This window comes from Lactuca saligna, chromosome 6 (genome assembly GCF_052625555.1).
Source record: "Lactuca saligna cultivar CGN05327 chromosome 6, ASM5262555v1, whole genome shotgun sequence".
NCBI lineage: Eukaryota > Viridiplantae > Streptophyta > Magnoliopsida > Asterales > Asteraceae > Lactuca > Lactuca saligna.
Window position 1 is genome coordinate 103,700,962 of NC_136422.1, and position 72,089 is coordinate 103,773,050.

The following is a 72,089-nucleotide window of genomic DNA, read 5'->3' on the forward strand; positions in this document are numbered from 1 at the left end:
GCGGAAACACCCCATTTCGAGTGTCTGGAAGGACCCGGGTGGCATTTAAGGACTTGTATGACTAGGGAATGGAGTTTACTCTTCAAGAGTAAAATCCTTAAGGATTTTACTACCCTAAACACCTCATCCATATGAGTTCATGGCCGTGAACTCGTGGAGGTTGATTTTGGGTGCAAAATGGCTTCATAACACTCGGGCATAATTGCTACACTTGGGTTTTTGGCTTTCGAATGGATTATAAGACACATAGGGACCATTTATTGGAGTTTATGGCTGTAAACATGGAGTTTACAGCCTTAAACTTCCCCCTCACATCCAATTCTTAAAGTTTTGGTCCTAAATCAATCACACATGATTCTAATGATTTTTCCTAAGCCTTGTATCAATTTTTGGGGGACTTTTGGCATGCTTTTAAGAGTTTAAGGCCCATGAACACCCTCATGGCCGTGAACTCTTATGAAAGGGTGATTTTATATGTTTTAAGGTCCAATACTTGTTTGTAAACAATTCTAGAATTTATCCCAAGGCTTTAGGTGTGTTAAAGTGGCATTTTAACACATTTAGAGGAGTTTACTCCCCACGAGTATGAGTTTACGGCCCAAGCATGTTCTTGGGCAGTAAACTCAAGTTTACTCCTATAAATTGATGTTCAAGGTGTTCCAAAGGCCAATTCCAAAATTCTACAAGTCATATCTAAGCCTTATTGGTGTTTTGGAAGGGTTTAAGGGCTTAAAAACCCCCCCTTAATATGTGTTTACTCTCCATGATATGGAGTTTACGGCCCAAGCATGATCTTTGGCAGTAAACTCATGTTTACTCTCCAAAAATTAAGTTCAAGGTGTTCTAAGTCCGGTCCATTAAGCCATTAAGCCATATCTAAGCTCCAAAGTTCGATTGGAAGGGTTTTTGGGCTCCAAAACCCATTTTATGTGAGTTCACGGCCTAGGACTGTTCTAGGGCCGTAAACTCATGAATATGGTCCTATTCCATGATTTGAACTCGAATTTGAAGGTCTAAGATGCTATACTAGGAGTTAGGGTGGTTACCTTGAAGATTTGGGGCTTGAATTTGGTGTTTTTGGACCTAAATCTTTAGTTAGAGGAGAGAGTTTAGAGAGAGAGTAGTGAGAGAGAGGAAAGGCTTCAAATGAAGCCTTTTGGGATTTAAATAGGTCGTAAGTTCGGGACACGATGGAATTCTACCCGATACCGACGTTAAACGGGGCTTTTGGTCGCACCTGATTAAGTTACCGTAACCCGGCGGGGACGTTTCTAAAATTTCTGAAATAAATATTTTGGGCAAATTTCATGAGTTCCTAAGGGGTTTGGACACTCATTAGTATCAAATAAACATATAAGTTTAAATAATTTAACCCAAAACGAAATCGGAACGAATCGATAAACGGCGGATTTTTACGGGTAGAACGGGTTTTTCGGCGATGGAAAATTTTGGGTTGTTACACTATTCGAGAGAAGTTTTGAATGAATCGGCGGTAATAGCCAGCAAGACCTAAGAATTGACGAATTTCGGTAGGTGTTTTAGGTGCTGACCAGTTTTCTATTGCCTTTATTTTGGAAGGATCAACGTGTATTCCTTCTGAACTGACCACGTGACCTAGGAAATCAACCTTCCTGATCCAAAATTCGCACTTTGAGAATTTCGCATATAACTTCTCTGCTCTTAACGTTTGCAAGATTTGTCTGAGATGTTGACTATGCTCCTCTTTGCTTTTTGAATAAATAAGGATATCATCAATGAAGACTATTACGAATTTGTCCAAATAAGGACGGCACACTCTGTTCATTAAGTCCATGAACACTGCAGGTGCATTCGTTAATCCAAAAGGCATCACTACAAATTCGTAATGACCATAACGAGTTCGAAATGTTGTTTTGGGAACATCTTCCTCTAGAACTCGTAATTGGTGATACCCAGATCTTAAGTCAATATTTGAGAAAAATATTGCACCTTGAAGTTGGTCAAACAAATCGTCAATGCGTGGTAAAGGGTATCGGTTTTTGATGGTAAGTTTATTTAGTTTGCGATAGTCTATGCACATGCGAAAAGACCCATCTTTCTTCTTGACAAACAAAACTGGTGCTCCCCAGGGTGAGAAACTCGGTCTTATGAATCCTTTGTTAAGAAGTTCATTCAGTTGACTGGATAATTCCTGCATTTCTGATGGTGCAAGACGGTATGGAGATTTGGCTACAAGGGTAGCTCCAGGTACTAAGTCGACTTTGAATTCGACTTGTCGTTTTGGGGGAACTCCTGGAAGATCTTCGGGAAAGATATCGGGAAAGTCGCATACTTATGGAATGTTCTTTATTTCTTTTACTTCTTTCTTTATGTCTATTATGTGAGCAAGGAATGCATGATATTCTTTTCATAAATATTTATGGGCTTGAATGCTTGAAATTAGTCGGAGGTTTGTGCCTGGTTTGTCGCCATAGATAATTATGGTTTCATCATTTGGTAGTTTAAGGCGAATGGATTTCTCGAAACATAGGATGTCTGTGTGATGGAGACTCAACCAATCCATGCCAATAATAACTCAAAACTTTTAATGGAGACAGGCATGAGGTTGATTTGAAATGAATAATTATCTAAGTGGAGGGTACATCCTATGTATCTATTATTCCTACTTTCAGTCTTTCCATTAGCCATTTCTATTACGAAAGTTTCTTTTAGTGCCTAAGGTGGTTGGTTGAGTAAATGTTCAAATTTTTGATTTACGAAACTCTTCTCCGCTCCACTATCAATTAATATTCATGCGTATGAATTATTGAGAAGAAACGTACCCGTGACCACCTTAGGATCTGTCACGGCTTCCTCCTGACCGATTGCAAGTAATCTTCCTGTTCCACTAGTATTCCTTGCTTTTGGGCAGTTCCTTTTATAATGTCCGATTTCACCACAGTTATAGCAAGCTTGGCTTACTTCTTCAGTAGGTATTTGGGTAATAGGTTAAGCTGGTGCTTTACAGAAGCGGCCAGTATGCCCCTTCTTCTTGCAATTTCGACAGTACATCTCTTTACAATCTCCTGTATGATGGAAATTTCACTTATTACATCTTGGTAGGGTTCCAGCATAGCGACTTGGAAACACTAGGGTAGTAGAGACAGTGGTAGGAATGGTTGCAGGAATAACAGTTGGAATGGTGGCTGCATTAATGGTCATCGTTTGTTGTTTCTTCGAAGGTGCTTGAGATGATTTTCCTTTTTTTTATTCCAAAAACTCTTCTTGTTGTCTCCGTCTTTAGATGGTTCGGGGTTTGTTACTTGACATTTTCCATGATCAATAAGAGTTTGTGCCAGATGTTTGGCACTGTCGAAAATGAGAGGTTTTGCAGCTAAAACATTTCCTTGAGTTGGAGGAGTTAATCCCCAAATGTATCTCTCAACTTTCTTGCTTTATGGAGTAACCATCCCCAGACACAAAAGGGCTAAATCACTAAATCTAGCAGTGTAACCGATGATGTCAGAGTCCTTCATCTTTAGATTCCATAATTCTTTCTCCAATTTCTGTAATTCGCCTCTCGGACAATACTCGGCTAACATTTTCACTTTTAATTCTTCCCAACTCATAGCATTTTCCACTGGAAGAGATAAAGATTTGACGTAGCCATTCCACCATGAAAGGGCTCTATCTGCAAAGGTACATGCAGCATACTTCACTTTATTGGCTTCAGGACAGGCACATATTTCAAATACTGATTCTGTCTTCTCGAACCAACGCGACAAAACAATGACACCTCCCGTGCCATCAAAGGACTTGGTTTTGCATTAGTAAAATCTTTATAAGTAGATTCTCTTGGTTGCCCATTGTTATTTCCCGGATTAGGAGGATTGTTACCACCATTTGTATTTAATTGTGCTATAACTGCTGCTTGAAATGTTGCAGCATCGAATTGAGTTGGTGGTGGTGGTGGATTATGTCGAGGCATCTTTTAACTATAATAAAATAAAGGATAATAAGTTATTCAATTTCAATTTAATTCATAAAAATACTGATGTAAATAAATTGTGAGAACAAGATGGTAATATAAAACATTTGTCACTTTATTTATTTATATCATACATAAATTTTGACTTGTTACAAAATATTTTACATAAAAGAAATTTTTACGTACATATGTAAAAACTTAATTAAAGTAAAACTTAGTAGTGAAAACACTATTTGCGGCGTGGGTTACGTCGGTTACTACGCCCTGCTTCGTCTTGTGACTTCCAGCGCTTTTCTTGTGCCGCTTGATACTCTCTCAATTGTCTTATTTCTTCTTGAGCAGCATCAACTTGTCTTTGAAGGGCTATAGTGTGTTGATCAGTGTCTTCTTGCATCTCATCAAGTCGTAAGATATCCGCAGTATTGACTTGTGCGGTGGCATTTACTTCAAGAATCCGATTTATCGAGATTCTAGCTTGATCAGTTTGGCGATTTATACGCCTTATGATAATTGGAAGGGCTTTATCAGTTGTACCTCCATCAGTGAGGTTGTAATATTCTCTGGCCATTCCGTAAGGAGGGCGTATACCTTCCTGTCTGCACCAATGGTTTATATGCTAACCCCAGTCTGGTATGGGTCGAGCATTATCCTGTCTTAAATGGCGTTGTCCTGGATTAATAACTTGGTGATTTGTATCAGTACCACTTGATTCACTATCAGTGGCTTCCATAGGTTCTTCCTCTGAATCACTTCCGTGGTCAGGGGTATAGGGGTCCCCTGGGTAGTTTCCAGCCATGTTATCTGAACGAGATATAGGGGTAAGAAAATATATTAACTATTTAGATGTATTGTTTTATAGTATTCCAATATACTCCTATAGTATTTCAATCTTTATGTTTAGATCTAAAATCTTCTGAATATCATGTCACAATACTATAATAACTCCCAAACATATATTGGTCATATATTGAATTAATATAGTTGATCAGGCTATATTAATCCTAGATATGATTACATAATTTGCTTAGGTTGACTATAATATTTAACATTCAAATATTTTAAGTTCTATGATACTATATTTATAGATATTAGTATTCGTATACTTCTTATAAAAAAAATATTCAAATTTTTGAAAAGCATACTTGTAGTCAGAGCTTTCAGCCCCTAATGTATTTATAGTTGTATATTTTTTATGGTTTGATATACTTAGTTCACTATAAACAATGCTCTGATACGAATCTGTCACACCCCCAAAACTGAACGGTGGAAATATTCAAGGGTGGAGGACTTCATTTGTAGTATCACAACAATGCATAATAGAAACCAAAGTACAACATTTATTACATAAGATTTTAAGTTTACAACTGTGTATCAAAAAGTATAATTTACAAACATAAATATAAAGAAACTTGGTCTTCCTTTAAACGAGTTGGTACCTGTTTACTGCTTTCCTGAAAATACAAGTAGTTTTGAAAGGAGTGTCAACAATTAAGTTGGTGAGTTCATAAGTATGTTATATAAATAACTTTTTGTTTGTTCTATGATATATGTATTTGTTCTTTCAGAAAATCCAATATTTTCTATTGTATATACCTTTGTTTTCAGAAGTAGTATAGTCTTAACCTTCCATAAGACTTTGAAAAATAAGATAACTCAGAAATTGTATAGTATTCTATACCTATACTTGTAATAAAACTTGTGAAATAGTATTATAGTTTTAATATATTAAAACTATATAAAGTTGTTACTTATTCTTACACCAAAATTAATTATCAATTTCAAAGTTGTGAGTTGTCATAACCATACTTGATGACCTAAGCCTCGCCTGAAACACAACGTTCTTCAGGCGTTGTAATATGGTACAACAATTGTCATCCCAAGCTTGCCGGCTTGATTGTATCTAACAGTCAAGAAATGGGATTGTCAATCCCATATAGATCTATATACAAGTGTCACGCTCTCCCTCAAGGAGACTCTGGTTATAACTTTCAGGGCTTTTGTTTTATACTTGAATAAGTACTTGAAGTGTGTCTCACAATTACCTTATTGATAATTTTGTGTAAAATATTGAAAAGTATTCTTGAAATAGTCATATCATAACTATATTATAAATTATACTTAATATAATTTATATATATCTGATTTCATCAGAAACTTTGATTATGTAGTAAACACATGTACTTCCATAAAGTATATTAACAAGTTTGTATGAATAATAAATTATATCTATTATAATTTATATGTTTATTGTAGCAAATAATTCCAAATGAGTGCAATAGTTTATTTACAATAATAAAATAACAAAAGAATAAGTTTTATCATTTACGTGAAAATTTCCTTGTATTTTACTTGTATTTCCCCCCTAAAACATTATAAAAATAGTGAAAACATAGGGGTATAAACTCACTTCATAGATAGTGAATTGGACAGAGTTTTGACAGGAGAGAGGTTACTTCTCGGGAATCTCGGGGCTTCGGGGCTTGCTCGGGGTCTAAGGTATGCTTCGGGGGCTTTAGGGGTTGTTGGTGAAGTGTTGGAAGTGAAAGGAGTGAAAGATATGAAGTTTTGGTGAAAAAGTGGCTAACATCTGAGATGTCTCGCAGCCTTTATATAGGCGCGAGGGTTCGGTCTGAAAGGGAGTCACCAGACATGCGGCGTCAGTAGCAAAGGCCACGTGTGAAGTCGGAAGCAGCAGCGTGCGAGGCTCGGATTGGACCAGAGTTCGATCCAATGGGAAGGTGGCACGTGCGAAGCGGAGCGAGGCAGGAGAAGCCGCGTGGCTCGGCTCGCAGGATGTCACCGATGTGAGGCGCGTCGGCTTTCGATTGGGCCTCGGTTTCGGACGAATCAGCATGCGACACGGGGCGGACACAGAAGGCTGCTGATGCGAGATGACGTGGCATGGGTACTGTTCATGCGAAATTATCCGGATTTTTACTATTTCTCTTTATTTTTTAGCCAAAAACTTGTAAAATTCATAACTTTGGCATACGAACTCCGTTTTTGATGTTCTTTATCTACACGCGTAGGTAAAATTGTACTCTACAACTTTCGTTTAGACTTTGTCGGCTAATTTTGACTTTATTTTTAATATTATTATTTTTAACAGATCGGGACAGGAAAATCCGTTAAAAATTCATAACTTCTTTATCTGACGTCCGTTTTCGTCAGACTTTTTACCGTTGTACTAGTATTAACGAGACCTTCGATTCTCGTTTAAGTTGTTTCGGTTAAAACTCGCTCGATCTTTATTTCGAGTTTTTAGCTTTCTACCGTTAATTCGAACTTTAGAAAAATCATAACTTCTTCGTACGAAGTCAGATTCAAATGTTCAATATATGAAAGTTCATTATTTTTACGAGTTCTACAACTTTCATTAAGGTCACTAAGGCTAAAAAGTAGTTTATCAAAAACTCACTTTTTACGTGAAATAGCGTTTGCCGGATTTCTCGCGGATCTTCGATTGGTCAAAACTTCTTTGTTATAACTCGGTTTTGGGAGTTCTTTATATTTTTGGAATCCTTGTTAAAATTTCTATGACTTGGTTCATTCCAATTGAGATTATTTAACAGTTAAATTTTGAGGGTCAATTATGTAAATATACCCAATATGATAAAATTTCTCTTTATTATTTCAAAAAGAACTACAAACTACACTATTACATAGGTTTAAAACAATGGTTTGTTACAGGTTGATTGTGTAAATCATTCATTCTTATATATGTGGGCTTGTGATCCAAGATTCCTTATGTTGGACTAAGTCCATGGGGTGACCCATGGATACTCCATGGAGGTTAAAATCCATGGAGCATAAGGAATGGGTAAATTTATGAGTTACATGGTGTAACCCTAATAGCCACCATATAAAAGAATCCCATGGCTCAAGAAATCAGCCACTATGGGTAATAGGAAGGGCTAGCCGATTTCATGAAGTGTGTATGTTCTCTCAATTTATTCCAAGTGTATTTGGTGTTGTGTGAACCATTTGAGGTGTCACACTTGGGGCACTAGGCACTCAAGCTTCATGAAGATAATCTACATCAAAGAGGTATGTAATTCTAACTTGATATATTCATTTGAATCAATGTTATTATGCTAGTTAGGATGAATACCTGGGAAAGTTCATATTTGCATGTATAATAGAGAAAACATAGATCCAAGGTATTTAGGGTTACATGTACACTTAGGAGTGTTAGAATGCTCAAAACCCAACATGATCGTCGACAGACTAACCAAGTCTGTTTATTTCTTACCGATCAAGGAAACTGATAAGATGGAAAAGCTAATGAGAACCTACATCCGAGAGATCGTGCGACTACATGGAGTGCCGATGTCTATCGTCTTGGACAGAGACAGTAGACTCACTTCCAGATTCTGGAAACCGTTGCAAAAATCCATGCGAACAAGGTTGGATATGAGTACAACCTATCACCCGCAAGCTGACGGACAGAGTGAGAGAACGATCCAAACCCTAGAGGACATGTTGCGAGCATGTGTAATCGACTTTGGTAAAGCATGGGATGTTCACTTACCATTATTAGAGTTCTCTTATAACAACAGTTATCATACTAGTATCAAGACTACTCCATTTGAAGCCCTTTACACCCGTAAGTGCATATCACCTCTGTGCTGGGCGGAAGTAGGCGACACGCAGTTGGCAAAAGGTCTAGTCCCTGATAGCACTCTCACTAGTCCGGAGATCATTAGAGAAACAACTGAAAGATCGTTTCAAATTCGAGAACGTCTGAAAGCCTCGAGGGATAGGCAAAAGAGTTATGCGGACAAAAGACGAAAATTCTTGGAATTTCAGGTTGGTAACCGCGTTCTACTAAAGGTCTCACCCTGGAAGCGCATGATACGCCTTGGGAAGCATGGAAAACTAAATCCAATGTACATCGGACCCTTCGAAATTACTTCAAGGATTGGTCCAATGGCTTATAGACTTCAACTTCCGATCGAGCTTAACAAAGTACATCCAGTGTTTCACGTATCTAACCTGAAAAATTGTTTGTCCGAAAAAACTCTTGTGATTCCCCTAGACGAAATCGAACTAAACGAAAATCTTAACTTTGTGGAAGAACCCGTCGAGATCATGGATAGGGAAATCAAACGACCTAAACAAAGTCGCATGACCATCGTGAAGGTCCGCTGGAATGCAAAGCGAGGACCTGAATACACCTGGGAACGTGAAGATCAGATGAAACAGAAGTACCCACACCTTTTTCCCTAATCCACAAGTGTTTTTCTTACATTAAATTTCGGGACAAAATTCCCTCTAACGGGGGGATGATGTAACATCCCGATATTTCGACTCTATGTAATGACCTAAAAAGTCAAGTATTGTAACCACTTTTAAAATAATGAAATTAACTTCGAAAATAAAATGTACAAAAGTCTCTATTGGGTTACCTACTATGCTATATATTGTGTCAAGGTTTACAGAAATGCTAAGAACACTAAAATCCGAGTTATAACGAAGAAGTTATGATCATTCTAAGATTTCCGACAAAACCGGCAACACCGATTAAACAAAAAATGCAAAGTTTCAATACAATAGTTTTATCCTTAAGTATCTAAATTAAATTTGTAGATGTCATTAAACCGTAAACGTACGTAAAAAGAACGTCCAAATCTGACTTCGTATGAGGAAATTATGATTTTTCCGATATCCGGATATAGTAGTAGACAGCTAAAAACTCGAAATAGAGATCGAGAGAATTTTGGCCAAAACAACCTAAATGAGAATCAAAGGTCTCAACCAAAGTAGCGCAACGGTAAAAAGTCTGGCAAAAACGGACGCCGGATGAAGAAGTTATGGATTTTTAACGGACTTTTCTAGTCCTGGCCTGTTAAAAATAAATAATAAAAAATAAATTCAAAATTAGCCGACGAAGTCTAAATGAGAGTTGTAGAGTATATTCTCACCTACGTGTGCATATAAAGAACGTTGAAAACGGAGCTCGTACGCGAAAGTTACGGATTTTAAAAGTTCGAGACCCGAAATCCGAGGCTGTCAGGTTGGCCGCGACGTGGCACAGTTGGCTGCGACCCGGCTACTAACTGAGGGCGTCCAATCAATGGAAGAGGATAAGATTGCTCACCACGACGTGACACAGTTGTCCACGACGTGGCGAACAAAATATGCCTCTATAAATAGAAGCTTAAGGGTGTTGGGTTTTGTGCTCATCTCTTTCCATCTAAGTGTTGTTACTCTTCATAATTACCTCGATAAGCCATCCCGAAGCCCCAGTTTTCACACTCAAGTCCCGAAGGAAGTTCTACACTCCCGATAAGCCCAAGATTTTCCCGCGTTTTCAGCTTTTTTTGTCGAAGTTCTGTTCGATTCTTCTCTCGACTACTTCAAAGCAACCACTTCAATCAAGTGAGTTCATACCCCCTTTATACACCTTCAAATACTTTATAATGTACTTTTAATACATTTCGGGGGAGAATATAAGTAAACACCCAGTTAATCTCGAGTGAAAACGTGAAAACTCTTGTTATATCTTGCATGCACTAGGTTTATACAAAATGCATAGTATTCAGGGTAGCCATCCTTGCTAAACCATTTTATGCATTCAAAGGACTTAAGATTTATGCTTAGTCAAACATTGTAAGAGAGAATAAACATTGTATACAAAACTATCACCTTAATACAGACTTAGTTGAGAAGCCGTGAGACATTTACATCTTCAACGCTACCTTTTTTGCGAAAAGGTACAACTTAAAGTCCTATCTATTATAACCAGAGTCTCCCATTTGGAGAGCGTGTCAAATGTGTATAGATCTATACGGGAATTCATGATCTCGCGCCCTGACTGTTAGCTACAGTCCTTTGGGTGACAATTTGTCATAAACATTTCGACGCCTGAAGACCGTCACCACAGGCATATTATGTTTAGTATGGTTATAAAACTCACCGGATAGACAATTATTATGGTATTCTGATTTTACGAATGAGTAACTATTCTTCATCTAACAAGTGCAAACTTCTTATAGCTTTATTATATAAATTGTGCCTCAACCTTTAAGCATGTCAGTTGGTTGCGATTTTCGGTCTTAGAGATTGTCTGTTACTTTAAGAAAATAAGGGATTTTCCTGTATCTAAAACAATCAACTAATATGCAAATAAGAGATTTTCCTAGTGCAACTATTTACAAATCACAACACGAACATTCATACGCATTTCATACTTTTATAAGAAAATAAGGGAATTTCTTGGAAAACACACAAACTTTGGAATGACATACATTTCACAAAACCGCTTACGAACTCACCAACTTAATTGTTGACACTTTTTTTTCTTTGAAATAACTTGTATTCTCAGGGAACCGCTAAGCAGGTTTGGAAACCAACTTTTGGGGATTAACGCTCTAACGTTAATTACTTCTTTTGAAAGATGTTTATGTATTTATCTTTTGAACATGTAACAAATACAATTATGTAAACATTTTAAAACTTTTATATATATGGTGGTGTGTACTTTCCTTACTATCAACTGTTATGATACTGAATATGATGTCCTCCGCCCTCGAACGTTTCTGCCGTTCTGGTTTGGGGGTGTGACAGATGGGGGATTGTTTTGTGGTTCCAAAGTTGGATTCGGAATGTTTGGTCGATAGGAAGGTGGTTTATTAACATGTTTGGGATAAGGTTGATGGTTGTTTTCTTGAGGAGCTTAGTACAATATTTGAAATCTATTTGGAGGTAGTTTTTGGTTGTTTTTCCATGGTCTTCTGTATTTCGTGGAAAGCATCGCAAACTCCTGTTGGAACCGAAATTCAGCCTCGACAGCATTCAGATCAAGATTTTCTTCGGAAAATGGAATCGGGGGAACAGTTGTGTAAGATTCGGAAACAACAGGGTTTTGAGGTGGTAAGTTTATAGTACTGACTATAGCTAGAGGACCGCCAGAGATTTCTCTTAAGGTTTGAGCGACATTGGACTCATGACCTTGTAGTTCTTCAAAGAGTTGATAGAGCTTCAACTTCTTTGGATATTCGTTACTCCGAAGACGAGATTTGACGTTACCTCATCCCTTTCCGAGGTTGTTGATGAACTTTAGCTTGTACTCAAGTGGAGTTCGGACAATGCCATGTGTTGTTAGATTGTTCACCATGATTTTGTAGCGATTTAATGTAAATGCTATTGATTCTCCAGGAGTGGTAGTGAATGTATCAAATTCTTTCACCACTGAGGTCAGACGCTTATCATTCATGTTTTCAGAACTGTCACACAGATCTTGGAGAGTGTCCTATATCTCTTTGGCTGATTTGCAAAGTTTGATGTGCTCAAAGAGAGATGGTGGAACACCAAACACCATTTCGGAGAATGCGATTTGATCAGCATGAAGTTTCTCAATGTCATTGGTTGTTAGAGGTGCATGTCCGAGTTCTTCTTGAACCATAAGTGTAGTTGTAGCATCTCTAACCATCTGCCTAACAGGTACATGAGGACCTTCAATCACAAATCTTCATATTTTTTCTCCCTTTTCTTTTTCAACCAAGAATCTCTCCATTCTCATTTTCCAATGATCATATTCTTCTACAACCAGCAATGGGGCTTTAGAAGGGCAACCCATGGTATTTCCAATTTGCATTGAATACATTTGTTGACTTTTATTAGAAGCAGCCATTGTCGTGTATATTTTGTGCAAAAGTGATATATAAAAGAACTTTTATCCTGATACAAAAATGATCGAGAAACCAAGGTATTCTCAATCAACTATAATGTGATCTTGTGGATTCAAAGGACAATCACTTAGGCTCTGATACCCGAAGATATCTAGGACAAGGTTTAATAACTTAAAACTTAAGATAGTTAGTGGTGTACGTTTGGAATGATCGGTTTAATCTGATCCGATCAGGTGAATCCAAATTACTTTCGATTTTCAAAACGTGAATCCGAATAGTTCAAATTAAATTCAAATCTGATCTGAACCAATCAAATTACCATTCGGTTGGATCGGTTTTTACAATTCGGTTTTCAAGAAGCAAGAAATTTAAAAATATATAAGATAATATTAATCAACTTTAAAATAAATTGTTTGGTGAGAATTAAAATTATGAACAACTATTAAAAATTTTATTATGATTCAATATTTTATAGATAAAAAGTTATTGAAAAGTATACATTGAAGTATTTTATTGGATAATACTTTCTAATCTATTTAAAAATAAAATTTAGCATGTTAAGAAATAACTAAAACATGTATATTTGAAACAAATATATATATATATATATATATATATATATATATATATATATATATATATACACACACACACACACAAACAAATAATAAACTCTTATTCGGTTTTTTTTGACTATTTGGTTTTAATTTTGTAAACCGTAACCAATCCGAAATCCAAAATAATAATTCGATTTTACTGGAAATCATCCAAAAATCAAAAAATCGAACCAAATAGTTCAATTGGACAATTCGGTTTTATCCGAATAGTGTACATCTCTAGAGATAATCACAACAATAGAGATAAATAATATATTTCAATCAAGTTTGGATAATGTAACGCCTGTGTTTCTGGGCTTGCCATTTTTAGCAATGTGATAGTCTAGGTTAACCTTTGTAACCCGTTTTGAAATAATAGAAGGGTATTATTTGAGTATTATGTGTTTTGTGCTTAATTGCTTAATTATGTGATTTGATTAATTAAAAATAAAAATAAGCGTCAAAATTTAAGTGTAAAATAAATTTGATATCTTTAGATAATGTTGTAGTAGTTGAAACAAGGTTTCCGAAGATATCAAGAATGCCGAAATCCAAGTTATAACGAAGAAGTTATGACCTGTCGAAGTTTCGCGACAGAACCGGCAACGCTGAATGACGTAAAAAGTGCAATTTACGTTAGAGCGATATTTAGCCTTAATGATCTAAATGAGAATCGAAGATCTCGTTGTTAGTATCAAAGCGATAAAAAGTTAGGCAAGAACGGACGTCAAACGAAGAAGTTATGAATTTATAACGAAATTTTTTGTCCCGGCCTATTAAAAATAAATAATAAAAATAAATTCAAAATTAGCCGACGGAGTCTAAACGAAAGTTGTAGAGCGTAGTCTCACCTTCGCGTGGATATAAAGAACGTCGAAAACGGAGTTCGTATGAAGAAGATATGAATTTCTGAAGTTTATTAAATAATTAATAATTAAATTTAATTATTAATTCCGGCCTTATCCGAAGGCGAGTCACCGGGCTCATCCGGAGTACGCCCCGCGTACGCCGAGAGTGTCGACACTTTGGATGACGCATGCAGTAACGATTTCGGACGCCCGTATGCCCCACGTACAGGCGTACGCCCCGCGTAATTGAGGCTCCCAACCTCCTATAAATAAGATGCGAGGGCAGCCGGTTTCTTTGCTATTTTTCTCCATTCTCTCTCCCGTTTTGCATCGTTTTGCGTGCCAGAAATACCCCGAAGCCCCGGTAATATTCCCGAGATCCCGAAGATCCCGAGAAGTGCAGTTTCCGAGCCGAAGCTCTGCCCGCGAGAAGTTCGATTTTTGTAGAGATCTTCCAGATCTGCTGAGGATTACTACTTTTGCAAGTCGTAGTAGTGTCCGATCATCTTCTGATCAAGTGAGTGTATACTACCTTTCATAAACGCAATAATAATACAAGTATGGTTTGAGTGTATTAAGTATATTGTTGTTTATATGTGTGAGTGTGTTGTTACTTTCTCCTAACGTATAATTATGAAGTATTTTATACGAGATACGTGTTATGTGTATATTTTGTTGTTATGTGTGTGAATGTATCTTCACTTTCTTCTATCTTAAAAATCTAATTATTTCTATATGAAATACGTGTTATGTGTGTGTGCCTCATCTGTTATATGGAAAATGTATTGATCAAGCATGCTATACAGGTTTTGAAAATATGTATAAAAATGTATGTTTTTATCTACTAATATGTTGGGTAGAACATGGGTAGATAGTTGGTGTGTAATAAACAGATGAGATGCCTCGTTGTTGTTTTGATCTAGTCATCTAGCTGAATTTAGATGACGACCACGGGCTCTTCTAGACAGTCCAGTGGAACGCTAGCAGGCTCATAACCTGTAGGTGTTAATGAACTTGGGTGTTCATTCTCTGTATTCCATCCCCCTCATGGTTGCCTTATTTGACTTATATTGCGGAGCAACCCCCGCAGCATGTGTTGTCACCCCGATGAAAATATTCTTAGATTAGGTACCTTGTGTTATTTATTTTAGGGACATAAAGTGAGAATAACGGGAATGGGTAACTGGGTTATTGTTGGTTGATAATAATTAATTTAACTATTTATTGTGGGTTGAAAACCCTATATGCTCACCAGGCTCCCAAGCCTGACCCACTCAGTTTTATTTGTATTACAGGAAGTGGCGCAAGGGCGTAAGATGGATGAACCATCAAGTTGTTTTGTTTACGAGTCTGTATATGTATATATTTTTTGAATGGCTTTTAATGTTATCGTTTATGCTTATTGGTCTGTATCGGAACATGACACCCCGAGTTTTGATTATATAATGAAAAATACATTTCTTTTATGAAATGCTTTGGTAAACATTGTTTTATCATGTTTTGTTTTTGGGAACAAATTCCGCAACTCTTTCAAATCAAAAGGATTTACTCTGAAATTATTTTAAAAGCATAAATGAAAATCGGTCTTTTCTGGCCGAGATTTTGGGGATGTCACAGTTGGTATCAGAGCATTAGTTTAAGCGAACTAGGAATTTGTAGGATTTCTAGACTTAAACTTAGAATGCTAAGTGGAATTTTGAGATGTGTGTCTGTTATATTTTAGACACGGGCACTAGTTTATTTTAGGAAAGTTGCCTAAAATGCTTTATGTGCTAAATGTTATATGTTGCCATATATGATATTATTTGTTCAGATCTATGGTGTGTTGCCGACCAGATCTAGAAACTTTATGTGTGTAGGATTCTAAGCGTACGTCTATGATATTAGAACTAGCATGTAAACGATTCGGGGTGATAAGGATGATTTGAATATCTATCGTGAATGAGGATCTAATTTCACCTTATTCGGTGTGTAGATCAAAAATGGTGAGAACAAGAAGTGGAGTTGGAAATGCTGATGAAAACAGGAATCAACCACCAGTGATTGAACAAAGACCTGTCGTAGCAGCAGCACCTGAGCCAATAACCATGGCTGGTGTGCAAATGATGATTCAAACGATGTTGGATCGTCAGATGGATGAAACTAGACGGTTGCTTCAACAGAATCGTGAAGAACTATCAATTCGTGTGGAAGAGCCTAAACTAAATGAAGGGCACTCGGAAGATGGAAACTTCAGTGGATCAGTTGGTCAAGCGAACCCACCGATAGTTAGGCGAGACAACCATGATGGAAGGAATGATGGAATGGGATGCAAGTACAAGCACTTTCTAACTTGCAAACCGTCGACCTTCAATGGAAAAGAGGACCCGATAGGAGTGATGGATTGGATCTCTGAAATGGAGCTAGCCTTCATGACTTGTGGCTGCAGAGGCAAGTTGCAGACTATCTATGCAGTACGTCAGTTCCGAGGTGGATCATTTCGTTGGTGGAATACTCTAGGGAAGACTTTGAGCCCAAATGAGCCACTGCAATTGTCATGGGCAGAGTTCTTGGTGCAGTTCAAGCGCAAGTTCTGCTCGGCTCAAAATCTATTGGAGCTAGAGAACAAGTTTATGACACTAACGAAAGGCAGCATGTCAGTTGATGAATACACCAATAACTTCACCGATAAAATGGAGTTTGCCTTGTGTATTGTTCCAGACGAGCTGACAAAGGTGGACCGGTATGCGAAGGGACTCCCATAGGAGTATGAGGTGCCAGTGCGTCAGGCACATACTTTAGAGGCAGCTATCTGGGCTTCTAAGTCTGTTGAGAACATGATAAAGGGGAGAACCACCAACAAGTTTAAGGTTGGTGAGAAGAGAAAGTTTGAGGGAACATCTGGTTCCGGTAAGAAAGGCAAATTTTCGAAATTTGATTCGAAAAAGATTGGAGGAAAAGGAGGCGAAGCGAAGTGGTGTGAAAAGTGTAAGAAAAAGCACTTTGGGAAATGTAGCGAGGATGTGACCTGCTACAAGTGTGGGAAGGTTGGACATTTTGCCAATGAATGTCCGAACAACAAAAGGATGTGTTTTGGTTGCAATGAAGAAGGGCACATTTTGAAAGACTGTCCGAAGAAGAAGGAGGCAGCTAAGCCCAACATTCCACCAAAGCCAAAGGCGAGAGCATTCCAGATGACACTGGAAGCTGCTAAAGATGAAGCTGATGTCGCTTCAGGTACCTTTCTCGTAAACACATTGCCTGCCCAAATTTTATTTGATTCTGGAGCCAACTACTCCTTTATATCGCATGAATTTTGTAGAAAACTAGCTTTGCCTATTGTGAGACTAGATAATGCTTTATTAGTCGAAGTTGCTAGTGGCAAGTTTGTACCTGTTAGACATCGTATGAAAAACATTTTAATTGATTTGAATGGGAATAAGTTCCACAAGGAATTATTACCTATAGAACTTAATGGTTTCAACATCGTGTTGGAATGGATTGGCTTAGCGCCAATGATGCCGAAATTTTATGCAAGAAGAAGATAGTTAAAGTAAACCCGCCTGGAAAAGATTCGTTTATGGTGTATGGGGACAAACGCCGAGTGAATTCTGGAATCATTTCCCTAATGAAATCCAGAAAGTGTTTGACCAAGGGATGTACATCATATTTAGCATTCGTGATTGATGCTAAGAAGAAAAAGAAGGTGGTGCAGAGTATTCCAGTGGTGTGTGATTATCCGGAAGTATTTCCCGAAGATCTTCCTGGATTACCACCTGATAGACAAGTGGAGTTCAGAATTGACTTGTTACCAGGAACAACGCCAATTGCAAAAGCACCTTATCGATTAGCACCGACGGAGATGAAGGAGCTGATGATGCAACTTCAAGAGTTATTGGACAAAGGTTTCATTAGACCTAGTTCATCACCCTGGGGTGCTCCGGTGTTATTCGTGAAGAAGAAAGATGGAAGTATGAGGATGTGCATCGATTACAGAGAGCTGAACAAGGCAACAATAAAGAATAGATATCCGTTGCCAATGATTGATGACCTGTTTGATCAATTGCAAGGTTCGAGCTATTTCTTGAAGATCGATCTTAGGTCAAGATATCATCAGCTAAAAGTAAGAGAGCAAGATATCGAGAAGACCGCATTCAGAACTAGATATGGACACTACGAGTTCTTGGTTATGTCGTTTGGACTAACCAATGCTCCGGCAGCATTCATGGATTTAATGAACAGAGTTTGTAATCCGTTCCTTGATAAATCTGTGATAGTGTTCATAGACGACATTCTGATTTACTCAAAAAGCTAGGAGGAGCATGGCAGACACTTGCGAGAAGTGTTAGAAGTCTTGAAGAAAGAGAAGTTGTATGCTAAGTTCTCCAAATTTAATTTTTGGATTCGTGAAGTCCAATTCTTGGGTCACGTGGTCAACCAAGAAGGGATAATGGTTGATCCAGCAAAGATTGAAGCTGTAATGAAGTGGGAACAACCAAAAAGTCCCACGGAGATCCAAAGCTTTTTGGGATTAGCCGGATATTACCGAAGGTTTATCCAAGGCTTTTCTTCGATCGCTACTCCGTTGACAGCTTTGACCCACAAAGGAGCTACTTATGCTTGGAGTGATAAGCATAAGGAAGCATTCGAAAAGCTAAAGAAGAAGCTATGCGAGGCACCGATACTTTCTCTACCCGATGGAGTTGAAGACTTTGCTATTTATAGCGATGCGTCTGGTGTTGGATTGGGTTGTGTTTTAACCCAAAGAGAAAAGGTGATAGCATATGCGTCTCGACAGCTGAAGGAGCATGAAAAGAATTACCCGACTCATGATTTGGAGTTGGCAGCGGTAGTTTTCGCTCTGAAGATATGGAGGCATTACCTCTATGGCACGAAGTGCAAACTTTTCACTGATCATAAGAGTCTCCAATATCTCTTTAATCAGAAGGAATTGAATATGAGGCAACGACGCTGGATGGAATTACTCAAGGACTACGACTGTGAGATACTTTACCATCCCGGTAAAGCCAATGTTGTCGCTGATGCTCTCAGTCGGAAAGTCAATCTTGAAAGGAAAAGGCCAAGAGTGTTGAGAATTGAAGTTGTCTCGACCATTATGGAAAGTATAAGGAAAGCTCAAGGGGAAGCTTCTGAAAAGAATGACCGAAAGGAGGAACGTTTGGGCAAAACGTTGGTGTTCGGTGTAAACAGTCACGGACTGAAGGTGTTCCAGGATCGGATTTGGATATCTAAGATAGGAGGAGTTAGAGATCTTCCGATGGAAGAAGCTCACAAGACCATGTACTCGATTCATCCCGGTAGCACTAAAATGTATAGGGACCTGAAACCCTACTACTGGTGGCCGACGATGAAGCTTGATGTTGCAAAGTATATGGCAGAGTGTGTGACTTGTGCGAGAGTCAAGACACAACATCAGAAACCGTATGGGAGTTTAGAACCTTTACATGTGCCTATGGGTAAGTGGGAAAACATTGCTATGGATTTTGTCACTAAACTGCCCAAAACAAAGAATGGTCACGACATGATTTGGGTGGTCGTCGATCGATTCACTAAGAGTGCGCATTTCATAGCAGCCAGGGAGAAATGGTCTATGGAAAAGCTTGCGAATTATTATGTGAAGGAAATTGTGAGACTTCACGGTGTTCCGCAAACCATTGTGTCGGATCGTGATAGTCGTTTCACCTCAAGGTTTTGGAAAAGTCTACAAGAGGAAATGGGTACCAAGTTATGTTTAAGTACAGCTTACCATCCGTAGACTGATGGTCAGAGTGAAAGAACGATACAAACACTTGAAGATATGCTGAGAGCATGTACATTGGAATTCCTAGGTAATTGGGATGAACATTTACCATTGGTAGAATTTTCCTATAACAATAGTTTTCACTCGAGCATTAAGATGGCACCTTACCAAGCTTTGTATGGACAAAAGTGTCGTACGCCGTCTTGTTGGCTTGAGGCTGGGGAAAAGCAGTTTATGGGACCGGAGATGGTTCATCAAACTGCTGAAAAGTTGAAAATAATTAGGGAAAGAATGTTAGCAGCTCAAGATCGTCAAAAGAGTTATGCTGACAAAAAGCGAAGACTGATGATTTTTGAAGTTGGGGATTCAGTTTTGCTTAAAGTCTCGTCGTAGAAGGGACTTATAAGATTTGGTAAAAGGGGAAAGTTGAGTCCAAGGTTTATTGGACCGTTTAAAGTTCTTCATAGGATTGGGAACCAAGCTTACAAGCTCGAACTACCAGAAGAACTGAATGGAATTCATAACACTTTTCATGTGTGTTATTTACGGAAGTTCACGGGGGAAGTTCCCGACATGATTCCACTTTCGGAGTTGAGAATCGATGAGAACAAAAGATTGATTGAAGAACCAGAGGCAATTGTTGACCGAAAGACTAAGAAGTTGCGACGCAAGATGGTCGAGTTAGTGCTTGTCCGATGGAAACACACGAATGGGCCGAATCTCACCTGGGAGACGGAGAGTGACATGATGGGTCGCTATCCGCATTTGTTTGTTGAGGTGTGATTCCGGGGACGGAATCATTCTAAGGTGGGGAGAATTGTAACGTCTGTGTTTCTGGGCTTGCCATTTTTAGCAATGTGATAGTCTAGGTTAACCTTTGTAACCCGTTTTGAAATAATAGAAGGGTATTATTTGAGTATTATGTGTTTTGTGCTTAATTGCTTAATTATGTGATTTGATTAATTAAAAATAAAAATAAGTGTCAAAATTTAAGTGTAAAATAAACTTGATATCTTTAGATAATGTTGTAGTAGTTGAAACAAGGTTTCCGAAGATATCAAGAATGCCGAAATCCGAGTTATAACGAAGAAGTTATGACCTGTCGAAGTTTCGTGACAGAACCGGCAACGCTGAATGACGTAAAAAGTGCAATTTACGTTAGAGCGATATTTAGCCTTAATAATCTAAATGAGAATCAAAGATCTCATTGTTAGTATCAAAGCGATAAAAAGTTAGGCGGGAACTGACGTCAAACGAAGAAGTTATGAATTTATAACGAAATTTTCTGTCTCGGCCTATTAAAAATAAATTCAAAATTAGCCGACGGAGTTTAAACGAAAGTTGTAGAGTGTAGTTTCACCTTCGCGTGGATATAAACAACGTCGAAAACGGAGTTCGTATGAAGAAGATATGAATTTCTGAAGTTTATTAAATAATTAATAATTAAATTTAATTATTAATTCCGGCCTTATCCGAAGGCGAGTCACCGGGCTCATCCGGAGTACGCCCCGCGTACGCCGAGAGTGTCGACACTTCGGATGACGCATGCAATGACGATTTCGGACGCCCGTACGCCCCGCGTACAGGCATACGCCCTGCGTAATTGAGGCTCCCAGCCTCCTATAAATAGGATGCGAGGGCAGCCGGTTTCTTTGCTATTTTTCTCCATTCTCTCTACCCTTTTGCATCGTTTTGCGTGCCAGAAATACCCCGAAGCCCCGGTAATATTCCCGAGATCCCGAAGATCCCGAGAAGTGCGGTTTTCGAGCCGAAGCTCTGCCCGCGAGAAGTTCAATTTTTGTAGAGATCTTCCAGATCTGCTGAGGATTACTACTTTTGCAAGTCGTGGTACTGTCCGATCATCTTCTGATCAAGTGAGTGTATACTACCTTTCATAAACGCAATAATAATACAAGTATGGTTTGAGTGTATTAAGTATATTGTTGTTTATATGTGTGAGTGTGTTGTTACTTTCTCCTAACGTATAATTATGAAGTATTTTATACGAGATACGTGTTATGTGTATATTTTGTTGTTATGTGTGTGAATGTATCTTCACTTTCTTCTACCTTACAAATCTGATTATTTCTATATGAAATACGTGTTATGTGTGTGTGCCTCATCTGTTATATGGAAAATGTATTGATCAAGCATGCTATACAAGTTTTGAAAATATGTATAAAAATGTATGTTTTTATCTACTAATATGTTGGGTAGAACATGGGTAGATAGTTGGTGTGTAATAAACAGATGAGAGGCCTCGTTGTTGTTTTGATCTAGTCATCTAGCGGAATTTAGATGACGACCACGGGCTCTTCTAGACAGTCCAGTGGAACGCTAGCAGGCTCATAACCTGTAGGTGTTAATGAACTTGGGTGTTCATTCGCTGTATTTCATCCCCCTCATGGTTGCCTTATTTGACTTATATTGCTGAGGAACCCCCGCAGCATGTGTTGTCACCCCGATGAAAATATTTTTAGATTAGGTACCTTGTGTTAGTTATTTTAGGGACATAAAGTGAGAATAACGGGAATGGGTAACTGGGTTATTGTTGGTTGATAATAATTAATTTAATTATTTATTGTGGGTTGAAAACCCTATATGCTCACCAGGCTCCCAAGCCTGACCCACTCAGTTTTATTTGTATTACAGGAAGTGGCGCAAGGGCGTAAGATGGATGAACCATCAAGTTGTTTTGTTTACAAGTCTGTATATGTATATATTTGTTGAATGACTTGTAATGTTATCGTTTATGCTTATTGGTCTGTATCGGAACATGACACCCGAGTTTTGATTATATAATGAAAAATACATTTCTTTTATGAAATGTTTTGGTAAACATTGTTTTATCATGTTTTGTTTTGGGGAACAAATTCCGCAACCTTTTCAAATCAAAAGGATTACTCTGAAATTATTTTAAAAACATAAATGAAAATCGCTTAACACAAGTAAATACAATTTCAAAATAACCGCTTACAACGATGTTCCTCTTAACACCGGCATCATTAAATTCCGCACTCCTACGATCCAATAAAAATTCAACACAAGTATCAATATAAATTTTTTGTTAAGTATTTACCTTCTACTTAACCTTCCAACGATGTTACTCTTAACTTCACTTTTTGTGTGTATATATCTACCTTGCGTCTTCTATAAGATATTATTGATTTTTCATTTACAGTAGAGATCAAACAATATGGACCCACATTTCATTCGGTGGTGAATCTAAGATTCAAACTCATGAATGTCCATTAGAATGTATGATAAATAAATGGAACAATTTGATTCTATCATGTCACATTATTGATAACATTATCTAAGACAAATAGTGTTAAAAATGGAACGGATGGCGGTGGAGAGCGGTTGAAGACGGCCGACAGAGCCTGGTGTGGTGATTACAAAAAATTATGCGATCTTCCCTTTAACAAATTTATAGGATCAAAAAACATTATAAATGCCTACAAAAAATATTGTTGACGATCTTCCTCACATCCTGGTATATATCAATCACATCTTTGATCTTGCTTTGCTTAGTTTAGGTGTCCACCTCCTCGCACTTTATAGGCCACATGTCACGAAAAAATTCCCAAGCCTACTAAATAATGTAATTTAACTTTTTCCTTAACGTAGCAAGGTGTAAGTAAATACATTACTATCTAGTATTATGAATAAAAATATAAGTTAAAAAAATATAATTTAAAAAAAAAACAACGAAAAAAAAAAGGTTCCTTTAATGTAGACTTTATCCTAATTCACAGTACAATGTGTAGTAGGCTCACATTCTTCGAGTGAAGTCGGCAAAATATTCAATATTCTAGTTTGCTCTTGCTCATAACGTGTTATGCTTTCATGACTACGGTAAGTCAAGTTCTCATTGGCCTTCATCGTAATTATATTAATTCCATAATCCTAACTTACACCTGCTTAACCGAGAATAACATCAAGAACTTTAATACATGTAGAACAGTTACAATCACTCGGACATTTCAGTTAACAGATCTCAACAAAACTGAACCAAAAATGCTAGCAAATAAACAATCCACAAAGAGCGCCCTTTTAAGTAAAGAAAAAACACACAAAAACATCATCGATACAAAAAATTAGTACCTCATGCTCTCGAGAGCAACCTTTTGTAACCCTTGAGACATCATGAACGTACAGCTCTAATTGAGTCATCATCCTGTATCATCATATTACCCCGTATTATCATATTATGTTTAGGTGTCCATAAAAATGTGAGTTGACAATGTTGGCAATGTTTTAACACAAGCACCATTCCCTTCAGTCTTAAGATCTTTCGATGGGACCTTCAAAGTCGCTTCTGCTTTTGGGGTTTGCACTAGAGTTAGCATTATGGTTTTGTTTCCGGCTGCATTGTAGATAACGGAAGCTAAAACCCTAAGCCTTAAAATTGGTGAGAGAAGTGGAGCAGAAATTTGAATCCCAGATTGCAGAATGGGAAGTGATTCGTACACAACAATTTTTTGCCGTACACAACAATTTATGCATTAGAAAGTTGTACAATACAACACTTTAAAGCACAAATTGTTGTATATGGAAAAAAAGTGTTGTGTACGAATCAGTTCCCTTGCAGAATGCAGATGGTTTTCTTAGACGAAAGAATTGAAGCAGGAAAGGATGGTTAATAAGCGGAACCCTTGCAATTCTTTCTCCCTAAGCACACCGCGACTGCTTTCTTTTTCATTTTTAATTATTTTTATTCCTGATTGCGGTAGAAAAGGCCAAACAAAGGCCCAACTACTTCGGGTTGAGGGTTTCTAATTGGTGACGTTAGCCCAATTGTCGGTTTAATTTTCGCTTTTTCCCTTTAATCATGGTAGGCATGCTGATTGCTAATAATGTTTGAATTCATTTTTTTTCTTTTAAACTAGAATTTGTGGTAGACAGGTCTTTCCTTTGGATCGGAGTATGTTCTAAGTTTTCTTTTTGTTCAATTTAGATGGTTTGGATTCGGATTTTGTCTGGTTTAATTTTTTTTTGGTTTTTTTTTTTTTTTTTTTTTGAGATTTATAAGAGTTTTGTTAAATTAGATAGGTTGTAGGTGGGGGTTAGTTGATAATTCATGACAATATATATATATATATATATATATATATATATATATATATATATATATATATATATATATATAGAGAGAGAGAGAGAGAGAGAGAGAGAGAGAGAGAGAGAGCAAGAAAACAACAATAGTCAGTGAGGGAGGGTATACAAAAGTTGATATGAAGATGATTCACAGAAGAGAAGAAAACATAAGATATAAAATCTAATTTAACATGGCATGTTGCCAACCAAAAGCAAAGCTAGGCTTCTTCCCTGTAATCTGGGTTCTCTTTCAATATAACAAAACCTTCAAGGATGGGAGACAGGGGAATATACTTTTCGGTTGCAAGTTCAGCCCTATCACCAGCAGCCAAGAGGACCGGAGTGGAATGGGTCTGGAACCCGGTGATGGTCTTGGGCCGCCCTGCCTGCCCCACAACGTCAACAGCTTGCCCCACCCGAACAGGCACAGATAAAGGTTTCAGATTCTCATCCACCGTCAACAGCATCCGCGGCTGTCAATTGTTTAAGCAAAGTAAGTCTACACTTGAATCATTTCATCAAACAAACTTTCCTCCAAACTCAAAAAACAAGATAAGAAAGACAAACCTGCATAGCCAATACTACAAAGTAGAGAACATAGTGATATTTCCCCAAGATGATGGCTTTCATATCAAGACATGCATGGAGTAATACTACAAGCCCAGCAAGTGCCGTCCTGCCAACAATATATATATAATTCATAAAAATCATTGTTTCATGTATTTAATCATCTCATGAATCGCTCCCTATACTTTACTATACTTACGGGGATAGCAAGAAACGTTCAGAGTGGTAAGGAGCAAGAGTCAACAAACCCTTCCCCATATGTACAAAACCTTGAGCAATTCTCACCTACAACCAACAAGCAAGTTTTAATATCAAATGGATGCTAAAACAGCATTCTTCAATGAACAAGTAAGTGGTGGGGTGAGAGTTTGCAGAGAGAGAGAGAGAGATGTTTACACAGAAGAGAAGGCTGGCTTCTTTGTAGTAATAACTTGAGAGATTCCGAAGCATGCCAGCAATTCTAGCATTGTTGGTTCCTGCACCTATCAAGCCCAAAGATATCACCGCTGCCTGTACAAGAACAAGAACAAAAACAAAAACAGGTGGTTCAATAGAAATAGATTGGTAAAAATAAAAAAAAAATACATAAAAATGGATTATTAAATATTAATTAATTACCATTGCCACTTCGGTATCAGCATCATGACTGAGTCGACTTAACGTATCCATAACGTGGACCTTAAATGATCAAATGAAATGAAATGAGTGGGTGAATGATATAACAAAACTGGCTAGTACAGTATCCATCGATTAAGAGTTTAGCTACCTTTGGGTTTGAGATGCAGAGAAGACCAAGAGCCAACGGAACTGCCTTTCTGATGTTCTGCTCCCCATATTGTAAAAGATGTTCCAACGAACGGATTGCCATATCAAGGCCTAGTTCCTCAGCCATAGCTACCATGGCTATACCCAGTACAGCTGGACCCTGAAAAGTTTCACCACCCTTCTCCAGGTGCTGGGCACATTGACCAAGAAAGTGTTGAACCTTCAAAACATTTCCTGTGCCAGCATAGGCACAAGATAGCAGGGTCATATCACAGTACTTTCTGATCTTTTCATTGAAAGTCTTGGACACCTCAGCAGTAGCCTCCACACTGTCCTGCTTTCCCAGGTAAAGAAGACCTAAGCCAAGAGGTAATAGTCGCGTGAGAGGCTCCCCCAAGTCTGACTCACTGCGGTCCATCAGTGCAAAAATTATGGCCTGAGCAACATCCTCGTTGCACGAACCCACATATACCAAACCCAATGCAATTGCTGTGAACGCGATCACATCCAACGCTGCTTTCGGGTCTCCAAGAATTGGAGTCAGCTTGTCACGGATCTGAAAAGATTAAAAAAAAAAAAAAAAACACAACTGTTAGCAGTGTGACTGTGTGTGTGTAAATTGTCAACAATAAGGGAAGGACAACCTACCTGTTCATTCTGGGTACCTGCATATGCAAGGCCCAGACCAGTTATGGCTCCGATTCTAATGGAAGCATCTTCTTTATCCAGATAATCAGCAAGTAGTGCCAACGCCTGAACCAACCCAACCCAAACGAAAATAAAATCACAACCAAAAACCAACAACCAAACAAGTCGGAAAGAAAAAAGCAAAGCACTCACAGGGTCACAATCATTCTTGATACCACAGTTGACAACCCCAACTCCTAACAATGCACCAGCAATCACATGATTATCATTGCTATGAAAGTACTTGTCGATTTGAGCAAGCCCAGCATCAACATCCCAAAGGAGGATCATTCCCTATAATAATCATATAAACACAACCAACTTACGACATATTATAGTTTGAAAAACCAACCCAATTAGACTTGGGTGGATTTTTGCTTTCTTATTTTCGTTTTTAGTATCCAGGCATTGGAAACTAGCCAATAATAGCATAGCAGAGAAAACTGATTGGGTAATAAACAAATTACTGCTTAAGAGCATACCAAACTTGCAGCAGCACTGGCTTTCCCATGTTCTTTGTTCTTAAAAAGCCAATTCCCAGAAGAGCCACCACTTGAAGCCTCAGATGGAACTGTCATTAGTTTATCCTTGAAAAGAGAAACATAAATTATTAGATTAGATGTTGTGTATTATTTTTATTTTGACAAATAGTCGAAAAATAAATACATACCTGACCAAAGCCAGCATTTACAAAAGCATTCACAAATGTAGCTGCCAGGTTTTGCCTGGCTGAATCAACACTTGCACCAGCACTTGCCCGCCCATCCAGTAAGTGTGCCTAAATAAAAAGAAATTAATTATTAATTATTAATTATTAGTTATCAATTATCAATTATAAATAAATGATGAAATCCAACCTTGTATATGTCTTCAGGAGATTTGGGCTCCATGACTTCAATATCTCGAGCAAGGGTAAGATAGCCTTCACTTAGTTTGGTATTGTTAATAATCTCTTGCAAAGCCTCCCTCTCGTCATCATCCCCACACATCTCTTCATCAAGCTCAAAACTTGTTCCCTGCATTATGTAACAACATGAATTACACCTCATCAAAATGCTACTTCAGCAAGTTGAACCTTTTTCATCTATAATAATAATAACTCGACACGGTGTTTGCTCAAAAGAAAGCTTTTTTTACAAGGAAAACCACTCCAAATGTAAATGGAACATAATCTAATCTAAATATTATTTCAGACAATTTTTTGATGTCTGAGATTAAAAAAACAAGAGCTGAGCTACTGACAAAATGTAAGTCATATACTTACTTGTCGAGCCAGAATGTAACAAAACTGCTTCTTCCGCAAAAGATCAGGGCAAGATGTGAAAACCTGCTTCACATGCTGCAAAAAACATCCAATGCTGTATCAGTACAGAAACCATAAAATCAGATGGAATTACTCCAAATATACAAGCACAAATATTTTTTTTCTTGAACAAGCTTTATGAATTTTCCTAGCAAGATGATTTAAATCTAGACATTGCAATCATCCAAGTTTCATACACCCTAACTTTAATGCACAGGTGTTTGGTTGGATGGAAGAAATGGAATGGTGAAGAAATTGAAAAGGCAAGATAAGGATGGACTTAATCAAAAACACAAGATAATAATAATTCATCAGGTAACATCTCAGATTATATTTATAGCAACCAAAAAAAAAAAAAACAATTTCCAATGAACATGAAATGCAAACCTGCATGTTGTCGAGATAAAGTGCAATCTGAAGTGCACTTGGATATTCTTCAAACTTTGTGTAGATTGTGTATGCAATGTCCAAAACTGACATGTCATCTGGTCCAGGGAGGTATCTACAAATGTACAAAAGCATTTAATTAACACATATAATAATTGCAGAATACAATTCAAGATTAACAAGTACATAACATAATATGAAACTACACATAAAAACAAGAATGCTCGACAGTTTAAGTTTTAAACAACAAATAGACAAAAGAAAATGATTCATTTAAACTTGGTAGTTTACCTTGCTGAACTTGTTAGGTACAGACAGGTTCTTTTATAATTTGTGCTGTCCACATGCTTCACAAGCAGGTCAAGAAATTCAACCTGAATTTAACCACAGTTAAGAATCATATACCTCTTCATAACAAGTATGTCAAAAAGATTGAAGAAATTAATACCTCCATGAGAAGGTCTACAGCCTCAGGTTCAGCATTATGCTGCAATGAGGAAACGATTAGATTAAGTTTGGGTATGTCAAGAAAAATAGTTACCAAGTAAAGAATACCTTCATGTGAAAAGCAACAATTTGTTCCACAAGTTCTATCAGATCATCAACAGATGCCTCCTCATTCTGAATAAATCAATTAACTTCAGTATCAAGATTAGTGAAATAATTACACTTGCAGTGGCATGCTTATTCTATTTAATAGTGAGTAAAAAAATAAAGATGAATTATACCACTCTTTTCGCATACTCTTGTGCAATTTCACCAGCCAAATTCCTACAAAGATGAAACAGCAGGGTCAATGAACATTTGTTTTCTTGCTTATGGATGTAGATTTTGTCAATTTATTGGTGATTACCTAACATACTCATGACCCCATGAACCAATATCACCTTCAGAACCCAACAAGCGATACTTTAAACTCTCCTGAAATGTGTGAAAATATTATTAGCAAACAAAAAAGCATCAAGCACTACACAGCAGAAACTCTTGAGACAATGGAAATCACATCACATGTCATAAAGCAAACTAAATCTCTTACCCGATCACCTTCTGCAGACATGGTCAAAGCTAAAACGGAAAGAATATCAGCAAGTAATTTCTGCATCAACAAAGGAAAGTATATATTATCAGCAAGTTACTTCTGCATGGAAATGGGGAAGTAGGATGCTACAGAATGAAAGAAATGCCTTTAAGTCTGAAACTGGCATTGTGTCATAAAATGATTTTAGAGTTCCATAATGTGGGCGTAAAAACTTCAGTGGCTTTGGAACTGAAGTCATAGAGCTGGTTGATGTCCGAATTTCTTGCCTACAACCAAATAATCAAATAATATTGTTAGTCTAAGTCACAAGTTGAGCTGCAATTTGCAAAAAAAAAAAAAAAAAAAAAAAAAAAAAAAAAAAACAGATATCACTAAACTATGCATTAAACCACTCCACTTCAAGGAACAAGAAAATAAGGAATTGCAAAAACATTCCCACATCCACACTCAAGAATCAACACTAAATATGAATATATCATAACACACTAGTTATTATATGGAACAATCTAGATAAGAAGAATGAAGGAGTCCCTTCATGTAACATTTATAGAGCCAACATCCCAAACTGTGTATTGCAACGTGATGCACTTCAACAAACTCACACATCTTATAAAAGATTATGACCCACAATTCTGCCATCAAAACAAACCTTCCAGAACCTATGAAAAGATCATTAGTAACATTTCTAAAATTCCACTCGGTTATCCTAACTCAAACAAAACAGAATCTGTCCACCAACACTTCTAGAACCTACTTACAAAACATCCAGTCTGAACAAATAATAAGCCATTCAGACATCACTACATCAATAACAGTGGAACAGTTTGCTGAGATTATATAAGAGGATACGATCAAACTATGCATGAAAAGAACAGAAAAAAAAATGACGTATGATCATCATTCAGCTCCACTGGGAAAAGGTCAACTTTTTCTATTCCAAGGTTTTTAAATATCTAAAAGGTTAAAGCATTTCTCAGCATTAACTTTAGTTAAGTACTTGACATTTTAGAGTTCCAGATAATGCCTTAATGATGAAAGTTTTCCTCAAGTTCCTTCAATGTAGATTTATCCTACTTCACTGTACCATGTGTAGTAGTAGTCTCACATTCTTCAAATGAACTCTGCAAATTATCCTTTCAAACCGATCATAACAATGTTTTAGTTTGCTCTTGCTCAAAACGTGGTAGGCTTTCAGGACTATGTTAGGCCAAGTTCTCATTGGCCTTCAACGTAATTATGTAAACTTCATAATCCTAACTTACACCTGCTTAGCCGAGAATAACATCAAGAATTTTAACATACAAACAGAACAGTTACAATCAGGACAATTCAGACACTCGGACGTTGTAGCTAACAGATCTCAACCTAACTGAACCAACAATGCTAGCAAATAAACAATCCACGAAGTGCCCCTTTTTATTAAAAAGAAAAAATCACAAAAAACATCATCGATACAAAATATTAGTACCTCATGCTCTCGAGAGCAACCTTCTGTAACCCTTGATCGGCATCCTGGACCCTCTCAACATACAGCTCTAATTGCTGCTTCAACGCCAAATCCTCCTCTGACTATAACAATTAAACGCAAAAATCAGAAATTTTCAATACATAAATAGATAGATAAAATAACTGAGCACTTACAAGATCTTCATCTTTCTTATCATCTTTCTTCTTAGGATCTTTCGATGGGACCTTCAAAGTCGCTTCTTCTTTGGGGTTTCCACTACCGCTGGCATTATTGTTTGGCTCCGGCTCCATATTAAGATATCAGAAGCTAAAACCCTAAATCTTAAAAGTGTGAGAGAACGGGAGCAGAAATTTGAATCCCTGCAGACGGTTTTCGTAGAGAAATGAATTAAAGCAGGATGGAGGTCCGGTAGTGTACCTCCGGTGAGTAGAGGATCTGAGACGATGTCACGATGAAGAAATCGATTTTGGGCAGTTGAAGAACGAAGAATAGGGTAATTAAGGGAACCCTTGCAATTCTTTCTCCCCAAGCAAACTTTCTTTTTGTTTTTAATTATTTTGTTCCTTATTGCTGTAGAAAAGCACAATCCGGCCCAGCGAAGGCCCAACTACTTCGGGCTGTGAGGGCTTCAAATTGCTACAGTTAGCCCAATTTGTCATTTGACCATTCGGAATAGTTTTTTTGCTGAAGTCGGGTCTCATGGCCAGTTTGTATTTTGGCCCGTTTTCATTTTAAACGATTTTTTTGTTTCGGTTTAATATATTTTTTCCGATCGATAAAGATTTTTGTTAGAATAAATAGGTTGTAGGTAGGAGTTGGTTGTTTCATAACAATATATAACTTGTAAAAGTATAAACATATCACTAATATAAAACTTAATTTGTTCGTAACATTATATAATTGGTAAAACTTAAACATAACTAATGGGAATATGAATAATTTTTACGTTGCAATTTTGTAATGGAACATTGAAACATTTCTAGATTTTGAAAATTATAACATTGGCATTCTTTTTTTTTTCACGGTTATCATTTAGATATGTGTCATTCTATGTAATTTTATACATTTCAAAAGTTTCAAAATATTTTTATCAAACACTCATGTAACAAATAAAAATTAATGATTCCAACTTCCAGTTAGTTTTGTCAAATACGCCATATATGAGTTAGATTTGTGGCCTCCACACCTTATTTAAACGAAAAAAATGGATATTAAGTAAACTAATCGTAATTTCGTAATTTAATGTTACATATAATAAATTTTTTTATACAATAATCAATAAGTATGAATAAAGTATTCCATACTAACAAAAAACACTTTTTAAAAAATAAGTAAAAAAGTTAGATAAATAATTTCGAAATTGTTGAAAAAACAAAGTAAATGAGAAGCATATATGCTACAAGTGCTTAAAATAAAAAGATAATATCATACACTTGAAAATAAACATTTTGGACATAAGTAAAAAGATCTCTTTAAAAAAATCTTAGAAATTTCAAAAACAAATCATGAATGTTGCTTTTGGAAGAAAACAATTATTTAATATATATATATATATATATATATATATATATATATATATATATATATATATATATATATATATTTAAAAAAAACTTATTTATAATGGTAAGTTTAATGAATATCCACGAATAAAAGTGAAAACTAAAAATATTGCTAATCAAAGACTACTTTGAAACCGGCGATTATGGGATATGTTTTGAACTAGTGATCTAAGACTATCTAAAAACTTTTCTGCCAATAATTTTTTTTAAAATGATTTTCTCCACCACCTAATATCACTCGGATAAAAGAAGTTAGTATGGGTTCTTCAACTTGAGTTTTATTATATTTTGTTTTAAACCCTGCCAAAATCAAAGTCGATATGGTTTTTTTTCTTTTCGAAGATCTTTTAACTAATGTATCTCCAACCAAACACCAAAAATCATCTTTACACCAAATGGATTTTCTTTTACCCCACTCTATTTCCTATAATTTTAGTGTGAACCAATAATATAACACCAAATCTGGTATTATATTATTCATTTACACCAAAATGATGTAACACATATATGTCTTATTTCGACCCTCATCTCTCATTTTATTTTATTTTAGTTTTTAATTTATGAAAAATATATCCTAAAGATAATAATTATTCATTATAATATTATATTATATATTAAACTACCATTAATTAACCATAAATATAAAAAATGTGTTTTAAGTATTTTTTTATTTTAAAAATGTAGTTTTAAACAAATAATATATATATATATATATATATATATATATAAAAGAAATTATTATGAAAATATTCTAATTTCTACAGGTACATGTGAAATTTCATATTTCTCCTCTTCAGCAGACAAGAAAGTTTATAACTTCAGCAAAGTAATATTCAAAAGGATTATATCTGCAGAGGAATGGGGTTTAAGCACCCTCATGGAAAGAGAATTTCTCCACCCTGAACAAAAAATCTTAATAAAATACAATTTCTGGGATTATATCGATAGCTCTTATAAAGCTTTTCTTTATGAAAATCCAAAAAGGAAACATTCTTGGTTTTTCAAAATTTGTGACCAAGTCTATAAACAAAAGCTGCCAAATTGGTTTACACAATGGTGGACATCATATGGTCCAAGTATTCAAATTCTACCTGAACCATTCAAATCCTTATATGTTGAATGGCTACATGTAGCTCCTAAATACAAGGAGGCTCTTGAACATTCCAATGGGGGAAGAGAAGTAATACCTACTCTACATTTTTTCATAGAATTCTCAATTCCTTGGATTTGGAAATGGATCCCAGAAGTCGATTATAGTCCTAATAAGTTCCCATCTTTACAAAGGTCATATCTTACAAAATTTTGGGCAAAGATGTTACAAAAAGATCCGATCTCAAATGAGATAAATTCTAAACAAACGATTGATAATATCAATCAAGCAATTTTGAAATATAAATCACAAAAAGAATTTTTATCCCATAAGGAACAATCCAATAGTTTTAATCCTTATGAGAGGGTATTAAACTCCATCAAAGCAAAAGGAAATTCCTCTCCATCAAAAGATGAAATTATCAAGACCTATTTCCGTCAAATGAAAGAAGACCTGCTTCAGAACATCAATAAACAATCGTCAGATAGCTCCATGTTATCTACAGGCAATGATGACAACTGTCTTGTAGGAGAGTCTGTCACAACTAGAAATTTTGTGCCTTGTAACTACAACACTTAAGTGAGAATTTTGAATCAAAAACTTAAGAGCATGCATGATGCTTACCTTACGACAACAAAAATTTCAATCAAGTACACCATACAAGCATTTCAAATAGTCAACAAGTAATTGGAAACCCTATAAGTACTTGTGTAGGTCCATTTTGGACTAGGACTTCCTTATTGGGCCCAATGGGCCAATAAGCTTCCAACTTGACTATATTGGGCCTAGAACCTTTAAATGGGCTCTAATTGGACCCACTTCCAATTATTTCAATGTTTTGGGCCATATTGGGCCTAGAATGAAATAAATTATTTAAATGAACCAAATTGGGCCATGAGGCACCCTAAGAGTCCAATGGGTCGAAAAACACCCATGAATTGGATTTAAGAATCAAAGGCCCAAGTCTCCATCTCTCCCCTCTATCTCTCGGCCCAAGTTAAAAAAAATTGAGAATTAAGGAGGATTATCCACCTCCTTAATACCTATGGGATATCCATGCATATCTCACATATTTCCATGCATATCCTCTCACTTCTCTCTCTCTCTCTTCTTCTTCTTATACTCTCGGCCGAGAGTATCACACACCCACACACAATCACTCACTTAAACACTCTCAAGAACACACCACAAATCCCTTCACTTTCCCTTCAAAAATTTCGAGATTCAAGAGCTTTGAAAGGAGGATTCTTCACAAAAATCATCATCTTGGGTAACTTGATGCTTGGATCCACACTCTAGACTCTTTGTTCTATCAAAAATCTCCTCTTAACTCATATGAATTCATGATCTTGTATCTTAGAACCCTCTAAGTTCAAGATCCATTCAAGAGACTTGCTAGGACCGAAAATAGCAACAAACTCTTCTCTTTTCTTCTTCAAAACTGAAACTACAACTCAAGGTGAGCTTCATACCCCCTATTTTTCGGTTTTTATAAGTTTTGTGGGGGGGGAGGGGGGATACAAGCAAATGTGTAGATCTATGAGTACATGTATGCTTTGTGTGATTTCTATGTTTATATTTATGCTCTTATGTGATTGTGGTGTTGGATCTAGTCAAAAAGTCCTTAAAACCGAGATTTACATTAGGTTTTATGAAACTAATATAAGTTGCATTATTACACACAAATCATTTCTAGAAAAATAACCAAGTTGGTTAATATGAACATCTTTGGGCTAAAACCCCATTTTTGGACTCAAAATGTGAAAAATATAAAATTAAAGGGCCCAAAATGACAAGATACGAATTTTGATGGTTGAAATGAGTCAAAACAGTTTCAACAATGTATTTTCTGGAAATATACTCTTTTGAAGGATTAAAATGTGAAATTTTAGGCATAATGGGCCAAAAATGAACATTTCGGCCCAATGAGGCCCAATTTGCGAGATTTTCAAATTAGAGGGGCTGAAACTGTACTTTTCTGTAAAACAGGGGACTACTAGTGCTCCAAGTCCATTTCAAGGGTTAAAAATACTTTTCATATTTAAAAGGGACCAAAGATGCAAAAAAATTCTATTTTGGGCCAAAAGTGTAAAACTTGCGAAAATAGAGGGTTCAGCTGAGAAAACTTCATTTTGAGGGACTAAAACTGTTTTTCAAATAAATTTGAGCTGAAAAATACCTTTTCAACAAGTTTTGATACTAAAATGTCAAGAAAGATGGTTTAAGGACTAAAATAGAAATTCTTTTATTCAAAGGGTCAAAATTGTAAATTTATCCAAAAGAAAGGAGTTGCAAAAAGAAAATCCTAATGTTTTAACCAATAAATCCGTTATGATAAAATACTAGTACCACGACTACCGACGAAACATAATACACCTTCAACACCAAAATCGTTATCAAACGAATTGATTCGGTCTCGAATCAACAACGAATCAAAAATTAATACACGGCGAAACTTCAATACACACGCGAAAATTCACCAGAAGTCAATACACATGTGGAAATTCACCAGAAGTCAATACACACGTGAGAATTCACCAGACGTCGATACACCATCTTGGGGCCCGAAAGTTTCAAATCGTGCTTGTTGGGCCTAGCTAGTCCAATGACATGATCTTTAGGCCCAAAGGTAACTTGCTTACATGTCGTTGGGTCTTGTATGACCTAATTTCGTGTAAAAGGACTTTCAATGGCTTTTGTGCTGTTGGGCCCCAAGGGTCCTTTGGTACTGCCAGCGAAGTCGAGAATTCACCAATGCGGGTCGGGCGAAGGGCCCTTCGCATTCACAATAGCCTTGAACAACCTATGGAAATATCGGGGGCTTCGCACCCCCTTTTCTCCTTGGTTGTGGGGCTATGAGAAGTCGGGGTGGTTGGATTAAGTGAATGATACGGACGAAGCCTAAGGGATCGTTTGTATAGTTATAAACTAGTCGTTTTCATTAATGCGTGTTTATAACGATTCACAAACCATAATTAATCCAATGACACCTGGAATTATCGAATACACACATCGTAACGGTATAACAAAATATATAACGCGTAATTCAAAGTATTAGGAAAACATCGGGTTTTCCTAGGGTTTTCAATACATACACCTGCGAGATGCATACCAAGTCTAACAATTTTTCTTACATTTATAGAAACAAACAAGCATACTTACGGATCTTCACACTTTTTATACGACACTCTTTTCAAAAAATATCGGATTTTCTGGTGGTTTTCAAAACAATACAAAACGTTTTATTTCAAACATTACTTATGAACTCACCAACATTTCATATGTTGACGTTTTTTTCAAAATGCTTGTATTCTCAGGTAACAGGTAAATCGAAGGGAAAAATGTATTCAGTGATGTCATGTTGTTTGTTTAACTAGTATCAAACAATCTACTTTTGGGAATGTAATGTTTTGAAACAATGTACTAAATGTAACACTACCAGTTGTACTATTTCAATGCATGATGATGAATGATGTTATGTTTCATGTATCTTCACTGTGATGGTATTCAATTGAGTCACAACAGCCCTCGGACGTTTCCGCCGTCTGGTTCGGGGGTGTGACAGGTTGGTATCAGAGCTTTGTTTATAGTGAACTAGCATATCTAGCCACACATTGATATGCAACTATAAACCAAAAGAGGGACTAACACAACTCTGAACAAAACAAGTAAAACACAACAGTAAAACACCCTTGCTTGCATTAGGAATAAAAACATAACGCCGAACGAAACAAGATAATGCTAGTATCCTGGTTAATTCAGGACTGTTCTTAGTGGTATCATGGAGTGGATGTAGCCTGATCAACTACATTCTATCCAAGGTATAACTAACACCTATTCTGATGAGATCGCGATAGCTAGGGAATCTAAAACTATACCCCTTTGACACCAAAAAGAGGACGCCTGCTTAGTCTGTACAATAGTTGTAGCATCCTAGGGATAATATTAGTGAACTTTTGCGTATTTTTGTTATGATATTACCAATTGTTATGCATTGCGAATCTATGATTGTATGCTGAGTTGTAGAAGTACTTAAACTCGTACCATACACCTAGTCAATAGGATCACAACCTCACAGAACCCCCAAACACTCAACATCTTTCCGTTTCATGTCAAAAAGATGCCTCACCGACCTACTCGCGGAAACCCTGGACCAACCCCGCCCGAAGTTGACTCCACTGCATTCTAGGCGGCCGTATCTGCTGCGGTCACCACAACTATGGCACAAATTCACCAAGGGAACAATAGAGGAGGCAACGGGCAAGGGGCCGGGAGTTCAAACAACGGAATGAATCAAGGACCCACCAAAACATGTACCTACAAGGACTTCACAAACGCCAAACCACGAACTTTTAACGGCACTGGAGGGGTGATCACTCTGAAGCGATGGATCGAGAAGGTGGAATCAATATTCGAGATATGCGATTGTCCCGAGGGAATGAAGGTGAAGTTCGCAGCCTGCACTTTTGTTGATCAAGCGCTCACTTGGTGGAACGGACACGTGGAAGCCATGATACTCCCGGTAGCCAACTCCATGTCGTGGGCGGAAATGAAAGAAATGTTGATGGCCGAATACTGCCCACGAGGTGAGATTCAGAAAATGGAGCAAGAGCTGTGGAACCTCACTGTGTAGAATGCGAATATCGATGCCTACATATCGAGATTTAGTGAACTATCTCTGTTATTCCCGGGTATGATCACCTCGTAAGGAAAGAAGATTGAGCGACTCATCTGGGGACTAACCTCTCCGATCCAAGGGAACGTGATAGCTGCAAACCCCGAAACTTTTGACAGTGCAAAAAGATTGGCGAAGAAGTTGTATGACCACAACAACAACAAAGGTGAGAAGCCAGCGGAGGCTGAAGGCAAGAAGGAAGGTGATGACAAGAAAGGGAAGAACAACAAGAGGAAGGGGCATTAGGGCCCCGAGACCTCTAAGAAGCAGCAAACAGTGGCAGTTAATGCTGCCACCGCACAAGTTCCGGCCACACCACATGCTCCAGCCTCAGTTGCTTCAAATGCTCCCAGACCTTATTCCGGTAATCTCCCCAAGTGCAACAAATGCGGTTTCCATCACAATGGAGAGTGCAAGGAGCTGCAGTGCACCAGCTGCAATCAGAAGGGACATACAGCAAGGTATTGTAGGGCTTACCCTCCTCAGAACCAACAATAAGGAAACAACAACAACAACAACAACAACATCACCACCGGCGGCAACAATGCAGGGCCTAGGCACACCTGCTATGGGTGTGGGAGGACTGGGCATTTCCGCCGAGATTGCCCTAACAACAACAATCCCGGAAATGGAGGAACAGGAAGGATGCTGACCATGGGTCAGGGAGAGGCGATTCAGGACCCCGTTGTTGTTACCGGCACGTTTCTCCTAAACCACACTTTTGCATGCATCATATTTGACAACGGAGCAGAGCGGTGTTTCGTAAGCAATAAATTTAAGCATTTATTAAAACAACAACCCCAGAAGCTCAATGAAACCTTTACGGTGGAAATGGCCAATGGAAAAACCGAATCCACTGGGGAAATCTACACCGGATGTACCCTAACCTTAAATCAACACGTCTTTCGAATAGACTTGGTGCCTGTTTCCATTAGGAGTTTCGATGTGATTATTGGCATGGACTGGTTAAGCCCCCACCATGCTGAAATTATGTGTCACGAGAAGGCCGTTCGCCTTCACCTTCCCAATCACGAAACCCTAGTAATTTACGGAGACAAACCTAGCATGAACCTTCGCCTCATCTCGTGCATCCAGGCACAGAAACATCTACGAAAGAACAATTTGGCGTTCCTGGCTCACATAGTGGATAAAACCAAGGAAGAGGTTAACGTTCAAGACATTCCTGTAGCACGTGAGTTCCCAGACGTGTTTCCTGAAGATCTTCCTGGAGTACCCCCAAAGAGACAAGTGGAGTTCCGAATTGACCTCGTTCCAGTAGCAACTCCTCGCGCTATATCACCCTACTGGCTAGCTCCTGCTGAAATGCAGGAATTGTCCAGTCAACTTAGCGAACTCTTGGATAAGGGATTCATCCGACCTAGTTACTCGCCATGGGGAGCTCCAGTCCTCTTTGTCAAAAAGAAGGACGGATCTTTTAGGATGTGCATCGATTACAGAGAGTTAAATAAACTCACTGTCAAAAATCGCTATCCACTCCCACGAATCGACGATCTATTTGACCAGCTCCAAGGAGCTAGTTACTTTTCTAAGATAGATCTATGGTCCGGATACCATCAACTCAAAGTCCGGGAAGAGGATATTCCAAAAACCGCTTTCCGAACTCGTTACGGACATTATGAATTTGTCGTAATGCCCTTTGGTCTAACAAATGCCCCTGCCGCATTTATGGATCTGATGAACCAAATATGTCGACCATTCCTCGACAACTTTGTCATTGTCTTCATTGATGACATTCTCGTCTATTCCCAAAGCGAGGAAGTGCATGGTCAACACCTCCGGCAAATTCTAGAAACTCTGCGATCGAAAAAGCTGTACGCAAAACTCTCCAAGTGTGAGTTTTGGCTCCGTAGTGTGAATTTCCTAGGTCACGTTGTTAGCCAAGATGGAATTCATGTGGATCCCTCTAAGGTCAAAGCTTTTGAAGGATGGGCAGTCCCGACAACACCCACAGAAATCCGCCAATTCCTAGGTCTAGCAGGCTACCATAGGAGATTCCTTCAAAACCTCTCTAAGATCGCCAAACCACTTACCTCACTTACGCAAAAGGGGGTACCATTCAAATGGACGCACAAACAAGAAGTCGCATTCTGAACCCTGAAGCAAGCTCTCGGTAGTGCCCCGGTACTATCTCCACCGGAGGGAACGGAAGACTTCGTGGTCTACTATGACGCGTCAAATCAGGGTTTAGGTTGCGTTCTCATGCAGCGTGGAAGTGTGATAGCTTACGCATCCCGCCAACTAAAGACGCACGAAGTGAATTATACGACCCATGACCTAGAATTGGGAGTCGTGGTCTTTGCCCTGAAGATTTGGAGGCATTACCTTTATGGTACACAGTGCACCATCTTCACAGAACACAAGAGTCTCCAGCACATCTTGAACCAGAAAGAGTTGAACATGAGGCAACGAAGATGGGTTGAATTATTAAACGATTACGAGTGTGAAATCAAGTACCACCCGGGCAAGGCCAACGTGGTTGCTGTCGCATTGAGCCGGAAGGAGTACTCTAATCGTCGTACGAAAACTCTCTCAATAACCATTCAATCTCACCTAACCACTCAAATTGGGGTAGCCTAGTCAGAGGCCATGAAGATGGAAAATAAAGCAAGCGAAGCATGGAATGGAGAAGAACCTAGAGGCAAAGGAGAATAGAGTATACTATTTCATGAACCGTATTTGGGTCCCTAAACTCGGAGGATTTAGGGAGGTAGTCATGAAGGAAGCTCACAAGACGCGATACTCCATCCATCTCGGCTCAGACAAGACGGCTCAGACAAGATGTATTCGGATATTAAACAACACTATTGGTGGCCTAACATGAAGGCGGAAATCGCCACCTATGTTAGCAAGTGCCTTACTTGTGCCAAGGTAAAGGTGGAGTATCAGAAGCCCTCAGGGTTATTACAACAACCACTAATCCCTGAGTGGAAATGGGAAGGGATTTCTATGGATTTCGTGACCAAGCTACCCAAGACGCCGGATGGACTAGACACCATATGCGTAATAGTCGACCGACTGACGAAATCTGCCCATTTCCTGCCAATAAAAGAATCCCACAAGATGGAGAGATTGACACGTTTATACATTCGCGAAATCGTGAGACTCCACGGAGTGCCGGTGTCTATTATCTCGGATAGAGATAGTAGGTTCACTTCACGTTTTTGGCAATCACTCCAGAAAGCACTTGGAACCCATCTCGATATGAGCACCGCTTACCACCCACAAACGGATGGTCAAAGCGAACGAACCATCCAAATGCTCAAAGACATGCTTCGCGCATGTGTTATAGACTTTGGGAAGTCTTGGGATACCCACTTACCTTTAGTCGAATTCTCGTACAACAACAGTTATCACTCGAGCATCAAGGTCGCTCCTTTCGAAGCACTATACGGTCGTAAGTGTAGGTCACCGTTATGTTGGGTTGAGGTGGGCGACACCCAGCTAGCAAAAACACTTACATCGGATAAGGTGCTAACGGGATCGGAGATCATTCGTGAAAACACGGAAAAGATCGTTCAAATCAGAGCTCGATTGCAAGCATCGCGCGACCGACAAAAGAGCTACGCCGATAAACGGCGAAAGCCCTTAGAATTTCAGGTCGGGTATCGAGTACTGTTAAAAGTCTCACCTGGAAAGGAGTCATTCGTTTCGGAAAACGGGGAAAACTGAACCCACGATACATTGGACCTTTCGAGATCGTCACCCGAATAGGTCCAGTGGCGTATAAACTGCAACTACCCGCGGAGCTAAACAGTGTACACCCTGTGTCCCATGTCTCTAATCTAAAGAAGTGCCTATCGGATGAAACCCTCATCATTCCCCTTGACAATATTGAAGTCAACGAGAATCTCCTGTTCGTTGAGGAACCGGTTGAAATCATGGACAGGGAGGTGAAGCGTACTAAGCAAAGTCGCATCCCGATCGTGAAAGTATGGTGGAACGCGAGGCGTGGGCCAGAATTCACGTGGGAACGCGAAGATCAAATGAAGCAAAAGTACCCTCACCTATTCTAGAGTTCTCAAATCTAGCTTTCAAACAGAATTTCGGGACGAAATTCCCTCTAACGGGGGGATGATGTCACAACTAGAAATTTTGTGCCTTGTAACTACACCACTTAAGTGAGAATTTTGAATCAAAAACTTAAGAGCATGCATGATGCTTACCTTATGACAACAAAAGTTTCAATCAAGTACACCATACAAGCATTTCAAATAGTCAACAAGTAATTGGAAACCCTAGAAGTTCTTGTGTAGGTCCATTTTGGACTAGGACTTCCTTATTGGGCCCAATGGGCCAATAAGCTTCCAACTTGACTATATTGGGCCTAGAACCTTTAAATGGGCTCTAATTGGACCCACTTCCAATTATTTTAATGTTTTGGGCCATATTGGGCCTAGAATGAAATAAATTATTTAAATGAATCAAATTGGGCCATGGGGCACCCTAGGAGCCCAATGGGCCGAAAAACAATCAATATGGACCCATGAATTGGATTTAAGAATCAAAGGCCCAAGTCTCCATCTCTCCCCTCTATCTCTTGGCCCAAGTTAAAAAAAAAATTGAGAATTAAGGAGGATTAGCCACCTCCTTAATACCTATGGGATATCCATGCATATCTCACATATTTCCATGCATATCCTCTCACTTCTCTCTCTCTCTCTCTCTCTCTCTCTCTCTTCTTCTTCTTCTTATACTCTCGGCCAAGAGTATCACACACCCACACACAATCACTCACTTAAGCACTCTCAAGAACACACCACAAATCCCTTCACTTTCCCTTCAAAAATTTTGAGATTCAAGAGCTTTGAAAGGAGGATTCTTCACAAAAATCATCATCTTGGGTAAGTTGATGCTTGGATCCACACTCTAGACTCTTTTTTCTATCAAAAATCTCCTCTTAACTCATATGAATTCATGATCTTGTATCTTAGAACCCTCTAAGTTCGAGATCCATTCAAGAGACTTGCTAGGACCGAAAATAGCAACAAACTCTTCTCTTTTCTTCTTCAAAACCGAAACTACAACTCAAGGTGAGCTTCATACCCCCTATTTTTCGGTTTTTATAAGTTTTGTGGGGGGGGGGGGATACAAGCAAATGTGTAGATCTATGAGTACATGTATGCTTTGTATGATTTCTATGTTTATATTTATGCTCTTATGTGATTCTGGTGTTGGATCCAGTCAAAAAGTCCTTAAAACCGAGATTTACATTAGGTTTTATGAAACTAATATAAGTTGCTTATTACACACAAATCATTTCTAGAAAAATAACCAAGTTGGTTAATATGAACATCTTTGGGCTAAAAACCCATTTTTGTACTCAAAATGTGAAAAATATAAAATTAAAGGGCCCAAAATGACAAGATACGAATTTTGATGGTTGAAATGAGTCAAAACAGTTTCAACAATGTATTTTCTGGAAATATACTCTTTTGAAGGATTAAAATGTGAAATTTTAGGCATAATGGGCCAAAAATGAACATTTCGGCCCAATGAGGCCCAATTTGCGAGATTTTCAAATTAGAGGGGCTGAAACTGTACTTTTCTGTAAAACAGGGGACTACTAGTGCTCCAAGTCCATTTCAAGGGTTAAAAATACTTTTCATATTTAAAAGGGACCAAAGATGCAAAAAAATTCTATTTTGGGCCAAAAGTGTAAAACTTGCGAAAAGAGAGGGTTCAGCTGAGAAAACTTCATTTTGAGGGACTAAAACTGTTTTTCAAATAAATTTGAGCTGAAAAATACCTTTTCAACAAGTTTTGATACTAAAATGTCAAAAAAATGGTTTAAGGACTAAAATAGAAATTCTTTTATTCAAAGGGTCAAAATTGTAAATTTATCCAAAAGAAAGGAGTTGCAAAAAGAAAATCCTAATGTTTTAACCAATAAATCCGTTATGATAAAATACTAGTACCACGACTACCGACGAAACATAATACACCTTCAACACCAAAATCGTTATCAAACGAATTGATTCGGTCTCGAATCAACAACGAATCAAAAATTAATACACGGCGAAAATTCAATACACACGCGAAAATTCACCAGAAGTCAGTACACACGCGGAAATTCACCAGAAGTCAATACACACGTGAGAATTCACCAGACGTCGATACACCATCTTGGGGCCCAAAAGTTTCAAATCGTGCTTGTTGGGCCTAGCTAGTCCAATGACATGATCTTTAGGCCCAAAGGTAACTCGCTTACATGTCGTTGGGTCTTGTATGACCTAATTTCGTGTAAAAGGACTTTCAATGGCTTTTGTGCTGTTGGGCCCCAAGGGTCCTTTGGTACTGCCAGCAAAGTCGAGAATTCACCAATGCGGGTGGGGCGAAGGGCCCTTCGCATTCACAATAGCCTTGAACAACCTATGGAAATATCGGGGGCTTCGCACCCTCTTTTCTCCTTGGTTGTGGGGCTATGAGAAGTCGGGGTGGTTGGATTAAGTGAATGATACGGATGAAGCCTAAGGGATCGTTTGTATAGTTGTAAACTAGTCGTTTTCATTAATGCGTGTTTATAACGATTCACAAACCATAATTAATCCAATGACACCTGGAATTATCAAATACACACATCGTAATGGTATAACAAAATATATAACGCGTAATTCAAAATATTAGGAAAACATCGGGTTTTCCTAGGGTTTTCAATACATACACCTACGAGATGCATACCAAGTCTAACAATTTTTCTTACATTTATAGAAACAAACAAGCATACTTACGGATATTCACACTTTTTATACGATACTCTTTTTAGAAAATATCGGATTTTCTGGTGGTTTTCAAAACAATACAAAACGTTTTATTTCAAACATTACTTATGAACTCACCAACATTTCATATGTTGACGTTTTTTTTTCAAAATGCTTGTATTCTCGGGTAACAGGTAAATCGAAGGGAAAAATGTATTCAGTGATGTCGTGTTGTTTGTTTAACTAGTATCGAACAATCTACTTTTGGGAATGTAATGTTTTGAAACAATGTACTAAATGTAACACTACCAGTTGTAGTATTTCAATGCATGGTGATGAATGATGCTATGTTTCATGTATATTCACTGTGATGGTATTCAATTGAGTCACAACAGCGCTCGGACGTTTCCGCCGTCTGGTTCGGGGGTGTGATAGAGTCTCAGCCACTTGATGATAATAATGACATTATGGACGAATTTATTGTAGAAGATGCTTTTGCCACTATTGAAGATATGATATTTGAAAAGATACAAAAGAAAAAGACAAAAACTTAATAAGTTCGTGATGGAAATTTCTACACCTGTTCACCATTTGCTTTTATAAAGCAACAATAATAGAGGCATATCGGCATCAAATCAACCAGTTGTCACAATGCACTCGATAGTGCACCCAATTATTATTCTGTAACATTTTATAGTTTTTAATCTTTGTTTGAAGTCCGGGCCTATATATAGGCTCTTATGTTTACATATTAGGCATCTTCGGAGAGTTCTTCCTATTCTTCCCAACCTTTTCTTATTCTCTTGTAAAATATTCTGAAGCAATAAAATAAATTTTAAAGTATTACTGGTGCATCCTTGTTTCGTTGATTGTATTTCCCTTCACTCTTGTAAGTTTTCACTACTTATACTTTATTATTGTTTGAATTAGCCTAATGATGGGCTAAAACCTTTTAAGTGTTAAGTAATCTCATGAGATTATGGCTTTATTAATTTTGTAGAAACCTTAGGTATCATATATTTATTTGAAATACAAAAAGTCTAGGTTAATAACAGGTAATTTAAGTTGAAATGTTTTACCATTAGTCGTGATGTTGCCCGTCTTTAGCCAGGGTTTGGTGTTTTTAGGGATGTTTTATCATTGACTTGGTATACATTAACATTTCAAATTAAATTATTTGTTATTGTAAATAATCCTATGACCGTATTTTGGTATAACTATATGGTACCCCTAGGCCTTCTCTGGAATTATGGCATCAGAGCCATGTGTTTCATAAGGTTACTTAACACTTAAACCTCAAAATGAATTTTCATATGTTCAAAAAGAATAATAGAAATAATGTTAAAAATCAAATAAATGAAGAATATGAAATCCTAAAACAATTAGATTTACTAAACAAATGGATAATTCCTAGAATACAACCAAAAGTTTTATATGAGTTAGGTACGTTTGAAGAATTAGGTTTTATACAATCAGTTAAGACAATTGAAGAAAATTTAACAATGAATCAAGATGATATGATTGTTAAATTATTTACTTATGAAGATATTCATAAATATCAATATACTCATAATTATTTACATATAGGATTAGTGCAAATTGCTTTTAAACCTTTAACTTTACAAGGTTTACCAGAAAGTTTTTTAGCTGTGTTACGTGATGGTCGTAATATGAATTGAAAACAGTCTTTAATGGGCATAATACAGTCTAGTCTGACTAGTGGTCCATTATATTTTAATGTTTATCCTAATTTACAATTATCATTATCTGATGTTAATATATTTGATGCTTTAACTCTAAATGTTAAAACAAATGGATACAATTATATGCCAGGATCTGAATTAATATGTATATGCTATAGAATATACTACAGACCTTTAAAAACAATGAATCCAAGGTGTAAAAAAAACTAATAAACCTAACAATGAAACTATTTTAATAGAAAGTAATTTTGATATGTCTAAGATAACCACTAGAAAAGCTATTAAGTGGGATGAAATAGATTTTCCAAAAAATTGGGTCTTAGAAGGAGCAGTTACTCCTCAACCAAAAATAAATAATAAAATCACAGAAATTATACAAACGTCGGAAGGAAGAATTCAAATAGAATTCGATAATGATGATGGAGAAATGTGAAATTTCACATGTACTTGTAGAAATTAGAATATTTTCATAATAATTTCTTGATTTGTAAGAACATGTTGCGTATGACGCAATATCCAAATATCTGGAAAATAAATTCCATGGATCATCATTACCCTCAAAATATAACATGATATCCTTTTCTTCCAAAAGAAATATTAAATCTTTATGGGGAGTCAAAATGTATTATGAGGAATCATCATTATCTTCCTCCGAAACTATTTTTGAAAAAGAAGGATTATTATCCTTTTGTTGTTTCAAGAATTGTTGGAAAGCCGAGTATAATGGATCCCCATGTTTGGGTATATTAGATGATGATGGTTGGGAGACAATATTTTCTGCTATTAGCAAATTTTTCCCATGTTGTATAAGAGGATATGATCCTCTTCCTCTGCCACCTCTATTAGGGTAGCCACCTCTTCCCCTATTGGAGATCATCCTGCAAAAATTTAATTCAAAAGTAATATAAGTTTATTCTCTAGAAACCTAAGATGAGCTCTTAGGCCTATTAGTCTGAATCGTAATAAATGAATTCGTCTAGTATGGCGAATTCGGTCAAGGATATTTGTGTCTGTTGTTGGCGTATTATCCAATAAGTTGGTTATTTCAACTTTAGTTTCTTTAATCGAGTTTCTTGTATTAAAAATATCATTAGATAATTGTTTCAAATGCTCATTACTCATTTAAAAATTCTCTAGTTAGAAAATCAAGAAGACTATTATCTTCACCTTTTCTATATATTATCGTAAAATCAAATGGTGCTAAATGAGCTTGCCATCTCGCAAACATTTGTTTAGATACATCATGTTTAAAATCTTTATTAAACATAAATTTTGCTGATTGACAATCAGTAATTATAGTAAATTGTTGATTGTAAAGATCATCTTGAAATTTTAAAACACATTTTACTATTGCTAGAATTTCTTTGGCAGTAGTAGCATAATTCTTTTGAGAATCAGACCATTTTCCTGAATGAAATCTAACTAAATATACTTCTTTATTATTTGGATCAATTTGCTTTAAGACCCCTCCATAACCTATATCTGAGGCATCAGTTTCAATAATTTTTTCCCAATTTGGATTTGCTAAAGACAAACAAGGTAACGATTTTACCTTCTCTTTTATTCTTTGGACCGCTTAAGTATGAAGATCGGTCCATGGAACAGGTTTCTTTTTTAGTCTATCATATAAGATAGCTGTATCTTTAACTAAATCTTTGTAAAAAGAAGATATATAATTTAAACTTCCTAAAAATCATTGTAATTGAGTTTTGTCAATAATTTTGTCAGGGAATTTAGAAGCAAACTCTATACTTCTATTTATTGGAATTATTTTTCCTTTCTCTATGTTATGGCCAAGAAATCTAATTTTGGATTGAAATAAAACCATTTTGGGTTGGGATATAACTAAACCATTTTTTTCTATAATTTGTTGAAAAAGATTTAAATGTATGAAATGATCTTCGATGTTTTTAGAAAAAACTAATATATCATCGATGTAAACTATCATGCAATTACTATGAGGATAAAAAATATCATTCATAATATTTTGAAATTCAGAAGGTGCATTTTTTAAACCAAATGGCATAACATTCCATTCATATTGACCAAAAGGAACATTAAAAGCAGTCTTATATCGATCATTTTCATCAATTTGAATTTGCCAATATCCTGATTTTAAATCGAATTTAGAAAATATGATTGCAGTATTTAATCTATCTATTAAATCTTTTTTATTTGGGATCGGATACCTAATCCACTTTAAAACTTTATTTAAAGGCTTATAATTTATTATTAGTCTGGGAATTCCTCTTTCTTGTTCTGAATGTTTATTAACATAAAAAGCAGTGCAAGACCAAGCTGATTTAGAAGGTCTAATTAAATTTTTACTTAGTAAAGATGATATTTCTCTTTTACAAAGGTTTAAATAGTGATGATTCATTTGACAAGGGCGGGCCTTGGTTGGAATATTTCTTTCATCAAAATTATCTTCATATGGAAGAGGAATTATATGTTTCTTTCTTTCCCAAAAAACATTAGGATGACCGGAACATATTTTTAAGATAAACTTATTTCTAAGATTATTAATTTTTTCTTGTAACTTTGGATTTTGTAATTTTTCGTCTATGTTTATTATTAAAATTTCTTCTTTTAAAAAGTTTATTTGTTTCGTTTTCAAGTCTATAAGATCTATCCAACGAGTAAAAGGTTTCGTAATAAATTCAAAAATTATTCATAATTTTCAAAATTGCCTAAGATTCCCTTTTCATTAACTCCAAATGGTAATATTTTTTGTAAGAATGGAGTGCCTAAAAGAATTTCATTGTGGGAAATATTCTTAATTATTGTAAAGTTTAGTGGAATACAAACTTTATTATTACAAATCTTTGCAGTAGATAATTTATAATTGATATTTAATTTTTCTCCACTAACGGTGCGAATCACATGGATGGATTTTTCAAAATATTTGACAGGTATTAATCCTTTTTGTATACAGTTTATATTTGCTCCACTGTTAATAAGAGCAATAAATTCTTTTTTTATAATATTCTCCAATTATTAATTTTATTTTGACGTACCATTTTTTGGATGTGACTAATTCCATAGCACTTAAAAATTCATTAGACTCATTATTTGAAGTTGATGTCTTATCATTATTGGAGTCTTTTTCAAGAGTAATAATTTTATTTTCTAACTTATTATGATTGTTTTTTAGAAAAATAATTTCATTTTTCAAATTATTGATTTCTTGTGTGTAATCCATGATTGTAGTGTTTAATGAAATATTATTTTTCATTTTTAATCTTTGATCTATTTATTTCATAGAATAAATTGGTTCGTTAATCTGAGTATTTCTTTGATTATTCATTATTTGATCAATGATTTGTGATCTTAATTCAGAATCATCTATATTTTTTAAAATAGATAAAATATCTTTATCTAAAACGTTTATTTGTAAATTATCCTGAAATTGTGATTGAATATTATATATTTCATCATCACATGAACAATTATTTTTATTTATACAAAAACAATTATTTTCTTCTTCACTAGAGCTATTTGAAGATGTATAAATTTCTTCATCTGAATTTATATTATTTATTTCATCATCTGATGAGGATTCTTCCGAATTGTTTAAAAGAATTTCTTTTAATTTCTCTTTCATATTATCGTCTAGATTTAGATTATTAATATTTTTCTTTATTTTACACTTATTGGCAAAATGACAAATTCGACCGCATTTATAACAAGTTGGTGGATTATCTCTTTTTTGTTTATTATGTTTTTCTTTTCTAAGAAATAAATAATAAAATCATAGAAATTATACAAACGTCGGAAGGAAGAATTCAAATAGAATTCGATAATGATGATGGAGAAATACCTCTATTAAGATGAAGTAGACCAACTAGGTCACTATATTCTCATATATCACCTTTAGAATATAAGATAGAAACCCCTTCTAGGTGTTCCACATCTCAATTAGACAAGAAAATAAATCAATTAAATATAAAAAGAAACATAGTCCAAGGTGTCTATGAAGAGGATCCTACTGCCTCGAAAATGAACTTTCCAATTTAATGGATAGAGAATAAATAATAAACTTTAGTCCGGGATCACCGGCAAGAACAATAATTCATAATGAATTTAATATAGAAAAATAGAAGCCTTTTAAAACTTGGCTGTTTCAAGAATTTTCAAAAGAAGAATTAACAATTATACAAGATGAGTTTTATTCTTATTTATCAAAGATTAACAAAATCATATATTTTGTTCCATGGTTTTTTAATAAATATATAGTTAATTATTTAAATATATTAGAAAGAGAATATACTCTTGCAAATGGAAATATACAAAAATCAATTTTTCCAACTAAACAAAATTTTCAAATCTCTAGAGAAAATATAAGTTTGAAATTTTCTGCTTACAAAAAATTAGTTGAAAGTAATACTTTACAAATAACTGTTGAACATATTAATCAACTAATACAACAAAATAATTTTACAAATTTATATTCCATAATTCTTGGAGAAAAAATTCTTGCTATAGAAGAAAAGGTAGAAAAAATATATAAAATTATCGAACAATCTCAAATAGAGAAAACAAAGTCGAATAAAGAAAAAATAATAACGACTTTCCAACCTCCTCCAGAAATAAAAGATTTTAAATTTAAAAATGAAACAAAACTAGATCAAATTTTAGAAAAATTAAAAAAACCTGAAAATTTAAGTGTAAATACTTTAAACAAAATTGAAGAATCAGATTATAATTCTGAGTCTGAATTCGAACAAGATAAACATATTAATAAAATAAAATATGAGAGTTATGATGGTAAATTTGCTAGAAAACCCGTCCAATCTAAATATTATTATAATAGACCTACCCCTCAAGATGTTTTATTTGAAGAACAAGAGTTTATTCAAGATAATAGTTATAATGGTAAAAACGTCTATGAATGGAATTTAGATGGTTTTACAGAAAGACAAATATATTTGTTAACCCAAAGAATGACTTTGTATGCTACTAGTGCAAAACAGTTAGGAAATACTGATTTAACAGTTGCTCAAATGATAATAGCAGATTTTAGTGGCCAATTAAAAGGCTGGTGGGATAATTATCTAGATGAGTCGGATAAAATTCAGATTTACAATTCTACTAAAATAATTAAAAATGAAGATGGTACTTCAACAATAGTCCAAGATGTAGTTTATACACTTCTTTTAAGTATAATTGAACATTTTTCTGGCAAATGGTCAAATAATTCTGGTAATACCAGAACCTTGCTTAACGGTATGAAATGTAAAACTTTAACCTCATTTAGATGGTACAAAGATACTTTCATGAGTAGAGTATTAGAATTAGATGATTATAATTCAAATTATTGGAAACAAAAATTTATTGATAGTCTTCCAACACTCTTTGCGGAAAGAGTTAGAAAACAATTACAAGGAAATCACCCTCAAGTTCCTTATGAAAATTATTCATATGGAAAACTCATAGGAATATGTACTCAAGAAGGTTTAGCTTTATGCAACGAAATAAAATTGAATCAACAAATTAAAAAACAACGACTCACTGAAAGACAACAATTAGATCATTTTTGTGAACAATTTGGTATTGATACTTCAAAAAATAGAAAGAAATCTAAAAGGGATTATATCCCTAAAAAATATAGTGAAAATAAAAAACAATATAGATTAAAAAGGAAATCTCTTAGAAAAGAAAAGCCTAATAAACAAAAAAGAGATAATCCACCAACTTGTTATAAATGCAGTCGAATTGGTCATTTTGCCAATAAGTGTAAAATAAAGAAAAAGATTAATAATCTAAATCTAGACGATAATATGAAAGAAAAATTAAAAGAAATTCTTTTAAACAATTCGGAAGAATCCTCATCAGATGATGAAATAAATAATATAAATTCAGATGAAGAAATTTATACATCTTCAAATAGCTCTAGTGAAGAAGAAAATAATTGTTTTTGTATAAATAAAAATAATTGTTCATGTGATGATGAAATATATAATATTCAATCACAATTTCAGGATAACTTACAAATAAACGTTTTAGATAAAGATATTTTATCTATTTTAAAAAATATAGATGATTCTGAATTAAGATCACAAATCATTGATCAAATAATGAATAATCAAAGAAATACTCAGATTAACGAACCAATTTATTCTATGATATAAATAAATCAAAGATTAAAAATGAAAAATAATATTTCATTAAACACTACAATCATGGATTACACACAAGCAATCAATAATTTGAAAAATGAAATTATTTTTCTAAAAAACAATCATAATAAGTTAGAAAATAGAATTATTACTCTTGAAAAAAAAATCCAATAATGATAAGACATCAACTTCAAATAATGAGTCTAATGAATTTTTAAGTGCTATGGAATTAGTTACATCCCAAAAATGGTACGTCAAAATAAAATTAATAATCGGAGAATATTATAAAAAAGAATTTATTGCTCTTATTGATAGTGGAGCAGATATAAACTGTATACAAGAAGGATTAATACCTGTCAAATATTTTGAAAAATCCACACATGTGATTCGCACCGTTAGTGGAGAAAAATAAAATATCAATTATAAATTATCTAATGCAAAGATTTGTAATAATAAAGTTTGTATTCCACTAAACTTTACAATAATTAAGAATATGTCCCAGAATGAAATTATTTTAGGCACTCCATTCTTACAAAAAATATTGCCATTTGGAGTTAATGAAAAGGGAATCTTAGGCAATTTTGAAAATTATGAAGTATTTTTTGAATTTATTATGAAACCTTTTACTCATTTGATAGATCTTATAGACTTGAAAACGAAACAAATAAACTTTTTAAAAGAAGAAATTTTAATAATAAACATAGACGAAAAATTACAAAATCGAAAGTTACAAGAAAAAATTAATAATCTTAGAAATATGTTTATCTTAACAATATGTTCCGATCATCCTAATGCTTTTGGGAAAGAAAGAAATATATAATTCCTCTTCCATATGAAGATAATTTTGATGAAAGAAATATTCCAACCAAGGCCCGCCCTTGTCAAATGAATCATCACTATTTAGACCTTTGTAAAAGAGAAATATCATCTTTAGTAAGTGAAAATTTATCTAGACCTTCTAAATCAGCTTGGTCTTGCACTGCTTTTTATTTTAATAAACATTCAGAACAAGAAAGAGGAATTCCCAGACTAGTAATAAACTATAAGCCTTTAAATAAAGTTTTAAAGTGGATTAGGTATCCGATCCCAAATAAAAAAGATTTAATAGATAGATTAAATACTACAATCATATTTTCTAAATTCGATTTAAAATCAGAATATTGGCAAATTCAAATTGATGAAAAGGATCGATATAAGACTGCTTTTAATGTTCCTTTTGGTCAATATGAATGGAATGTTATGCCATTTGGTTTAAAAAATGCACCTTCTGAATTTCAAAATATTATGAATGATATTTTTTATCCTCATAGTACTTGCATGATAGTTTACATCGATGATATATTAGTTTTTTCTAAAAACATCGAAGATCATTTCATACATTTAAATCTTTTTCAACAAATTATAGAAAAAAATGGTTTAGTTATATCTCAACCCAAAATTGTCACACCCCCAAACCAAGGATGGTGGAAACGTCGGGGGGGCGGAGGACTTCATGTATAGTATCATAACCACAAATTCAATAGTAATTTAAGCAAACACAACCAACATATATATATAATTGAAAAAGTTACATCACTTGTATGAATTACATGTTTCAAAATCAATTACAATATGTTGACAAAATATGGAAAGTTTGACGCCTTAACGTCCCATCCTCAAAAGCACTTGATTTCCTGTTTAGTGATTTCCTGAGAATACAAGTTGTTTGAAAAGTGTCAACACAAAGGTTGGTGAGTTCATAAATTCTTGTTATGAAACTTAGTAGAAGTCTTTCTCATGTAAATGTCGCGTTTGTTTCAGAAAAATCCGATATTTTCCTTAAAATCCGTATAATGTAGCCTTATGACCAAAGACCAAAATGTATAAGAAATAATTGTTACTTAGTAGAAATGTCATGAGTTTGAATTTATATATATATAAAAAAAGAATTTAAATCAACCTAAAACCTACTTAGGTTTTATGAAATCCCGTAAACTTTATGAATCGTTATTTCCCTACGTGAGTCGCTATAATCATACTATGACTATGTGAACCTGCCACGACGTTTCTCCGGTGTCGCGAAAATGAAATGACATTTGTCACCTGTAGACCTGCAGGTCCCACTGTAGCTAGCAGCAAGGTGTGGGGTGTCAAACCCAATATAGATCTATATAAAAGTATCACGTTCTCCTTCCGGGAGATTCTGATTATAACTACCAGAAATTATATTCCGCACTCGAACGTACGGAAAGAGAGAATGTCTCACAATTTAGGGTAACAAGTTTACGTATAATTTGTGTGAGTGTAAACCTTTTCTGTATGAATGTACTCTTTTAGTACGAGGGTGTTATACAATATATTATAAACTATACCTATTACAGTTTATCTAAAATATTTGTAATATGTAAGAACTCTTTTATGGAAATGTATTAGTGTTATGAATTTATTAAACTATACCTTTTTATAGTTTAATATACGTGTTCTAAAATTAATGAATAATATTTATTATGAATGACTTAGTTTTAGTTCATGATGATAAACTAACAAAGAAACACATTCAATAATTAGAACTTATGATTATACACTTTGCTCAACATAATACAAAGTGTTATGATATTTACATGCTGTTGGCCAACTTTAGCCATTCTGCACTGTTTTGGAAAAATCATAGAAAAATCATACGAAGTCGAAAACTAGATCCGTAAATTCTGAGAGTTCAAAAAATGTGTCTAGTTTACTCATAATTTTTATCACGATTTTTAATGACCTCCAACTTGGGTGAAAAAGTCCATAATCACAGACTGGTCCGGATTGTTGTTTGAAATGATAGGCAGTTTTGTAAAAATCACCATAAATTGTAGAAAAATCATATGGAGATGTGCAAGTAGTCATTTTAAAGCTAAGAACTTGAACTATTTGCACCCTGTACAGTTTTGAAAACAAAAATGTTTAAGATGCCCAAAACATTCCGTGAATGGAGTTGAACTTTTCTGATGAAGGCTGTTAGAAAAATTTAGTTATGTTCTTGGTGTTTTAACTTGTATTCCCCCCATGAAAACTTGAGAAAATATGAAAATTTAGGGGTATGAACTCACCTTGAGTGATTTCAGTAGATGATTGTTGAAGAATGGAAGTGTTTAACTCAAGAACACTTGGAGATGCCTTGAAGATTTTCGAGAATCTAACATCATAGATATGGAGCTTGTGTAAGAAATCAATGATTTGAGTAGAATGAAGTGAAATAATCATAAGGAGGATGAATTATACTTACTAAGAGTGGAAGAACACTTGAAAATCAGCCTTGAATCTCAAAATTTGTGGAGAAAAAGTTTGAGAGAAAAGTGGTGCTTGATACTTAGTGAAATGAGAGCAAATGAGAGAAATAAGGAGATAGGGTCTTTTGTTCCAGATCTAAAAACATGGGAATGAGTAGAAATTGAGTGTAAGGGACATTGAAGTGACCTAGGTAAGGTGGGGAGGTGTGGCTGGTCATAGAGTGGGTGTGAGAGTGGTTGCTTGTGTCATAAGGTAAAGCAAAGTCAACACTCCACCTCTTTGTACTTTACCACTAACTTTTATTATTTAAATAAAGATTTTTATGAAAATATGATTAAATTGTGAATATTTAGAGTTTATTATGTTAAAATATGATTTTGGGTGAAAATCCCATGTTAAAATAATTAAAAACGGGCCTTAAACGCAAAACTACGCGAAAATCGGGAAGAAAAGCATTCCCAGCGAGACCTCTCGGTCCCTAGGCCGAGGTTCGGTCCTTGCTGGGGGCTGTAGCCGGAAACGAAACGAACAGAGGGAAACGAAGGGGGCAAGGAAGCGAAGGGAGGCGAACCGGAAGCGAGAGGCGAAGGCGAGGGGGTTCGGTCCGGAGATAAGAGGCGAACGTGTCTGACCGAAATGAGCCGAATGAACAGTGGTGAACAGTGCCTTCGGGTTCGGGTGGTGCGCGGGGTTCGGTTCCTCCTGGCTCGGGTTCGGTTCTTCCTTGCTAGGGTTCGGTTCCTCCTTGCTCTCGGGTTCGGCCCTTCTTGCTCTCGGTCCCTAAGAGGACCTTCGGGTCCTAAGAGGCTTCTCTTCTTATAATGAGGTTTCGGTTCCTAAGGTCCATTTTTCTCGTTTATACCCCGTTTTAAGCCGTTTTTGACCCGGTTAAGGGTCGGAATGATCCGAATGACTCTAAAATGTTACGGGAAACTTTTGAGAGAGATTTGGGAGAGATTTCACATACTTGGAGAGATTTGGGAGAGATTTAACATTCTTGGAGAGATTTCTCATACAAAGAGATATTTGAGAGATATTTCACATGCTTGGAGAGATTTCTCATACGAAGAGATATTTGGGAGAGATTTGACATTCTTAGAGAGATTTGGGAGAGATTTAACATTCTTGGAGAGATTTCTCATACAAAGAGATATTTGGGAGAGATTCTTGATAAGAAGAGATAGAGTGAAAACGATTGAGAGAGGTTTCATGTGTGACACATGTGAGTGTCCGGCTTCGCAATGCAAGGTTTGCAAACCCTGTTAAGCCTTGTTTAAGGATCTTACACACCCCCGATGAGTATGCAACATGGTTTTATCAGTTTAGTTCATTGATTTGCACTGAGGCTCAGGAAATTTTAACACAAGATTTTTCCCAAGTGATGTTTTCCCATTAATATAGGAAGTTATACAATATGAACATAACATAAACCCTAATACACAAGGTTTAATCGAGTTGACCGGTTTGACTTGATGACTCGACTTGACTCAAGATTGAAGATTGTCACAAAAATGGTTTTATTTCAATCCAAAATTAGATTTATTGGCCATAACATAGAGAAAGGAAAAATAATTCCAATAAATAGAAGTATAGAGTTTGCTTCTAAATTCCCTGACAAAATTATTGACCAAACTCAATTACAAAGATTTTTAGTAAGTTTAAATTATATATCTTCTTTTTACAAAGATTTAGTTAAAGATACAACTATCTTATATGATAGACTAAAAAAGAAACCTGTTCCATGGACCGATCTTCATACTCAAGTGGTCCAAAGAATAAAAGAGAAGGTAAAATCGTTACCTTGTTTGTCTTTAGCAAATCCAAATTGGGAAAAAATTATTGAAACTGATGCCTCAGATATAGGTTATGGAGGGGTCTTAAAACAAATTGATCCAAATAATAAAGAAGTATATTTAGTTAGATTTCATTCAGGAAAATGGTCTGATTCTCAAAAGAATTATGCTACTACTGCCAAAGAAATTCTAGCAATAGTAAAATGTGTTTTAAAATTTCAAGATGATCTTTACAATCAACAATTTACTATAATTACTGATTGTCAATCAGCAAAATTTATGTTTAATAAAGATTTTAAACATGATATATCTAAACAAATGTTTGCGAGATGGCAAGCTCATTTAGCACCATTTGATTTTACGATAATATATAGAAAAGGTGAAGATAATAGTCTTCCTGATTTTCTAACTAGAGAATTTTTAAATGAGTAATGAGCATTTGAAACAATTATCTAATGATATTTTTAATACAAGAAACTCGATTAAAGAAACTATAGTTGAAATAACCAACTTATTGGATAATATGCCAACAACAGACACAAATATCCTTGACCGAATTCGCCACACTAGATGAATTCATTTATTACGATTCAGACTAATAGGCCTAAGAGCTCATCTTAGGTTTCTAGAGAATAGACTTATATTACTTTTGAATTAAATTTTTGCAGGATGATCTCCAATAGGGGAAGAGGTGCCTACCCTAATAGAGGTGGTAGAGGAAGAGGATCATATCCTCTTATACAACATGAGAAAAATTTGCTAATAGCAGAAAATATTGCCTCCCAAACATCATCATCTAATATACCCAAACCTGGGGATCCATTATACTCGACTTTACAACAATTCTTGAAACAACAAAAGGATAATAATCCTTCTTTTTCAAAAATAGTTTCGGAGGAAGATAATGATGATTCCTCAGAATACATTTTGACTCCCCATAAAGATTTATTAATTATTTTGGAAGAAAAGGATATCATGTTATATTTTGAGGATAATGATGATCCATGGAATTTATTTTCCAGATATTTGGATACTACGTCATACGCAACATGTTCTTACAAATCAAGAAATTATTATGAAAATATTCTAATTTCTACAGGTACATGTGAAATTTCACATTTCTCCTCTTCAGCAGACAAGAAAGTTTATAACTTCAGCAAAGTAATATTCAAAAGGATTATATCTGCAGAGGAATGGGGTTTAAGCACCCTCAGGGAAAGAGAATTTCTCCACCCTGAACACAAAATCTCAATAAAATACAATTTCTGGGATTATATCGATAGCTTTTATAAAGCTTTTCTTTATGAAAATCCAAAAAGGAAACATTCTTGGTTTTTCCAAATTTGTGACCAAGTCTATAAACAAAAGCCGCCAAATTGGTTTACACAATGGTGGACATCATATGGTCCAAGTATTCAAATTCTACCTGAACCATTCAAATCCTTATATGTTGAATGGCTACATGTAGCTCCTAAATACAAGGAGGCTCTTGAACATTCCAATGGGGGAAGAGAAGTAATACCTACTCTACATTTTTTCATAGAATTCTCAATTTCTTGGATTTGGAAATGGATCCCAGAAGTCGATTATAGTCCTAATAAGTTCCCATCTTTACAAAGGTCATATCTTACCAAATTTTGGGCAAAGATGTTACAAAAAGATCCGATCTCAAATGAGATAAATTCTAAACAAACGATTGATAATATCAATCAAGTAATTTTGAAATATAAATCACAAAAATAATTTTTATCCCATAAGGAACAATCCAATAGTTTTAATCCTTATGAGAAGGTATTAAACTCCATCAAAGCAAAAGGAAATTCCTCTCCATCAAAAGATGAAATTATCAAGACCTATTTCCGTCAAATGAAAGAAGACCTGCTTCAGAACATCAATAAACAATCGTCAGATAGCTCCATGTTATCTACAGGCAATGATGACAACTGTCTTGCAGGAGAGTCTCAGCCACTTGATGATAATAATGACATTATGGACGAATTTACTGTAGAAGATGCTTTTGCCACTATTGAAGATATGATATTGGAAAAGATACAAAAGAAAAAGACAAAAACTTAATAAGTTTGTGATGGAAATTTCTACACGTGTTCACAATTTGCTTTTATAAAGCAACAATAATAGAGGCATATCAACATCAAATCAACCAGTTGTCACAATGCACTCGATAGTGCACCCAATTATTATTCTGTAACATTTTATAGTTTTTAATCTTTGTTTGAAGTCCGAGCCTATATATAGGCTTTTATGTTTACATATTAGGCATCTTCGGAGAGTTCTTCCTATTCTTCCCAAACTTTTCTTATTCTCTTGTAAAATATTCTGAAGCAATAAAATAAGTTTTAAAGTATTACTGGTGCATCCTTGTTTCGTTGATTGTGTTTCCCTTCACTCTTGTAAGTTTTCACTACTTATACTTTATTATTGTTTGAATTAGCCTAATGATAGGCTAAACCCTTTTAAGTGTTAAGTAATCTCATGAGATTATGGCTTTATTAATTTTGTAGAAACCTTAGGTATCATTTAGTTATTTGAAATACAAAAAGTCTAGGTTAATAACAGGTAATTTAAGTTGAAATGTTTTTACCATTAGTCGTGATGTTTCCCGTCTTTAGCCAGGGTTTGACGTTTTTAGGGATGTTTTATCATTGACTTGGTATACATTAACATTTCAAATTAAATTATTTGTTATTGTAAATAATCCTATGACCGTATTTTGGTATAACTATATGGTACCCCTGGGCCTTCTCAGGAATTATAGTTAACCATAAATATAAAAAATGTGTTTTAACTATTTTTTTATTTTAAAAATGTAGTTTTAAAAAAATAATATATATATATATATATATATATATATATATATATATATATATATATATATATATATATATATATATATAGAGGGAGAGAGAGAGAGAGAGAAAAAGAGAGGGATCTCTTATGAACACTAGGGTACTGTTAATCGGGTTTCTTACCATAGTCACCATCCTTCCCCACCGCCTTTTTAAATATCCCCATCTAATTGTCTCCACCTCTTACTTCCTAAATACGATCCATCGTCTCTCTTCTATTCTCCCTCTAGCCCGTTACGATCTCTAAATTGGTGCAATAATAACAGATAGAAGAGGGAAATGAATGAATCGTCATGGTAGTTAGCGTGCAGTCGTGGCATACTGATGAACTTGCGTCCGACGTATATGTAACGATGGCGACGACCTACCATCACTCATCTTTTCTGAAATCCTTATATTATTATGGTATTTCTTGAAGCTTTCATTCATTATAGGCCTACATTGGTTTCTGTAATATCCCGGAATATCAAGGGTAGAGTTGAAGGGCTAAAAGTGTAAATTTGAAGGGCAACTCGGCGAGTCCATGGGTGGACTCGGCGAGTAGAGTCGCGACTCAGGTCGCGTATTAAGTGGCCAACTCGGCGAGTCCAAAGCTGGACTCGACGAGTAGGCGTTGAGTGGAGAAAACCCTAAATCCGGAGGATGAGCCCTATTTAAAGGACATTATACCCTTTCCCCAGCCTCCTTGATCTCCCTTGAAGTCCAGAAACCCTAGATACGTGATTGTGGAGGATTTGAGTGCATGTGGAGCTTGGGGAGGTGCTTGTTGAAGAAATCTTGAAGGAGAACGGACTTGGATCAAAGGGCTTTGCAAGGATTCAGATTAATCTTCTCTTGGAGCTTCCTTTTGAGGTATTATTTCATTGTTTGAGCTGCTATTATATAGATTCATCATTTTTTGAGGTGTTAGAGATCATATCTTTTGATGTATTGGAGTTTAGAGGTTAGATCTGAGGTTGCTACTTCAGATCTGGAATGGAGAAGGGGTTTGAATGCATAAAGGTCCCTATTGTTGAGAGATTGATGGAGTTATCTTGTCCCAAACCCAAACCCTAGAGTGAAAATGCGTAGATCTTCTTGGATTCACGTAAAGATTGCCACTTTACGTGATGGATGGCCTTAGGAGGGGTAGATCTATGGTTTGGATCATCTGCATGGCTTGGAAAGCCTCTGTATGGATTCAGACACGGTGGTACTCGGCGAGTCACATGGGTGGACTCGATGAGTTGGATGAAGATGGCCTGGAACTCGGCGAGTTGGAAGAACAACTCGGCGAGTAGGTTGAAGATAGTCGTAGACTCGGCGAGTCTGTTCTTGTGTCACACCCCCGAACCAGACGGCGGAAACGTCCGAGGGCTATCGTGACTCATTGAATACCATCACAATGCATATACATGAAACATAACATTATACATCACCAACATTTGGAATTATACAACTGGTAGCGTTTACATTCATTACATTGTTCAAACATTACATTCTCAAAAATAACTGTTTGATACTACTTAAACCACAGCAAAACATCATAGAGTACAAATCATCCTTCACCTTATCTGTTACCTGAGAATACAAGTATTTTGAAAACGTCAACATATGAAATGTTGGTGAGTTCATAAGTAGTGTTTGAATCCAATGTATTGTTTGAAAACCATCAGAAAATCCGATATTTTCTAAAAATAGAATAGTGTAAAAATATGTGATGATCCATGAGTATGCTTGTTTGAATTCTATAGATGTAAGTGTAAGAGTTGTGAAATTCGACCGGTAATTCATAATTGTAATTGTTGAAAACCCTAGGAAAACCTGACGTTTTCCTATCACTTTGCTTTACTTAGTTTGTGTACCGTTGTTTCGTTGCGTTAGAGGAAACCGTTGAGCTCCGGAGGCATTGAGAATACAGTGGGTGGTGAAGTGTTGTGACGTGCGTTAATGAAAACGTCCAATCAACAACCTTACAAGCGATCCTTTAGGCGTCACTCGTAAATCTTCACACAACTCAATCCGCTCGGACTTGTGTAGTCCCACGACCGGAGGGAAGAAGAGAAGGTGCGAAACCCTCGGTATTTCCCCGCGTCGTTCAAGACCATTGCAATTGCGAAGGGCCCGAAGCCCAACCCGCAATCGTGAGTTATAGACTTTACTAGCAGCACTGAAGGACCCTTGGGGACCAGCAGCATGTTTTCCATTGAAAGTCCTTTTACGTTATGTCGGATCGGTAAAACCCAACACTTCGTAAGAGAGAGGTCTTCGGGCCTTAAGATCAGGTCATTGGGCTAGCTAGGCTCAACAAACAAGATTTTACACTTTTGGGGCCCAAAGATGGTGCGTAGACGTCTGTGCACACTCGCATGTATAGTGACTTCCCAATCGTTATTAGTTATGAATCGTAATGTTGTAATGTCGTAGTGTCGTCGTGTTAGTAGTTTCAGATTTTTATTGGTTCGAGACCGAACCAATTCGTTTGACAACGACTTTTGGTATTGTAATGTATTGTATTTCGTCGATAGGCGTGGTACCATCATTTGGTCAAATTGCATGTATTGAACTAGCCTTGAGAATTTTCTATTTTCAGTCCCTCCTTATTTGTAAAATTTACCCTTTTCACCCCTTTATTTAAAAACTTTCCGGTTTGGTCCTTAAATCAATTTTCTTGACATTTTAACACCAAAAATTTTTGAAATAAGTATTTTCCAGCATATTTTTCATAGAAAACAGCTTAAGTCCTTGAAATTGCAGTTTTCTCGGTTATAACCCCTCTTTTTTGCAATTTTTACATTTTTGGCCCAATTTGGAAAATTTTTGCAACTTTGGTCCTTTTTAAATTTGAAAAGCATTTTAAACCTTTGAAAAGTACATGGAACACTTATAGTCCACTGTTTTACAGAAAAATGCAGTTTTGGTCCTCCAAATTAGAAAATTTCGCATATTGGGCCTCATTGGGCCGAAAATGTCATATTTAGCCCAATAAGCTTGGAATTTATGTTTTTAACCCTCCAAATAGTATATTTTCAGAAAATACATTATGTAAACTGTTTTGACTCATCTCACCCATCAGATTTCGAAATATTTCATTTTAGGCTCTTCAACTTTGTATTTTCAACATTTTATGTCAAAAAAATGAGTTTTTAGCCCAAATTAAGTGTTGTCAAGCCATTTGGCTATTTTTCTTAGTATACTTTGCATGTAGTAGTATATTTTATGCTATAATGAAATACATATCTTGGTTTTTAGCATTTCATAACTAGATCTAGCATCAAAATCATACAAAACCTACATATAAGCATAGAAATCAACCACAACATACACATAATGATGGATCTACACCTTTGCTTGTATTCTCCCCCACAAAAACTTATAAAAACCAAAAATAAGGGGGTATGAAACTCACCTTGGGTGTTGATTCGGTTTTTGAAGAAAGAATGGAAGAAATGAAGTGATTTTTGGCCTTTGCACTCCTTGATGAAGTTTTCAAGTTTATGGGGTTTACTAGAGTGCAAGATCACGATTTTTGCATGGATTAGGAAGAGATTTTTGATAAAACAAGGAATAAAAGTCATAGATCCAAGCAAAACCTTACCTTAGATGATGATTTTTGTGGAAGAACTTCCTTGAATGCTTCCTAAATCTCGAGATTTTGGATGGAGAAGAAGAAAGAAGCCTTGAGTGATCTAGAGAGAGTTTGTGAGAGATGTGTGTGTGTGTGGGTGTTGTTCGGCCGAGAGTGAGTGGGAGAGGAGAAGAAGAGTGACTTTGAGGTGATGTATGCATGGGTATATGTGATATGTTGCATGGATGTCCAAAAGATAAAAATGAGGTGGCAATGGCAAGTCAACTCTTCCACCTTCCTTGGGTTTGGGCCTTGGGCCGAGAATTTGGAAAGGAAGAAAGGTTTTTGGGCTTTTTGCTCCTAAGCCCAATATTAGAGTTAGTTTGAGTGATCATTGGCCTTATAAGATAAAATTGTGATTTTTATGCTTTATTAAGATAGATTAGGTTAATCATGGATCAAAGCTTTTAATTCATTTCATTCTAGGCCCAAAATGACCCCAAAATGTTGAATTAAATTAATGTGGGTCCAATTAGAGCCCATTTAAGGGTTCTAAGCCCATGATAGTTAAATTGGAAGCTTATTGGTCCATTTAGATCCAATAAGGAAGTCCTAGTCCAAAATGGACCTAATCAAGAACTTCTAGGGTTTCCAATTGCTTGATGTAGTGAATTGGGGTTTAGTTTTCCATTGAGTAAGCATCATACATGCTTTTGAGTTTTTGAATTCAACATTTACTTGAGTATAGTGATTACAAGACATAAAATTTCTGGTTGTGACATCATCCCCCCGTTAGAGGGAATTTCGTCCCGAAATTCTGTTTGAAAGCTAGATTTGAGAATGCTAGAATAGGTGAGGGTACTTTTGCTTCATTTGGTCTTCACGTTCCCAAGTGAATTCTGGCCCACGCTTTGCGTTCCACCGTACTTTCACGATCGGGATGTGACTCTGCTTAGTACGCTTCACCTCCCTGTCCATGATTTCGATTGGTTCTTCAACGAACAGGAGATTCTCATTGATTTTGATTTCGTCAAGGGGAATGACGAGTGTTTCATCTGAGAGACACTTCTTCAGATTAGAGACGTGAAACACGGGGTGTACACCGTTTAGCTCTGCGGGTAGTTGCAGTCTGTATGCTACTGGACCAATCCGAGCGACGATTTCGAAAGGTCCAATGTATCGCGGGTTCAGCTTTCCCCGTTTTCCGAAACGTATAACCCCTTTCTAGGGCGAGACTTTTAACAGTACTCGGTCACCGACCTGAAATTCTAAGGGCTTTCGCCGTTTATCAGCGTAGCTCTTTTGTCGGTCACGCGATGCTTGCAATCGAGCTCTGATTTGAACGATCTTTTTCGTGGTTTCACGGATGATCTCCGGTCCCGTTAGTGTTTTGTCCGACGTATGGGTTTTTGCTAGCTGGGTGTCACCTACTTCAGCCCAACATAACGGTGATCTACATTTACGCCCGTACAATGCTTCGAAAGGAGCCACCTTGATGCTCGAATGGTAACTATTGTTGTATGAGAACTCGATTAAGGGTAGGTGGGTATCCCAAGACTTTCCAAAGTCTATCACGCATGCGCGGAGCATATCTTCGAGCGTTTGGATGGTTCGCTCGCTTTGACCATTCGTTTGTGGATGATAAGCGGTGCTCATATCGAGGTTTGTTCGCATCGCCTTATGGAGTGATTGCCAAAATCGGGACGTGAACCTACTGTCCCTATCCGAGATGATAGATGTTGGTATTCCGTGGAGTCTCACGATCTCTCGAATGTATAAACGCGTCAATCTCTCCATCTTGTACGATTCTTTAATTGGCAGGAAATGGGCAGATTTCGTTAGTCGGTCGATTATTACCCATATGGTGTCTAATCCATCCGACGTTTTGGGTAGCTTGGTCACGAAATCCATAGAAATCCCCTCCCATTTCCACTCAGGGATTGCCGGTTGCTGTAACAATCCTGAGGGTTTTTGGTATTCCACCTTTACTTTGACGCACGTAAGGCACTTACTGACGTAGGTCGCGATTTCCGCCTTCATGTTAGGCCACCAATAGTGTTGTTTAATATCCAAATACATCTTATCGGAACCGGGATGAATGGAGTATCGCGTCTTGTGGGCTTCCTTCATGACAACATCTCTAAACCCTCCAAATTTAGGGACCCAAATACGGTTCATGAAATAGTATACTCCATTCTCCTTTGCCTCCAGGTTCTTTTCCATTCCGCACAATACTTCGCTTGCTCTATTTTCCGTCTTCATGGCCTCTGACTGGGCTACTGCAATTTGAGTGGCCAGGTGTGATTGATTGGTTATCAAGAGAGTTTTCGTACAACGATTAGAGTACTCCTTCCGACTTAATGCATCAGCTACCACGTTGGCCTTGCCTGGGTGGTACTTAATCTCACACTCATAATCGTTTAGCAACTCAACCCATCTTCGTTGCCTCATGTTTAACTCCTTTTGGTTTAAGAGGTGTTGGAGACTCTTGTGATCCGTGAAGATGGTGCACTTTGTACCGTAAAGGTAATGCCTCCAAATTTTTAGGGCAAAGACTACAGCTCCCAACTCTAGGTCATGGGTCGTGTAGTTTACTTCATGCGTCTTTAGATGGCAGGATGCATAGGCTATCACTCTCCCACGTTGCATGAGAACGCAACCTAAACCCTGATTTGATGCGTCGCAGTAGACTACAAAGTCTTCCGTTCCTTCAGGCAGAGATAGTACAGGTGCGCTACAGAGAGCTTGTTTCAAGGTTCGAAACGCAATCTCTTGTTTGTCTGTCCATTTGAATGGTACGCCCTTTTGCGTAAGCGAGGTAAGTGGCTTGGCGATCTTAGAGAAGTTTTGAATGAACCTCCTATAGTAGCCTGCTAAACCCAAGAATTGACGAATTTCCGTGGGCGTTGTCGGGATTGCCCATCCTTCTACAGCTTTGACCTTAGAGGGATTGGTGTGTGTAAAACCAACTAGTTTTAATCCTACTAACTTAGACACAAAATAAACACACGAAAGGTAGTGTACCTATCGATTAGTAATATAGTTCAAGCAAGTAGGGTATCGAACACAGGGAACGGTAAACAATTAAAATAAATGCTAATATTATCTAAATAAAACAAATAACAAAAAGGGGGTTTTCTCTAGTTTTTCAAGACTAGAAACTTAAACAATTAACTAAAACTTAAACTAAGAAACTAAGAGCTAAGCAAATACAAATCAACTAAATTCAATAATAAAGAGGACTTCTGTTTAGGTTCGACTCGTTTGTTCCCATGGATGATTTCAATGTATCGGATTAATTCTTCATTGGCTACCGACTAAGATGATTAGTTTCACGTTTGCTATTACTAATCCTTAGGAAACAAATTAACTCAAGCAGTGGCCAGTTGTCTAAATTAACGAATTTCCTAGTTTGTTGATTCGGGTTCAGAAAGACTTGTAATTAGCTAATCAAATTGGTTATTCAATTAACCTATTATTGATGGTGTATCACACAAGCTCACACATTAACTTACCTATCTTCAAGTTAATTCTAGTTTCACATTCGTTATTCCTAGACATACAACTATGTGGTCACGTAAATCATATGAAATTAGCAACTAAGAGATGTTCATACAACTTAATTACTAATTTATTAACAGAAGAATAGTTATTGTTAACACATAAGGTTCTTTAACAAGCTTAATAAAACATAATCACCAATTAAAATTAATCCTAATCAAATAATCAATCCATGTTCACAAATTCATCTACCTAAACAAAAGTTATGAGTTTTTAGCTCATGATTACAATGGAAACAAGCACAAAAACGAAATCAATTGGTAAAAACATAGTTCAAACAAGAGATTAGGTAAGAGTAAACTTGATTTTGACTTGATTCTCCTTAAAATTGAATGCAGGGTTGATTCCCTTGCTTCCTACGCTCAAGCAGCACCTCTAGTCGACAATTGGCCTCCAAGGGTTTATCTCTATCCTATGATATCGATATGAAAGTCCCTTTATATAGATTTTCACAAAACAGAGGCTACTCGGCGAGTCCAGTGACCTACTCGGCGAGTACATCACTTAAAACCCGTGTACGGCAAGTCAGCGCGTCCAGAATCGCGAAACTTCTGACCAACTCGGCGAGTAATCGAACCTACTCGCCGAGTACGTTTCGAATCAGCATTTTCTCAAAACACGAAAGTCGTCCGAAATTGTATCTACTTTTCAGAACATTTTGAATCTCATCAATCGGAGTTACGGTTCATGAGATATGGCCAAAACACTGACTAGGGGTCAAGCTGTCCAGCAACATCCTTCTTTCTTCAAAATCCAAGATCCAAGCTTCCAATAACTAGTTCCGCTTCATTTTCCTTTCGAGCATGTATTTATTGCTGAAAATGAAATATTTAATCTAACTAAGCACCTTTTGCTCATTAAATGAGACAAAATCAACATGAAGTATTAAGATCATGCATGAATTTTATAACTAAATATGCCCATATCAGGGATCCACATGGATTCCATCTTGGCTGACTACATGACCTAGGAAGTTCACGCTCCGCAGCCAGAACTCACACTTGGAGAGTTTGGCGTAAAGTTTTTGTGATCGTAGAGTTTCTAAGACTTGTCGAAGATGTTGGCCATGCTCTTCCTTGCTTCTAGAATAGACGAGGATGTCATCGATAAAAACAATGACAAAGTTATCGAGAAACGGTTGGCAGATTCGATTCATTAGGTCCATAAATGCGGCAGGGGCATTCGTTAGACCGAAGGGCATTACGACAAATTCATAATGTCCGTAGCGAGTTCGGAAAGCAGTTTTTGGGATATCCTCTTCCCGGACTTTGAGTTGGTGGTATCCGGACCGTAGATCTATTTTAGAAAAATAACTAGCTCCTTGGAGCTGGTCAAATAGGTCATCGATTCGTGGGAGTGGGTAGCGGTTCTTGATTGTGAGTTTGTTTAACTCTCTGTAATCGATACACATTCTAAAAGATCCGTCTTTCTTTTTGACAAAGAGCACCGGAGCTCCCCATGGCGAGTAACTAGGTCGAATAAATCCCTTATCCAAAAGTTCGCTAAGTTGGCTGGATAATTCCTGCATCTCGGCAGGAGCCAACCGGTAGGGTGATTTAGCAAGAGGAGTTGCTCCTGGAATAAGGTCGATTCGAAACTCAACCTGTCTCTCTGGGGGTACTCCCGGAAGATCTTCAGGAAACACGTATGGAAATTCACATGCTACGGGAATGTCTCGAACGTTAATCTCCTCCTTGGTTTTGTCCACCACGTGAGCCAGGAACGCCAGATTGTTCCTTCGTAGATATTTTTGTGCTTTGATACACGAAACGAGGCAAAGGTTCATGCTAGATTTGTCTCCGTAAATTACTAGGGTTTCGTGATTTGGAAGACGAAGACGGACGGCCTTCTCATGGCACATAATTTCGGCATGGTGGGGGCTTAACCAGTCCATGCCGATGATCACATCGAAGCTCCTAATTGACACTGGCATTAGGTCTATTCGAAAAACGTGTTGATTAAGTGTTAGGGTACATCCGGTGTAGATTTCCCCAGTGGATTCGGTTTTCCCATTGGCCATTTCCACCGTATAGGCTTCATTTAGCTTTTGGGGCAGTTGTTTTAATAAGTGCTTAAACTTATTGCTTACGAAACTTTGCTCCGCTCCGGTGTCAAATAAGATGCATGCATAAGCGTGGTTTAAGAGAAACGTACCGGTAACAACAGAGGGGTCTTGAATAGCCTCACTCTGACCCATGGTCAACATCCTTCCTGTTCCTCCATTTCTTAAATTGTTGTTGTTGGGACAGTCTCGGCGGATGTGTCCAGTCTTCCCGCATCCGAAGCAGGTGTAGCTAGGCCCTGCGCTATTACCGCTGGCATGGGCGTTGTTGTTGTTGCGAGGGTTGTTGTTGTTGATTCCCTGATTTTGGTTATGGTGAGGGTAAGCCTTGCAGTACCTTGCGGTGTGACCCCTTCGGTTGCAACTGGTGCACTGTAAATCCTTGCATTCTCCATAGTGATGGAAACCACACTTGTTGCATTTGGGAAGATTACCAGAATAAGGTCTGGAAGCATTTGAAGTGGCTGAGGTTGGAGCATGGGATGCGGCTGGAACCGATGCGGTAACAGCATTAACCGCCACTGTCTGCTGCTTCTTGGAGGTGTCGGGGCCCTGGCGCCCCTTCCTCTTATTGTTCTTTCCCCTCTTGCCATCTCCTTCCTTCGTCTTCTCAGCCTCCACTGGCTTCTCTCCCTTTTTGTTGTTATGGTCGTACAACCTTTTTGCCAATCTCTTTGCACTGTCAAATGTTTCGGGGTTTGCAGCTATCACATTCCCTTGAATTGGTGATGTGAGTCCCCAGATGAATCGCTCAATCTTCTTTCCTTCCGAGGCGATCATACCCGGGCACAGCAGAGATAGTTCGCTAAATCTCGATATGTAGGCATCGATATTCGCGTTCTGCACAGTGAGGTTCCATAGCTCTTGCTCCATCTTCTGTATTTCGCCTCGTGGGCAGTACTCAGCCATTAACATTTCTTTCATCTCTGTCCACGGCATAGAGTTGGCTACAGGGAGCGTCATGGATTCTACATGTCCGTTCCACCAGGTGAGCGCTTGATCCACAAAAGTGCAAGCCACGAACTTCACCTTCATGTGCTCAGGGCAGTCGCATATCTCGAATACTGACTCCACCTTTTCGATCCATCGCTTCAGAGTGATCACCCCTCCAGTGCCATTAAAAGTTCGTGGTTTGGCGTTTGTGAAGTCCTTGTAGGTACATGTCTTGGTGGGTCCTTGATTCATTCCATTGTTTGAACTTCCGGCTCCTTGCCCATTGACTCCTCCATTGTTCCCTTGTTGAATTTGCTCAATCGCTGCAGTGACTGCTGCAGATACAGCTGCCTGGAAGGCGGCTGAGTCAACTTCAGGTGGGGTTGGTCCTGGGTTTCCGCGAGTAGGTCGGGGAGGCATCTTTCTGTCACAATACGGAAAGATGTTGAGGGTATGTTGTTTCGGTGAGGTCGTGATCCTACTGACTAGGTGCATGGTACGAACTTAAAAACTACTACCATTGACCAATCAATAATAATATCTCAACACATAGCAATTTGCAATATCGTAATAAAACACGTAAAAATTTATTAATATTATCCGCATTTGATACATGAAAATTTGCTCGTAAGAGCATACTAGTTCGACAGCATAACGACTCTATGAGTAGTGTAGTCACTTAAACATAGAGTCGGAGTACATAGCATATTTCCTAACGACCTACTATGATAAGTCTATCCCTAACCGCGATGAGCTGCGTCCTACTATAACGGTGAAATCATATGCCGAAGTGCTGAGCCAACAGCTGAGCCATCTCAGTCATGTCTACAATGACATCATCCCTCTCCAGCTCTGCTTGCACGGCACGTGCTTCCATGGCGAACAGTTGTTGCCGCATGTCGGCAATCTCGGCTTCTGGGGAGCGATTTTCCCTCGCGGAATTCACTGGTGGGACATGGTGATCCTGTTGCGTTTCGCTAACAGGAGATGCGACGTGATCTATATCCGGGGCCTGATCCTCCCCCATGTCGTCGTCGGTCTCCTCGAACTCGTAGTCGGTGTCCATGTATTCGTCAGGTTCAACGCCGTGGACTCCCTCCTGATTCCCCTCTGGTTCGTTTTCG

General features: G+C 36.7%; 1 protein-coding gene across 1 annotated transcript; it reads right to left on the minus strand.

Moving 5' to 3' along the window:
- Positions 1-24,949: 24,949 nt before the first annotated feature.
- LOC144999980 (26S proteasome non-ATPase regulatory subunit 2 homolog A-like) lies at positions 24,950-31,620 on the minus strand. Its single transcript, XM_078959124.1, has 23 exons — positions 31,497-31,620; positions 31,253-31,393; positions 31,080-31,180; positions 29,757-29,877; positions 29,609-29,668; positions 29,426-29,493; positions 29,301-29,343; positions 29,128-29,193; positions 29,021-29,059; positions 28,864-28,946; positions 28,573-28,687; positions 28,147-28,221; positions 27,740-27,898; positions 27,553-27,660; positions 27,365-27,469; positions 27,036-27,176; positions 26,844-26,948; positions 26,197-26,751; positions 26,049-26,108; positions 25,827-25,940; positions 25,630-25,715; positions 25,431-25,539; positions 24,950-25,336 (listed from the first exon to the last, which is right to left on the minus strand). The coding sequence occupies exons 2-23, from the start codon at positions 31,367-31,369 to the stop codon at positions 25,082-25,084; spliced, it is 2,685 nt and encodes an 894-aa protein (XP_078815250.1). The 5' UTR covers positions 31,370-31,393; positions 31,497-31,620; the 3' UTR covers positions 24,950-25,081.
- Positions 31,621-72,089: the final 40,469 nt, after the last annotated feature.

Coding starts and splice junctions, on each gene's coding strand:
- LOC144999980 (XM_078959124.1), bottom strand. CDS start 31,369: ATGGAGCCGGAGCCAAACAATAATGCCAGCGGTAGTGGAAACCCCAAA. Junction 28,222..28,572: donor TTTATCTCGACAACATGCAG/GTTTGCATTTCA, acceptor TGTTTTTTGCAG/CATGTGAAGCAGGTTTTCAC. Junction 25,716..25,826: donor AAGCCAGCCTTCTCTTCTGT/GTAAACATCTCT, acceptor TGTTGGTTGTAG/GTGAGAATTGCTCAAGGTTT.